General features: G+C 38.8%; 5 protein-coding genes across 6 annotated transcripts in view; 1 reads left to right on the forward strand and 4 right to left on the reverse strand.

Moving 5' to 3' along the window:
- Positions 1–2,055: 2,055 nt before the first annotated feature.
- Positions 2,056–6,563, reverse strand: LOC140949130 (protein Wnt-2b-like). Its single transcript, XM_073398365.1, has 4 exons — positions 6,493–6,563; positions 6,117–6,343; positions 5,149–5,423; positions 2,056–2,520 (listed from the first exon to the last, which is right to left on the reverse strand). Exons 1-4 carry the CDS (start codon positions 6,561–6,563, stop codon positions 2,056–2,058), a joined length of 1,038 nt encoding a protein of 345 aa, XP_073254466.1.
- A 6,527-nt stretch (positions 6,564–13,090) lies between these two features.
- LOC140948558 (protein Wnt-2b-like) lies at positions 13,091–19,254 on the reverse strand. The gene is made up of 4 exons (XM_073397811.1): positions 19,013–19,254; positions 18,663–18,889; positions 17,830–18,098; positions 13,091–14,554 (listed from the first exon to the last, which is right to left on the reverse strand). The coding sequence occupies exons 1-4, from the start codon at positions 19,081–19,083 to the stop codon at positions 14,090–14,092; spliced, it is 1,032 nt and encodes a 343-aa protein (XP_073253912.1). The 5' UTR covers positions 19,084–19,254; the 3' UTR covers positions 13,091–14,089.
- Positions 19,255–21,871: 2,617 nt separating this feature from the next.
- LOC140949132 (protein Wnt-2b-like) lies at positions 21,872–28,926 on the reverse strand. Its single transcript, XM_073398366.1, has 4 exons — positions 28,852–28,926; positions 28,490–28,716; positions 27,516–27,781; positions 21,872–22,337 (listed from the first exon to the last, which is right to left on the reverse strand). The coding sequence occupies exons 1-4, from the start codon at positions 28,920–28,922 to the stop codon at positions 21,873–21,875; spliced, it is 1,029 nt and encodes a 342-aa protein (XP_073254467.1). The 5' UTR covers positions 28,923–28,926; the 3' UTR covers position 21,872.
- Positions 28,927–34,975: 6,049 nt separating this feature from the next.
- LOC140948254 (protein Wnt-2b-A-like) lies at positions 34,976–42,346 on the reverse strand. 2 transcript variants are annotated; one of them, XM_073397480.1, is made up of 4 exons: positions 42,160–42,346; positions 41,784–42,013; positions 41,107–41,372; positions 34,976–37,386 (listed from the first exon to the last, which is right to left on the reverse strand). In XM_073397480.1, the coding sequence occupies exons 1-4, from the start codon at positions 42,231–42,233 to the stop codon at positions 36,709–36,711; spliced, it is 1,248 nt and encodes a 415-aa protein (XP_073253581.1). In that variant the 5' UTR covers positions 42,234–42,346; the 3' UTR covers positions 34,976–36,708. The 2 variants fall into 2 exon arrangements, with proteins under 2 accessions (XP_073253581.1, XP_073253582.1); XM_073397481.1 differs by having other exon boundaries at positions 41,784–42,054; positions 42,160–42,308.
- A 15,391-nt stretch (positions 42,347–57,737) lies between these two features.
- LOC140947285 (protein ST7 homolog) overlaps positions 57,738–70,927 on the forward strand; it is a 16,229-nt gene continuing 3,039 nt past the window's right edge. Inside the window, exons 1-14 of the mRNA XM_073396343.1 lie at positions 57,738–57,902; positions 61,020–61,102; positions 61,810–61,936; positions 63,229–63,283; positions 63,759–63,828; positions 64,400–64,451; positions 65,739–65,817; positions 67,041–67,095; positions 67,421–67,517; positions 68,028–68,125; positions 69,076–69,168; positions 69,757–69,778; positions 69,871–69,943; positions 70,547–70,649. Of these exons, the coding sequence (XP_073252444.1) occupies positions 57,743–57,902; positions 61,020–61,102; positions 61,810–61,936; positions 63,229–63,283; positions 63,759–63,828; positions 64,400–64,451; positions 65,739–65,817; positions 67,041–67,095; positions 67,421–67,517; positions 68,028–68,125; positions 69,076–69,168; positions 69,757–69,778; positions 69,871–69,943; positions 70,547–70,649 (1,167 nt within the window). The 5' untranslated portion in view covers positions 57,738–57,742. The remainder of the gene's footprint in view (positions 57,903–61,019; positions 61,103–61,809; positions 61,937–63,228; positions 63,284–63,758; positions 63,829–64,399; positions 64,452–65,738; positions 65,818–67,040; positions 67,096–67,420; positions 67,518–68,027; positions 68,126–69,075; positions 69,169–69,756; positions 69,779–69,870; positions 69,944–70,546; positions 70,650–70,927) is intronic.

The raw sequence follows: 70,927 nt of genomic DNA on the forward strand, positions 1-70,927 counted from the left end.
TGATTTACATGGGTAGCCAGCTCTTTACTGAGCTGTTGTTATCTGTGGGCAGAATAACAATCTCTCCACGTGCTAACTTATAAATTCTGCTTTACCTGGGAAGTCAGCTCTTTACTGAGCTGTTGTAATCTTCTTACCTGTGGGCAGAATATTAAAACCCCACCACGCGCAAACTTATATTTTGTTTGTGCTCGACGAAGGAGAACTGTGACCTGCGAGTACTTTTTACCCGCGGGATCACGCTGTCCTGCGGCTACTGTTCTGGATGCCATATGATTTCATGGTTTGGCCGCCTTCTTCTACCGACTGACTGACTAGCTGGCTGGCTGCCTCAATCTCATGCCTTATCTCCATCGGGAACTGGTATCTATTTTGTGCCACGCTCGTTTACTACCGATGAAACATTGACAAGTTTTTGCTTACAGGAGAGGATTACTTATCGTTTTTTCCTTACAACTGAGCTTCGTTGTCCGTATTTTTTTATAGGAACAGTTCCATTTCAAGATAATCAGATATCTAGGTCCTTAACAACGTATTCGGCACACTGTACAATTTTGCTTTCATGGATGCGATCCTGTTGTTTACTCAAGGGTTTAGCCAAATATAGTATATGAAATATAAAGGACGCTTTGGTATTTATGAGGCAAAATGAAAAGACAATGCATTCCAAAGTGGGAGAGCAAACAATACGGGAAAATAACACTGATTTCAGTTACTGAGATCATATTGAAGAAGGCCAACTTTTGACTATTGACCTCTGCGATCTATTTCTATTTTACGTCTGGAGTTTAGAGTTAGTATTATAGAGTTTTGATTGTAGTTTTTGGATCAAAACCAGACGTAAAATATCAAGAGAATATGACAACCAGGACATAATATCATACTTATCACTCCTTGTACACCCTTACCTCCTCCTCTTACTCCCCCTCCCCCTCTCCCTCCTCCTCGCCTTACCACCCCTCCCTGCCGAACACACTTCCTTAATTTGCAATTATTACTAGTTTACCTGGATAGTCACCTTTTAACTGAGCTTTTGTTTTCTGTGGGCAGAATATACACATCCCCACGCGCAAACTCAGCAAGCTTAAGCATTTTTTAAAGATGTATTTAATCAGGAGTCGATTAGTTGTCTGCTCCAGATATTATTCGGTATTTCATCCTGGCTTCATGATTGAGGGGAGAAAGAAATTTAGACCTCTCGTAGACTACGAGCAGTCTCTCTTTTTCTCCAGGCTCCGGTTGTTCAAACGTTGGATAGCGTTATCCACCGGATAAATCACTATCCAGCGGATAGCGTAATTGATTTCCGTAATACTTATCTGCTGGATAGTGATTTATCCGGTGGATAGCGCTATCCAACGTTTGAACAACCGGGGCCAGATTTATAGAGGGGAGTGCACGCGCACGCGAGCGTCGAGCGGCAAAGCCGCGAGACACGAGAAACGAGGACGGCTTTTTCCGCGCCTCTCTCGCTTAGCGCCTTCAGTCTCACGTGTGGTCATTTTCGTCTCTCGCACGTTTCGCTCGACGGACTAAGAAAAAAGAGAGACTGCTCTCAATCTAGACCTCTCGTGGCTAACTGAACTTTTTTTCTTTTGCAGTGAATTCAACTTACGAAGAGGACTAGTTGCCTCAACTTTTTTTATCTTTAATAGTGCAGCGTACAGTAATCTCCGTTTATTTATTTATTTATTTATTTTTGAAAAGAAGTGCCACATCACGCAAATAACATTTCTGGAATTACGTTAAAAAAAATATTTTCTCTTTTCAATGGGCCGGAAAATTCCTAACCGCAAATAATATAAGCGACACCTCGCTCGTACTAACTTTCAACTGTAGGTGCGAACTAAGTTCTTATACTACCTATATTACATCTCTGCTACGGTTATTAGCCTATTTTTTTTTCGACGCCTTAGCTCGTCGTGTTAGCTCAAAGCGCGTAACTCAAACAAATTGATAGGTCGCCCTTTGAATTAAGGCCTAGGGACTACTATTAAGGCCTAAGGACTATGCAGGCCTGTTTAGATTACAACCTTTTGTAAAGCTGCGCTCAAATCACCGGCAAACGTATCTATCAACTATTCTACTGCAGGTGTTGCAGTTTACTTGGCAACACCAATGAAACTTGCATGAACATTCATACTTTTGCTGGACTTGAAGGGTGTTATAGCCACGTCCACAACACAAAATCTTGCAATTCCCAGGTCCCGAGACGGTCTTGTGGCAACGTCTTCCCGTGGTGCCCAGCGATCCGGTGCTGTTGTTGGGCAAGCAATAATCTGGGGACTCTTCCAAGAACCAAAGATCATCTTCCAAGGTCTTTTCTCGATTTTTTCTATCGGTCGCAACGAGCTGGTTTTTGTCCTGATGGACTGTTACTCTGGTAGCGTTGTAATATTTGTCGTGAAGATACCCGCCTACAGCACCAAACGGTCCCAAGGTTCTAAGGCACGTTCTATATGAGCACGAAGCTGAAATTCCATGACATTTGCAGACCAGCCTCATATGGCTCTTTATAGCCTGCAGGAAACAAAAAGCAACGACTAAGGCAAAAACAGACTGACTGAACAAAGTTTCTCTTCAGTAATTTAATACTGAGGTGGAAGTGCCAGGACAGTCATAAACGTACTCTTGCCGGTTTAGCTAAAATTAGCTGTATATTACATTCACGGCCTCAAAGAGATTTGTGTCTGAAAAATTCAAATCGTTTCCAGTCAGAGAAATGTGAATCACGATAAACTTGTGTCTGGCAAATCCTCGAAGCGCTTGTACACAGTTATGTTCAGGGACCGCGGAGGGGGAGGGGCTGGTAGGGCCGCGGCCCCACCACTTTTTTGCGCCCCCGCCCCCACTTTTTGCGCTAAAAAGAAAAATAATTAAAATTAAAAAAAAGACTTGAAACAAGTTTTTTCCGTCTATATTCCGCTATATTCTCTGTATTTTCTTTAATTTCAAACGCCAGGCATTTTGTGGGGCTCCTGTGCTTTTCGCGGTAATTGTGCCCTGGGGCCGACTTGCCCCTTGATCAAACGCCATGCCTTGGTAATTGCCTTGGCCACCCCTTCGCTTCGTTCGGCAGCGTGTTTTGTACTTCCAGCTCCGCCAGAGTTTTTTATCAGTTTTATCAGACGAAATGAAGATTATTACTAGGTTTTTCAAGCCAAACAAAGGTGAGTAGTTGTTTTGAGTTGATAAAAGTTTTATGTTTTGTCTTTCTCCTTTCGAATCAATGAAATATTCGATGGCAAGAAGAATTACATTACTTGAACAGTGAACAGCCATAGGGCTATTGCATTTAAAATCCGTACCCCCCGGTTGAGGACTTACCTTTTCATCTTACCCCTTTAGATTGGCTAAAATTGCATTCACCCCTGAAGACTTCCGTAAAACATGGGTTTACCCCTGAAGAATTGGGTCATACCCCTGAAGAATTTGGGTTTACCCCTGAAGAATTTTGTGAAAATTAAGGCTTCACCCCCAAAGAATTCCATATTTGTTTACTCTATATCTACCCCTAAAGAAATCCTCAATTTTTATAACTTACCCCTGGAGAATTCCATGGTTCCTCATCCGGGGGGGGGGGGGTGCGGATATTAAATGCAATAGCCCATAGTTAGAAATTTTTCGATTTTCAATATGAAAAAATTATTTTCAATTGTCAGCCCTCCCACATTTCACCTTGCTCCGCGGTCCCTGATGTTATGCACCACTTATAACTTACTGTACGTCCGCACTTATCGACTTTTGGTCCACAATTTAGGTCAAACAAGAAATTTTCTCTTTCGTGGTCTTTGAGTTTTTGATGCTTTTTTGAGAGAGTAAAACAAGAATTTCAGTTTTGCTTTAATACTTTCAAATTAGCTGCTCCACAGAATGTCAGTGAACACACACGTAACGCATAAGAGTATCGAACTACCGTAAAATTCCGAAAATAAGCCCCGGGGCTTTTATTTTTACAAAGGCCTTTTTTGAGGGGCTTATATTCGGAGGGGCTTCTGTACGGAGGGAAATTTGCGTTTCAAAATCCATTGGGCTAGCTTATAGTTGAAAGGAAATTTACAGTTTTTGCTTTGTTTTACTTTGTATTTGAGGGCAATTTCCAAGTAAAAGCCCCCCAGGTGGCTTATATTCGGACGGGCGATGTAACGGAGGGTTTTTTGCGTTACGAGTTTGGGGGGCTTATATTTGGAGGGGCTTATACAAGGAAGGGCTTATTTTCGGAATTTTACGGTATGACTTTACAACGACTGTCACAAAATCAACCCAAGCGGTCCCTTTGGGGATTTTCCGTTTTCCGTCATCCTAAACAATGGAAACGTCATTATTAACCCACAATCCCTCGCGGCCCCTGTTCAAGCTTTCTTTGGTATACTAACTGCATATGTCAACTGTAAGTACTTTCCTTTATACACGCGCAAGCTACTAGGATGCGGGGGCAATGATATCCTGATCTCATGGTCTGATATCACGATATCAGGAATGATATCATGATATCGACTTTTGAACGCGATGGCCTGCCATATTATGCCATATAGTTCTGCCCAACGACCATTAAGGATACATTATCAAAGGCTATTTTCAGCGGCGGGCCTTTCCCTTCGCGAACTCGGTTGTTAGGTAAATTTAAAAACAATAGAATATCACGAGCTCTGTTGAAACGCAAATGATAAAACAATCGAATATCACATGTAAAACAATAGATATATTCCTGAAAAACCCTAACAACGGACGACTCTCAACCTAAGTTGTAAAACAATTTTCTAAGTTGCTGGTTGTTATGTTTTTCAGGAATGTGCCTGTTGCCAGGTGCTTTTTGGAATGTAGTTATAATGCAACAACTTTCCGCATTTGGTATTTCATTTGCGTTTGAGTCCGAGTTTTGGGTATCTCGCTTCCCCGAGGTACACACATGAAAAACGTTCTGTGATGCCGAGCTGAAGAGAGGCGTCACAGAACCCCCTTATTTCATGTGTGTCTTTGGAACGAGAAAGTTCTTGACACAAAAACAACTAAGAAAACATTTTATTCAACTAAATAAATGAAGTCAGCGGTTTCTAAAGATAAAAATGGATGCCTTTGAGACAAGTCGACTTAACCCAGTTCTTGCCACAAAATAAATCGGATACCATTCAGACGATGTATCCTTACCTGTCGTCCCACAAAGTTGTTGTGAAGGTTAATTTTTGCTCTTACGTCTTGTTCCTTTTCTCGAGAATCTATAAACTCACTGGCGTATTTCAGACCATATTCAATGTTGTCATTACATCCACCCCACTCGAATCCTCGACTATCATATGTTCCTTCAGCTAGCTGAGTATTATTGCAAGCACAATTTCTCAGAACACCACGAGCACAAGCTTTTGTTATTTTGTGAACAACCCCGGAAGAGGTTATGGCATAAATAAAGGCGGTCTCTCGGGAAGCTGAAACAAAGCCACATCATTCAAATGTCAGAACTGAATCAGCAAAAATAACAGAAAGAAAAACAACAATCGCCGGACGTGAAACACAACAATATACGAATAAAGGCTGTAACACTGAACAAGTTTTTTTGCAAACTTTTCTTGTGATTTAGTTGAGGCACAATCTGCGAGAAAAATTACGACATATTAAAATTCGAAGAAAAATTCACCAGTCGAACAGGGCCCGCGGTTCCCCTAAAGATCATGAAGTTTAATTCTGGTTTAAGCCAAATTTTATTAGCAAAATTTTTTCGTCTAGGAACATACAGTTGGAGCTTATAAAGTATTTTTGAGCCTTTACTCTAAGATAAGGTTATGATAACCGACACAGAATGTATGATACTAAAAACAATCTTTTGGAAGGTAAATTGCGCTAACTGGCCTTTCAAGCACCTGGGCCTTAAGGAGCGAGCTAAACGTTAAAAGAGGTCCTTAGAAATGACTAAGACATTCTTATAACCATCGTTTGTTATATAACATGTCATATACCTTCCTTTAATTTTCTCTTTCAAAGTACATACATTTTTTCATGCTGTAACAGTTTTTCTGGCAAATTCCTTTTATCTGGCTTTTCCGTATGCGTGGTTGGATGGTGGTAAGTAATACCTAGTGATATCTCGCTTAACGACACCCCACTATAACTGATTCTTTTACCTTTTCGCGGAACTTTTCCGAAAACGCTGACATCCCGAGCAAATGTAGAACAATTCCATAACTCGTCCTTTAACTGTTTCTGACATTCTTGCACACCAAGTCTCGCACCTTTCCCGATACTGATCGCAATATCCAGATATTTTTCGCAAAATCGTTTTTGGTCTTTAACTAAACCAGCTTTGTTGCACATAACTTGAGCATCAAGATCGTACAGTTGAGACATAAACCTAATACATGCATAACAGAAACAAATTATATGTAGTCATCAAGACTTTCCACTTTTGTCTTACTTTTAACACTTCTTGCATTATTTTGAGAACAAATTTCCGGTGGAACTCTTGAAAATTCTTATATTCAGTTAGAAGTTTAAACTTACCACCAGTTAGAACATGAAAGTACTGGAAATGATAACAGAAGAACAGCAAAAAACCAGGTCGAGTTTCCCATATTCCCGGTCCGGTGTCTTACGCGCAGTTTAAAAAGAGTCGTCTCAGTTTAAAGTTTTTCCGCTCAAAACTATTTGATCGCAACACAATGTTTTTTTTTTTTTTTTTTTGAAGAACATTCTCGCACCTGTGGCCATATATATTACGTAAGTAATAATCATCATACTTGAAAATGACAGTAATGAAACATCATCGTAAGAAGTTTAATTCATATCCGGTAGCCGATCAAAAAAACGCTTTTTATGCAGTTTATAACAACAAACCTCACTTCAGAGATGGTAGCTTTAAGAAAAATACTATAGAAGAGTTCACTCTTTCAAGGAAACTGCCGGCCTGCTTAATTTAACTATTTGAGGGATATCCCGGCAGAAACACTCGAATGTTTTGCGTTGACAGGACGTCTGAGACGTTTTGTCAGTATAATCAATACATTCAAATGTACAGAATGTATTTCGCCTCAGGCCCTTTTGTTGTTTGTGAGTTTTAAAACCGACGATAAATATCGTTCTTTTATAAACCTTAATTATTAGGAAGTCATTAAGTGCTAAAGACTATGCTCTCAAAAATATTTTCGTTTGATGTCTCTAATAAAAATACATTAGAAGGCCGGTAACTCAATCTCTGAAGGGAAACGAAAAACAGTTCGAGTTAGCGGGGATTCGAGTTATCGGGATCGATTGAAATTTCAATACGCCACTTTAATAAACGCTAGTTACTGATTTTTCAGCACTTCAGTGTGTATAGGGCTAGTACAGTGCAATTTACTTACTCCATCAAAAACGGTAACATGGTTATTAGCCTTAGTGTTTTTACCGATTAAACAACGAGAAGAGCTAATGGGATGGCATCCGAGTGGGGTTACAACAACCAGAATTCGAATCATAGGGATAAATTTCGGTGAAATTTTGATCAAGGGAAAGGAAATTTAGTTCCAGACAGCGGAAGTTCTAGTTATCGAGTTTCTACTGTAGTACTAACAGTAACAGGAAGCTTAAGCAACGACGACGGCAACGGCAACAAAAACGGCAAAAAAAGCAAGAGGTTTAGATTAGTAAAACAACAACTTTGCAAGTGCATCACGCTTTTTGTACATTTTTTTGCACGACTACAAGGTGAAAGTGCCTTAATTCAAGTTTTCTCGAGGACAGGAAGACAAGACGACAACTTTCCTTTTCTTCTCCTGAGCTTTGACACAGTCCTTTAGAATTCAACTCTTAACATTTGCGAACATTTGACGAAGTAAATGAGATGGAACAAGCGCGATAAAGTTTGAAGCAGCGCGACTTCACTTTTTTAAGTGACGTTTTCGTTGCCGTCGCCGCCATTCTTGCTTACGCTCCCTAATGCGAAACTGCCTAATTTCACGTTTCGTCGAGGACGGAAACACAAGACAATAACTTTCTTTTTCTTTTTTTGAACTTTGATACAGTTCTTTAGAATTCAACTCCCAAACATTTGTCAACATTTGGCGAATTAAACGAGATGGAATAAGCGCGCGATAAAGTATGAAACAGCGCGCATTCACCTTTTTAGCGACATTTTCGTAGACTTCGCCGTGGTTGTTGCTTAAGATGGCCAATATTTAATGAATGGAACCCAATTAGCTAAGAGGCGGTTTTCAGTGAGGTCTCTCTGTTCTGTGTGTTTTTTTGTTTCGTTTTGTTTTTTTTTGTTTTTTTTTTTCCATCAATATTTATCCAGGGGCATCCAATTAAGCAGACTGAGCTAGTTTAAATGGCGGCCCTGACACAACACAAAACCAAAGACACTAAAACTAGAAAATTAATTAAGTTACAAAGGCAACATGTACCGCAGGCGTTACTGTTTAAAAAGGCGCTTTAGCTTGATTTTAAATTCGCTGAGCGTCTCTACTTGTTTAATGATTCTCGGTATTGTGTTGTAGGTCCGAGCACCGTTTGCACCGTTTGTGTAAACATATACTCTTGAGGTATATGTTATGTCATAAATGCCGGGCGTTGTAAGAATACATAAAATTGACAGCGGACTCTGAACCCAACAGAAAGCGAAAAAGAGGGGGAAAGCGTTATCGGCTAAGAACATCATGGCGGAGTTGTTCGAATGATACCTGTAATTGGCGCAAATCCACGGATAGTTACTATGACAACGTATTTGCTCCGTTTACAGTTAACCCGGGATTAGGGTTCACTGAGCTTCGAAATACCCGGCCCTGATTGGTTAACACAAGACCAAGTGGCTTTTAAGCGACGCATGCGCAGTTAATGATACGGTAAGAAGGGAAGCAATTTATTTTGTTATGGCGCAATACGCTTTCCTTAGAAAGGAATTTTTTCATTTTCACACAGAGAATGATATTAAACCTACAAAAAGGCAGTTTACGAAATAAAATTTATTTAAACTCCATTTTTAAAGGGTGATTTTTTGTGTTAAAAGATTTCGACCAATCATAAGAGTTAAAAACAACAGCCAAGAAAAGTTTACAATTTTACGTGTTCCTCAGATAGGATTTCTGTGTTACTTAGACTCAGAAGAGATTTTGTTATAAGGAAGTAGTTGGTTAGAAAACAAAAGATTAATATACATGCTCTCTGCGAAGATTTCGTAAAGTCTGATGTTTAAACCCATCACAAAATAATGTAGTATAGCACCTTTTTGCATTCCGAAGTGTTCTTTGCGTTTTGTTCTTTCCTTCTTATCTGGACCATAACTTAAAAATTTTTATACTTGTGCTTTTTATGTCCGCCTGTGCTTATGTTTGTGTCTAGGCCCTTTTGAGGGCGAAATGAGGACTCTTATGCTTGCGCTTATGCCTGGGTAGCCAGTGAGAGACAGTTATTAACGGGGAATGGATGAGCTGACTGGAGTAGCTTGACGTAGGTTAGGGTACTGTGGGGGCGTAACTACCTGTACGCAAAGACGCATTTGCGTATTTGAAAAAAAAGAAGTTGAAAAATAATAAAAACAAAGACAAAGCAAAGGAAATAAAAAGCGTTTACCTCATGATACGCATAAAATGATTTGAGAGGCGGGTTAGGATGGATTTGAAAAACGCTGCGTACCTCTGCAAAGTTTCTAGCTAAGCCCCTCAATAGATCTGCGATTTTCTTCAAAACCTTCGTCAGTTATCGTTTAGTTTCTTTAAATTAGGTGCTTTTAGACTGATTTTCAGAACCGTGCCAGTCAAAGAGTGTGTCGTTAAAATGGAATATTGCCTTGAGGTATACAAGTGCCTAGGATCATTCTTGAGCGGTCCGAGCTCGCCTGCTCAAATTCTAGTTCACTTTGAAGCCTCGCTGCTGTTTTTTTAACGTCGGAATGCAACCAAACAGTTGAGATATTGAAAGTTTTGTCTAATCTGAATCAACTGTTTTCTTCAACAATTTTTTCGTTTCCAATTTTTCTTGAATAGCTGAGGATGTGTGCGGACGTCAATGGGTAACCACATAAAGCCATGGAGGTTATGCCATTTTTACCCAAAATGATGCGGAAATAAGCTCTGTTATTATGCAGATAGTTCAGATTGTTTGGATACACCGACATGGAAACCCTGACGTCATATGCATAAGCCCCATTTGAAGACACATAGAACAGAACAGAGCAGTTTATTTAAACTCGGGATTTACTGAACGTTTTACAGTTCTAGCGTTCGTCGAACAGCTCATTTTCGGTATGACAGGAGAAAAATACAATATGAAAACTAAGTTTGACAGGGTTACTAGACCTACAATTTCACTACTTTTAGTTATATCAAGAAATGCATTACTTTTTTTATTATTTTGCTTCTAATATTTTTGCGCTTAGGAATTTTCCGGTTTGATTTAGCAAGCTTGTACATCGCTTGGGAAAGATTGTGCGTGTGCCTTGCCTAAATGCTGTTGTGGATAGTAGCTTTTTGTGGTTTTTCTTTTCGGTGGATTTTTTTAATCCGTTAACTGACCTTATCTTTTTAAGATTAGTGGGATTGTGAAAGGTTTGAACCTAGGAGTCATTTCAAAAGTAGGTTGAGTTTTATCGTCCAGGTGAAAGTAGTCCTAAATAGGACTGTTGTTGTTGACAGTGACTGACGTTTCGACAACCTGTGCGGTAGTCATCTTCAGAGTCAAGGTTAGTTGTATCACGTCAGTTGATGGTATTATACTCCGGTTATTGATCTCATTGGTCAATTACGTCGCGATGTTATCGGTCGTCTGTCAGTTAAGCCGTGATGTTATTGGCTATGAAGACTCGTAATCAGTAATTGGTGCGTTTCGATCTGTCTATTCTCACCGTTTAACAGTCGTCTATTGATAGTCAAATTGTCAGTTCTCCAGTCGTTCTCTCGTAGTTAGTTTTGCTTGATCTTGACAATAAGTCGTTTGTACGGCGCCGGTAACTGTTGGCTACGATTCAGTGGCGTTTGTTCTAAGTTAGTAAACCAGCTTTCTAAAGTAAGACGTTGATGTTAGTCTGTAGAATACGTTGTACATGTCGCAAAGTCCCAGTCAATTTAATGTTTCGTCTGTTAATGGTGCTCAGCAATGTGATTGTTGACGTCACCATTGCTGTATTGCTGATGAATTTGAGTTTCTAATAAATTGCTGTGGAAAATCCTTGAATCCTTCTGGTTCCTGCCGCCGACCGCCCCGTCCTGTAAGAAAAACTTTTCTAAGATGCTAAGCAACAACATTAAAAATTCATATCATCATAAATATTAAAGTGTAAAAATTCAGTATATTAAACAAGCTAAAATCGGTTATTCACTAAAATTTGTTTGATAAATGTTCGTTGCTGACCTTACTTTGTCTGTTAAACTGAACAGATAACCTCGTGGTATTTATTTTCCTCTGCTTAAGGCAACATTAACCCTTTAAGCCCTAAGAGTGATCAGCATGAAATTTCAAATTTTAGAAAGCAGAGTGGTCATGAGAATTGAGAATTGAGTACATGATCAGGGCAGATAAGTCTAATTAATATTTTAACAAATTCTCCCCACTACTTCTATCAAAAAAGTATAGGGACAATAAATGAGAATTTTAATTTTTATATTAGGGATTATAAGGTTAAAAGAGAACTAAGAGTATTGAAAAATACCTTAACAGAGGCTGTTGATAACAAAGGAAAAAGCCAGAGTTAATGGTAGAAGTTGTTTAGTCCTAGTGCAGACGTCAGAACGTAGTGACGTTTGTCTCGCCTTTTTTTTTTCTTCCTTTTTTCATTCTTCCCAAATTATAGCCTACTTTGACAACTGACCAGGACCACGAAAAAAGCAATCATTTGCCAAAGTCGCGGCTGAATTCGCCATTCCAGAAAATAAAAACGGAATTTTACAATAACTGAGCGATTTCTCCCGCGCTGATTGGCCCGATAAGAGCACAGATCATAGAAATGACGTGATGGTGGCGCAATTTGTTTTTCTCTTTCTTGCGCGCGCGATTTTCCGAGAAACTTCAACGGAAATGGATGTCAAAAACCGTCAATGTTATTATAAAAAAAATCGACAACAATTTTTCAATGGTCTGTACTCTGCGGCTTGTTATTTCACTTGAGTTTTGAACATTTTGAAGTCATTTCTATGGTCGATAAGAGTACAAACCATGGAAAAGTATTGTCGATTTGTTAAGTTACATGCAAGCGAGGCTTAATAGACCTTGGACAAAGCAACAAAGAGATAGCAGATATTAAAGAAAATAAACCTATTGGTCATAAATAACGTACACGTGCATACTGTAATAACCGAAGTGGAAGTTGTAAATGAAAGTTCAGCTCTATTTCCAGTCCGTTCGTGACCATTGTTTGTCGTTGACAATGACAACGAAGACGGCAACAAAAAGGTCACTAGTTTGGTGAATTTGCGTTCTTTCAAAACTTCGTCGTTATTTGAGACCTCATCCATGTCCAGAATGAGAGCCGAGGAAGAAGTCGACGAGTGTTCAAGTCCTCTACAAAACGTTAGGTTAGAGAATTTCACACAGGTGGCGGATCGTGGGGGCTTCAGACCCCCCTTACACGTACCCATCAGACCAGGAAAGTTTTCATGATTGGCTATTTTGAGGTTGCACGTGACTGAGAGGCGGTGTTGTGTCTGCGGGATTGTTTGATTGTTTTGGTGGACCAACTTCGACCCAGTTTTCTGTGCAACCTCGCAGTAGTCAATGTAAGAAGCGATAGTGTCCCCTAAACAGTCTCGAAATGGCCAATTGCTAGCATTTTAGGTTCTACTTAATTAAAATTTACTAGGAAATAACGTCTAACGACCATGTCGGATAAAAATGATTTCTTGTAGAATAGTTTTAACGGTGCGCGGGCTTGGAACCCTCCAGCGATAACGCAGAGGCTACCCCGGGGTTCGAATCCCATTGAAGGCCTTAAAAGACATTTAATTAACATTTTCTATAGACCTGAAAAGATTTTTGGCTTAGTTTGCAATTACCTTATTGCGATTAGAATTCTGCCGATAATATCTTCATTTAGATTTATTTTTAAAAGATTACCAGTCATGTGTGTGTTCACTTTTTTCCAGATTATTTAATGGTTAAGGCTGAAAGACACTATTTACGCTTTCATATACGTCTGACGTTTAAGTAGCTTGCGTGGCAGGCGCCGGTTAGTTTCTTTGGTTAGGTTAGCTTTTATAAAGTGCGCCAGGGGAACACGCGAAAGGAGGCACTTCTCCCTTTTTCCTCTTCTCGTACGCGCGCGCGTCCTCAATATTTCTCATTCGCCCTAAAAAACTGGCGCCTGCTACGCAGGCTAATGTTTGAAGGGCGCACACTATTTTCTACCCGAGCTGTCAAGAGCGGTTGGAAGCGATCAATATTTGTTATGAGAGTGCAAGTTTAGTCTCAGGGGAACCCACACAATTTTTTTTGTGCACTGATTGTAATATGCCATTTGTACGATGGCGTCACTTTACTACTTCGACCAGTACCCTCTCCATTTTTCCTTTCATATTTAAATCTGGTAATCCCATGGAGGTTTAAACAACGAAAGTCCCAACCTTAAAGGATTCTGGTAGTAGTAGTAAAATGACATCATCATGCAAATGGCCTATTAACATGTGCACTGTATTTTACCGTTTGCTTCATTTGTATCAATATATCGCTTAATATGTGCATGGATCAATCATAAACGTTGTATTACCTTACCTACGGTAAATAGGCCAGTGGCACTAAGAGGTCACGTGACCAATGCTTCCTTTAAACAATGAGTTGGAATCTTGCTGATTCCGAAAACTGTTAGAGCGCACAAAAATTATCTTACACCCGAAAGTAATAATGAAAGAAAGTATACAATAGCAATTATGTGAATTTGCTCTAGTGCAATTGACAAAACAAGGCGGCATGCCTTGTGTCATTTGTCCTAAACAGGGTAATAAATTGGGTGTTGTCCTAAACAAAGTATGTATTGTAAGAATTTTTTGTCCTAAACAGGGTCAGGGTTTGAAACCCTCAGCGGCTCACCTATACCCAAATATTGGTCAAGTAACACCTCCGAATCTAAAGGTTAGAATCTAAAAGTCTCTAGTTTCACAGCCATTCATCTCAGTCAAAGCTGCAGGCTTTATGATGTTCACCGGCAAACGTGTGTATCAACTACTCCCTCACAAATCTCGCAGTTTACCCGGCAGCACCAATAAAACTTGCAGGTACAATCGTACTTCTCAGGGACTTGAAAGCTGTTATAGCCACGCCCACAACACAAATTCCTGCAATTTCCGGGGCCTGGGGCGGTCTTGTAACAACGTCTTCCCATGGTACCCAGAGATCCCGTGCTGTTGTTGGGCACGCAATAATCCGGGGACTCTTCCAAGAACCAAAGATCACCTTCTAAGAGCTCTTCTGTAGTTTTCCCATCGACCGTAACAAGCTGGTTTTTGCTCTGATGGACTGTTACTTTGGCAGCGTTGTAATATTTTTCACGAAGATACACGCCTACCTCACCAAACGGTGGCACCCTTTTGTAGCACGTCTTATACAGGCAAGAAGCTGAATGTCCATGACATTTGCAGACCGGCCTCATATGGATCTTAACAGCCTACATAAAACAAAAAGAAAAGCAGTCGAACTTCCCGTACGTAGTCGACCTCCCAAATGCCAAGATTTAGTGGTCACTAAATGGGAGGTGGTCAGTGTCCGCACACGAGGGGTATTGCCGAGTGGCCTGTTCACAGACCCTCTATTTCCTCTTTAGAGAAATACAACCACGAGGGATTTATTGACCACAGGTGCAAGGGATGGGGGTGTGTTCTGTCGTAATTTTTAATAATTTTGTCGTAATTTGTAATACCTGTAGCAATTTGTGAAAAAAAAGCTGTCGTAATTTGTAACAAGAAAACCTCTCATAATTTGCTTGTAGCACTGTACCTTCCAAAGTTTTTTTTTCAAAATTTAACAGGTTCAGTTCCTAAAAAAGGGCTGAAATCATTGTGTCCTTTCATATCAACCTTGTACTGTCCCCTTGACGATCAAAAACCACTCGGGAAACAAGCCGCTTAAGTGTAAAGAATGCTTATTATTACAAACCAAGACAAAGTTATTACAAATTGTGTCAGCTTTCCTTATTTATTACAACAAAGTTTTTACAATTTGCAATAGGTATTACAAAACGCGACAAAATTATTACAAATTACGACAGCTATTATAAATTACGACACTAATTATTACAAATTATGACAGAGCAGGGTGGAAGAGAAAATAGACATTCCTTTCCGTTTTTTTTTTTCTCGCGCGCTGTCGAATAATTTGTCGAAAAAAGGGAAAGCCTTCTGTGTACAGGCTACTTCGGAGAAAAGGTTCCGATATACCTCACTTATTGAAGAGAATTCGTTGCGTGCAATTTCTTACTTAAAATGCTGTGTGCAGTTCCTTGTTTATATCAACAAAAATTCTTTTTATGATCTGAGTAGCATAGTACATACAGCGAACATAAAGATCAGACTACTCGCCAAACGGCCTGGTCGCTTCAGTACAATCAAACATGTGTTCATATTTTTTCGACGATTCAACTGTTATCTGTATTTATTGTGGGATGCCCAAAAAAACCGAATTGTCTTTCAAGAATTACTGCTTCGCCTTGCCATGACTTTCGCCTTCCATATATCCTCCCGAAAATCATTCTAGAACAGCCTTAGGGTGTTTACAAATTAAAAACGGAACACGTTTCTTGCTTCAAAAATAACTGTACTACGAACCACAGTGCCAGTCGCTCGTAAGCTAGAGAAGTGACCCATGGTAACATCGCCAATATTCGAAATTCCAATACGGCTATTTTTAGCGACAAGCCTGAGCTAATTTTGCAACAAAGTAAAATCACTGACTTTAGACGTTGTCGATATTTGGACCTCTGGGGATTTTATAGTTCGTTAATTCTCTTATGAAAACAATGAAATATAAGTGCCATGATAATGGGAAAAAGCGGCTTTCCCACGCAATGAAGTGAATTAATGTAGTATAATAGCTATAGGCCTATAGTCTATTCAAAGTACATGTTCTTATCACGCTCAACAAAGACCCCGTTCCCAATCAATAGGGAACTGAGATCTTTTCCTCGGAGTGTTATATTAAAGTTTTGTTTCAAAACCCTCCTCCATACTGGGAAACCAGCTAAGAGGTAATTGTAATGTTGGGACTTCACTGGACCGTGATTTGACTTAAACGTTTTCAATAGAGGCGTCAACACGACAGTACTTTTGTATAATATACAGATATTCATTTACTATCCTTCAATACCTATAGCTATGATTGTAAACTGAAGGTGTACTTAAATCAAATAAGCGTCTTAAGAACACAGTATATAGCTATGATTGTAAATTGAGAGTGTACTTAAGACAAATAAGCTTCTTGGGTAAGCATATATAGCTATGATTGTAAACTGAGTGTGTACTTAAGGTAAATAAGCTTCTTGGGAAAGCATGTATAGCTATGATTGTAAACTGAGTGTGTACTCAGTTAATGCAAATAAAATTCTTCGGAAAGCACTTGAGTTAATTAAAAGTGGTTTGGGACCCCACGTATTACCCTGCGAGCAGAGGTTTCTCTCTTGCATGGCTTTTAGCGCGTTTACGAAGTCGTTCGCGTCTCTTGTCAGCCACATAAGCGACTGACAAGCGACGCAAACAATACCCACGTATAAATGAACAAGTCTTATTGTGTGTTTTAGTAACTGGTGAAGTGAAGAGAATTGGCCACTCTGGTTTGAAGTTTTTCAGTCATGCATGTGTCTGTGAAAAAATAAATTTCGAGGGCTTGAAAAGATGCAGAAGAATTGAAAAGTAACACAAAACGATACTCGTTTAGATAGTAGATAAGCACTTAACTATTGAAGAAGTTATAATTGAAAAGACTTCAAACCAACGTCTCGATCTGCTCAATGTACGAAATACGTCACAAGAATACTGATTCAGGAGGAAATATGGCTCTTTCCTCTTAGACAGGGGCAAGTTATTCGCACCTCAAAAAGAGGTGAAAAATTAAATAAAATATTAAGGCGACTCGTTTAGAAAAATGGCGCACAAAAAAACTGTTTAAAATGTGAATTTATCGCAGTAAAGCTACCCTAGGGCTGTTACTATGGGCAGAAAACTACGTAAAAAGGTAAAAATGGCGTAAAAATGATTTGCCACGTTTTTAGTGTTGTTAAAATGTCTTACTGATCACTATCGATTCAAACGAACACAAAGTTTTGGGGACAAGGTTGTTTTTGACAAAAAAGCAAACAAACAATTAGACCAACATAATGATGAAAACGCAATATTAAAAGCTTTATTTACCCTCGACAGTATTCATAGCACAAAGGCCAGTATAGTGTGAGCCGGGAAAATCAGGAGCAAAAACAAATATTTTGGGCTCAGAATGACGTGGTTTCTGAAGAATGAATCTGATACTCTGATAGACTCCCTTCCACGGTTTTTTCCCCCAACTTTTGCTGGATACAGAGCACTAAGCGAATAACCATCGACACTGCTGGAAAAAGAACCTAAAAATAGGGTACCTTACCAGGTTTAAAGGCGATACGTTCAAAACAAGCGAAGATATTGCTTCATAAAGGCGCGAAATTTTACAGACGTCTGTATGGTGGGGGCTCAAAGGCGCGAAATTTTACAGACATTTTGTATAATTTCGCGCCTTTGCGGAGCTGTATATTTGTAAGTTTTTAATAAATCACTTTCAAACTTGGCAACTTTGCTGATTTTAAGTCGTTCTTTCCAGCCGTTTTGACGGATTTTCGCTAACTGGTCCCAGCTCATTCTCTCTCGGTCCCAGTCAAAAGTTGAAGAAACCGTGGATTGTTGTATTAAACGATGTACTCACATGTCTTCCCACAAAGTTGTTGTGAAGGTTAAGTTTTGCTCTTACGTCTTGTTCCTTTTCTCGAGAATCTATAAACTCACTGGCGTATTTCAGACCGTGTTCAATGCTGTCATTGCAACCACCCCACTGGAAGCCTCGACCATTTCTTCCTTGATGCTGTGTATTATTGCAAACACATTCTCTCAGTAAACCACGAGAACAAGCTTTTGTAACCTCGTGAACAACTCCAGAGGAAGTTATAGCATAGACAAAGGCGGTCTCTCGGGAAGCTAAAAAAAGCCACAACATTTCAATGTTAAAACTGAATCAGGAAAAACTAATGAATGGGAAAGTTTGCACGAACACTCAGCGGAAGTGAAAAACGAAAATTTGGGGACAGAGGCTGATACATTAGACGACTCTCACGGTTTTCTCGCAAATTGTCTCATGATTTTTTTCGAGACGCATAGAGTTATAAGTAAGAACTCATGGCCTCCTTTAATAGTAAGTATACATGCAGACTACTGTAAAACCTCCGAAGAAAAAAGCGCTTGTCGACGTTTCCGTCACACCAAGCCTTGCACGGAGCAAAATAAAGAATGTTGCAAGATAAAGTCAGGAATTTCAAGGGCTGTTACAATAGGCAGAGTCTTAGCAACTTGTTGTACAATGATGCGATCTGAAAATTAGCGAGAGAAATAACCTTGTCGAACAGAGCATTAACAATTGTGCTGGTAGCTTATAACTTAAAAGTTTTTAACCATTATGTGGTATATATTCTTCTTTTAATTTTCTCCTAAAAATTCCGTACGTTGTTTTCATGCTGAACCATGGTAATTAAGACATTCCTTTACCTTTTCGCAGAACTTTACCGAAAAGGCTGACATCACGAGTGTTTGTAGAACAATTCCATAATTCCTCCGTGAGTTGTTTCTTACATTCGGTTATACTAAGATTCGCACCCTTTCCAATGCTGATCGCAATATCAGGATATTCTTCACAAAATTGTCGTTGTTCTTTAACTAAATCAGCGCTGTTGCACCTAACCTTGGAATCAAGGTCGTACACTTGAGACATAAACCTAGTGAAACAAACACGAGCAATGATCGATGAATATATGAATTTATATCAAATTAACTACTGCGCAGAAGGTTTCACTTTTGACTGAGCTCGAATTCTAAATTAATTAGACGTTTAAACTTACCACCAATCAGAGGACGAAAGTATCGGAAAAGTTAACAGAAAAGCAGCGAAAAAGCAGGTCGAATTCGCCATGTTCTCGACAAGTACGACTGTGTTGATCGTGATTCGTGTACGCAGCAATCAAAAAGAGATGCGAGTGTCTGATTTATAATTTGTTCCACTCAAACCTGTCTCATCACGGTACAATGAGCAGTTTTCGATTCAGTAAAGAACATTCTTGCTCTTTCGGCCATACTATCTAAGTAACAATTCATGAATGACAACGACAATGAAACATTCTATAATAAGATATAGTTATTTACTGAATTCGTATCCGGTCTCCAATAGCCTATCAAGACTGAAAACTCTCATCGTCGACTCTTTGTAAGCAAACTCCACCTCAGAGCCGGTGGTTTTAAAAGTATTAAAGCAAGATATAAAAATTGATAAGAGGTGCTATTTTAACAAAATCGTTTAACCCTTTAGGTCCCTAGAGTGGTTAACATCCATTTTCTCCTAACCATTTCAATACATGATCAAAAGAGAAGGTTAGGAGAATGTAAAAATTGATCATCAAAGGAAAATGTTTTGATCGTCTATCAAATTCTCCCAGCTAATTCCTCAAGGTAATGTATGGAGAACAGTCTTGAGAAATTGTATGCTCACTGATTGGTGGCTTAAGGTTAAGTGAATTAGTAAGGAATATCGGTAAACACACAAATATCGTCTCTTGAATTGCATTGGCAAATTGACTTTCCGGCTGCAAATGTCTTTTAGCCTCAGGCATAAAGTCTTCTCATCTTTTGTTAGTTAACCATCCGACACTTAACATTTCCTTTTATACAACTAACGCCTTAAAATATTTTCTTCATAAAAACAATGACAATAATAGAAATAGAAACATTTCATGACTAGAGCCAAACTCGCCAAGGTGGTTTTCAGTTGAGGCCTCTCTATTCTGTTTTTATACGCATGTCTAAAAGTACGTAAAAATAGAAAACAAACTTTGCCACAAAAGCAATGTCAAAACGAAAGGGAAAAATCACTGAAAACATCTGATTGGTTAACACTTGACCACGTGACTTTATCACGACGCATGCGCAGAAGGTTTGCAAATTAAAAAAAGGATTGATTTACGAGTGTGCTTATATTTATGACTAGACCTTTTTGCCTTTTGTTGTGAAATGAAGAATCCTTATGCTTGCGTCGCTGTTGAGAAGCAGTTAATGTTTTCAATGAATAGGGTGGACTGGATGACAAAAGGAGCAACTGTCTTAAGTTAATGACGGTTAACGGAATGAATATTAAGCAAACACTTTTAAAAGACATCTCGACTCTCAGTGTTAGGTTTTCATTGGCAAGATGATAACAGCTTACATATTACTCGTGTCCGACCGATCACTAATACTGTTGGTATGACAGAGCTTCATTTGAAAGTGTCCATTTTCCGTATTACTGGTGTCATTATAGGTCATTAAAGGCATGTGTAAGAGAAAATATTTCGAGGTTTCTATTGCCGGGAACAAAGAAAACTGTCTGTCATAAATTCGGGGTGTTTATATTAAGCGGGTGCCCGAAAAGTGCTAATCCAGTTTCCTAACAAATTGCTAATATGCATTCAATCAGATAACATGATCGGGGTGTTTATATTAAGCGGGTGCCCGAAAAGTGCTAATCCAGTTTTCCTAACAAATTGCTAATATGCATTCAATCAGATAACATGATCGGGGTGTTTATATTAAGCGGGTGCCCGAAAAGTGCTAATCCAGTTTTCCTAACAAATTGCTAATATGCATTCAATCAGATAACATGATAACCAGTTCAGAGCTAACTGGTTTTCCATAGTATTCTGAACCTGAAGGGTAATTAGACGTCTTCCTCTCGATTTGCGCGCAAAGGAAGGCTGGAAGGAGAAGGTTTTGCCTCTCATTTTTCTATTTCCCATAGTCCCTAGAGCCTCGTCACCAGCAGTCACTAAAGTGCCACTCGCGTTTCCCGCTCGCCTTTGTGTGAAAAACGACGTGCCTGAGGAGGAGGCTGATTATGAGTATATACCGTCGGATGCGTTCAGGCGTCTACGAAAAAGCAGAGAGGCTTAAGCGCAGAACAGGTGATATCCACACAAAGCCCTAAATAGTACTGAAATAGGCTCTGATGATATGCTAATATTTCACATTGTTTGGTTACTGACCAACATGGCTACACTGAGGTTATGTGCATTCGCCAGAACGCAAAGATGAAGTCGTGGTTTACATTCATTTCCCTCTTTTTTGAAGAACATCAAAATAAAACTAGAGGTAACAGCCTACGTAGCATGCGCTTGGAAGTAATGTTTGCAAGAAAGAACGCTCGCGTTCCTCCTCGTGTGCCCGTTCTTTCGAGCATATAATTAACTTTCAAGCGTCTGCTATGCAGGGTATAGAAGTATCAAGAAATAGCTTAACAAGTCAGAGGCTGAACTCTTACAGCAAAGGCTTATCCTGCAAGGCAGCCAAAAAATTATTCTAACAGCTTGAACCAGAAGACATCCTGTTTCTTCCTAAGTCTTTGTACGGCATTTTCCCACGCTTTCACGACCACTGTGAAGTACATTACCGACGTTTAGCTCGGAGTTCGCTGGTAACCCGGCCGAACATAGGCCTAAGGACTATGCAGGCCTGTTTAGATTATAAACTTTTGTATAGATACCGGCAATAGGCCATTTGCTTGATCGCGTCATTTTACTACTAAGACCAGAATCCTTTTCGTTTTTTCCTTTCATATTCTAATTTGGTATTCCCAGTGCGTTTTCGAAAACAAAAGCCCTAATTTCCACAAGAAAGCAAAATCCTGAAGGATTCTGGTCGTAGTAGTAAAATGACGTCATCGTGCAAATGGCCCATTTACCGACAAAAGTAACTATCAACCATTCTCCGGCAAGTATTGCATTTTACTCGGCAACACCAATAAAACTTGCACGAACATTCATACTCTTCTCGGACTTGGAGGGTGTTATAGCCGCGCCCACAGCACAAAATCCTGCAATTCCCGGGGCCTGGGGCGGTCTTGTGGCAACGTCTTCCCGTGGTACCCAGAGATCCTGTGTTGTTGTTGGGCACGCAATAATCCGGGGACTCTTCCAAGAACCAAAGATCATCTTCTAAGAGCTTTCCGGGATATTTTCCATCGGCCGCAATGAGTTGGTTTCTACCCTGATGGACTGTCACTTTGGTAGCGTTGAGATATTTGTTGTAAAGATGCCCGCCTACTGTACCAAACGGTCCCAAGGTTCTAAGGCACGTTCTATATGAGCACGAAGCTGAAATTCCATGACATTTGCAGACGAGTCTCATATAGCTCTTCACAGCCTACGGGAAAAAAAAGCAACGACTAAAGCATAAGGAGACTGCAGCTGATTAAAAACAAAGTTTCTCTCAAGTAATTCAATATTGAGGTGGAAGTTACCTGGAGATTCATAAATCAGTTTTATTAACTTTTTTTCTTCTTTTATCATTATGGTACTCTTTCTGGTCAGCTAAAATTCGGTATTAATCATAACTAGATGTGTGGTTAAAAAAACCTTTCCACAAAATCATTTTATCATCGCTTAGCTCAAAGCATTGGCCGTCACTGCGATTAGATAATGAGTTAAGTTCATGCGTAAGGAAGCGAAGCCTGAGGCCCTTTCAGGAACGTCAGGGGGCTGCTAAAGAAAGAAATCTTTCAAGCAGGCGAGGGGTGGAAGAGGCGACTCGCCGGGGTTCAAAATGCTGGTAATTAACATAGTTGGTTCCATGAAATGGTTTTTAAAAGCCAGCTACAAACGTTAGAAAAACATTCGGTACCATCGAAAATAGAAGATGGCAAAATTTGGTCCCAAAATTCGGTCAAAAATGTTTGCAAAACGAAATGGAGTAAAATTTTGAGCTCAAAATTGGTCACAAAATGGGGAGATTTGAGCGGCCTATTACTTTGGCATTTGAGATTACCATATGTAGTAAATAAAATATGTAAATATATCTGCACGAATATAATTTAAAATCAGCTAGTAACGACGTTTTGCTCTCACGACCTTCATCAGCTATACATGAAGTATACAACTGAGACTTTTTTAACATCAATAACTTTACTCTGGTTACCCAGGAAATTGAAAGCAAAACTAACTTCGAAGTTAGAGCAAAAAAGAAAAAATGAATGATACGGACAGTCATTAATTGCAACGTTGAAATTCACAATAATTGTCTTAGTATCTCCGCCCTTTTAGTAGGATAAAACTCTGTACAATACGATGATTATGATTTTTTGAATTGAGTAATGATGGGGGTTTTATTTGTGCGAAACTGTTGCCCTCGAAAGGGTAGTTCATTTTCTACGACACTATGTGGGCATAAAATTAGAGGGAACAGTAAAAATCGGGGTAAGTACATGTTGCAAAATGTTTGAATGACCAAAACAATGAGACACACAAATAAAAAACAGAACAGACAAAAACAGGTGATACATTGCAATATTTTAATTGATAAATCAAGTTTTACCACACAGTGAACTATGTCCCGGAACGTGTGATATAAACTTTATTATACCAAAGGAATTATTTAAGTTTATTGCAGTTATGAATTTTTAATATAATTTTTCACAAATTTATCTTCCACAGGAATAGATCAATAACAATTTCATAATGATTGAACTGTGTTCCTCTTTAGTTTGTTCGTAATTCAACCAATACTTTTTCGTAAGTTGTATAAATTTAGCCGTTTTTTTATGATAAGTTTTGATTTTGCTGGATGTCTTAAGAAACAATCCAGCTTCAGAGGTAATGGCTAGTATAACAAGATTTAATTAACTCCACCGGGGCTACTGTGCCAGAGGTCACAAGAATCGTCGAATATTAATTTATAGCCAATTGCCTGAAACGCTTTTCAGTAAATCTTCTTAACACACTACTAGAATTGTTTATGATAAAAGTTATACAACGCTTTGAATTCTGTTAACTTTTCCTTACTCAGATGGTGTTCTCAACATGGTTAACAATAAAGATGTCTCTTTTAGTTACTATAATATTATTTGCTCATAGACATATGCAGTTTTATTTTTGTTTTATTTTTTATGAAAATCTAAATTATTAATGGCTATAAAAGTTTGTTAGAAAAACCTATTCTGGTAATGTAGCCATCTGAATAAGTAATATCATTCTGGCTTTAAAAAATTGGACCGTCAAGAGGGCTTGTGTGGTGGTTCCACTATAATCACTATAAGTTCACTTTATAAAGTTTTCCGATATTTACAAAATGAAATAATTAGGTGTTTGTTTTTATACATAGGTAGAAACTGTCCTGTATGTTGTGTATATTAAATTCAGTGTTTGTTAATTTTAACGAAAACAACAAGTAACATAACCTTAAAGTCTCCTTTGCCGATTGTAAACTTATATCTTGTGGTCTCTTCTTTAATTCTCAAAAGCGTTTAGTTTGATACCACAAGGGGTCATTCTTAGGCCCACTTCTATTTTTTAAGTTATATCAATGACACTGCTAATTCTTCCACCAAAATGTCCTTTCCCCGCTTTGATTATGAGGCCATCATCTTTTGCACCTCGAATGACATAGATGATATTGAATCAGTTACGAATTGTGAGATGACTAGAGACCTCAATAATTATTGTGCTCCCAATTCTCCTGCAAAAAAAGCGCGTAAAGCCAAAAAGAGCCTGGAGCTCCTGGCTTTCTTTGCTATTCCATGCCTTTTTTGCCTCTGAAATGCCTGGAAAAGACAGAAAAGCAAGGAAATTCTTAGCTCTCTTGAAAACCCTGCATAGGTCTTCAAAAAAAGCCTGGAGAGCCAAGATTTAATCCTGGCTTCTCGGCGGCAAAGCGTGAAATTTTATTACAGAGTGAACAGCTAGAATAGCCAAGAAAGCAAGAATGAATGAACCTTTCCTGAGATTCAGGTGGAAGGCTGATGGAACTCACTCCTTCCGGAATTTCAAGAATAGCCAAGAAATCCAGGAATGACTGTTCCTTATATGAATATTATCAGGCTGATGAAACTATCTCTAGCTAGTATTGCTAGTATAAGTACAGTCAGGAAAGTCAGGAATGACTCTCAGTTCCCCATATGAAAATTACCTGGCTTTCATGGAAAGGCCGAAGAAATCAAGTCTAGAGTTACCAAGAATAGCCAAGAAAACCAGGAATGACTGTTCCTTATGTGAAAATTATCAGGCTTTCATGGAAAGGCTTATTTAAGAAACTATCTCTAGTTAATATTGTCAGGAATAGCCAAGCCAAAAGCCAGGAATGACTGTTTCTTAGATGAAAATTACCCGGTTTTTATGGAAAAGCTAGAGATGCAAACTCTTGAGAACCAGAAAAAGCGAAGATGCTGGACTTTACCAGAACTGTCCTGGCTTCCATTGGAAGGCTGGAGATACTAACTCCTGGATCGCGGCCAAAAAGCCATAGATACTAATAAAGTCGCCTAATGTAGTAAAAGGGCCTGGTTTTCATGAAAGGGAAAGGGCTGGAGGTACTAACTGTCTCTTAGTCTGATTAAGGACCTGGATTTTGTAGAAAGGCCGCTATGTTGACAAGCGTGTTATTCCTGCATACAAATAACCCTAGAAAGACTTGAGAAGTATGCACATTGGATGCAAAGGGAAATTAATATGGATATAGGACCGAAAAAAGCTCATGAATCAAAAACAAAAACCTACAGGAACTAAATGTGATGAAGATATTGAAATTATAGAAAAAAATAGAAAAAGAATAAGCATTATTAACAGAGAGAAAATAGCTCTTCAAACTGGAAAGGGTATTTATACACCAAATAGAGAAATGCACTCAAAATTAACGCAGAAAGTGGTACATATATGAAAATATATTTTTAAACTATGTGGTAAGCTTAGATTAATAGCTGTCTAAAATAAAAACAAAGTATATGTAAAACGGGTAGGTTTTGACACACTTGATCTACTTACGAAGAGCTTCAATAGTCAGAAGAAATGTCTATGGTCCACAATTGGTATTTGACAACTTAGAAAGACTTAATGAAAAACCAACACATTGGGTATCACCAAAGTACAGAAAAACTGAGATATAGGTCGTAAGGTTGTTTATTATGACAACCAGGGATATCTATTAAGTCAACTTGAACAAATTGGAGGGGGCATTTCTGCTCCGGTAACATATATTGGCGTTAAAATATATTTTCCAGTTTTCAGACATTGTACACATAACTCACATTTATCAAAGTTGGTATTAGATATAGCTATGATAAAAAGCTATGTAAGTTCAATGAAACAAGAATATATCTCATATTGGCAAAACACCCTTCAACATTCTCAAAAACTTGAATTTTATAGATCTTTTAAGACCGATCATACCTTCTCTAGTTACTTAGACTTAACAAGAGGAACAGCTGGGAGATGGGCTTTAGTAAAACTACGAATAAGCAATCACAAACTAATGATAGAAATAGGCAGATACAATCAAACTACGAAGGATAATAGGCATTGCCCTTTTCGTGGACACAATGTAATAGAAGACGAAGCTCACTTTCTTTTTCAATGTCCTAAATATTCTATGATTAGGAATACATTTTACTATAAAGTCAAGACTGATTCCAAATATTACCGAGTTACCTATAAACGGTTTGATCAATGAACTGATGAACTCTTCTAATTACTTTATCAATATACAATTCATAAAAAATATTTCAGCTTGTTTTGATGTTCGTGACAAATAATTGTCAAAGTAACGTAATTGCCCTGTGTTGTAATTTTGATTCCTAAACATAGCTTTTACAATACTGTATGTGTTTGTATGGTCATGCAAATAAAACTCGTTGTTTTCAATATTGGTGGGGTTATAAGTAACAACAGGAGCTCATGAGGTTCCTGGTAACAATTAACTCAGAAAGGTAGTAAACTTACAATATAAATATTAACTGAAAGAACAAAGTATACTTCTTCTGTTAACAGGTAGAAAAACGTTGGATGTATAATTATCTTTGATGCAGTCTTAAAAACAGAAGAGAATATACACAGACTCCATACATCGTGATGTAGGTATGGACAGGTTATGAATGACATATACTGCCAAGTGAGCTAGCATACTGACCAGTAGAACCGCTTATAAAAGTTATGGCATAAAATACAGTACTGATTCAGAACTCAGACATTTACGAGCGAACATTTGACTTTTGGTGATGGCATGTATTGTTGTAATTGTCTTAATGATTATTTATACAATATATAAACAAACAAACCATAAAACACTAAGAATTAGCTCGAGAAAAGAGCAAAGTACCGTATGTGTCATGAAGTGATCACAACCGATATTGTACCACTAACTAACAAACAAACAATCTTTGCAACGAGAAAGTTCTTGACACGAAAACAACTAAATTTACAATGAAACATTTTACTCAACTTTTATGAAGTGGTTTCTAAATCACATATTGGATGCCACTGAGACGAGTGAACTTAACTTAGCTTAACTTTTTGCCACCAAATAAATCGGATACCATTCAGACGATGTATAACTCACCTGCCTTCCCACAAGGTTGTTGTGAAGGTTGATTTTTGCTCTGATGTCATGCTCCCGCTTTTCTCGAGAATCTATAAACTTACTGGCGTATTTCAAACCATATTCAATGTTGTCATTACAGCCACCCCACTCGAATCCTGTTCCTTCAGCAAGCTGAGTATTATTGCAAGCACAGTTTCTCAGTACACCACGCGCACAAGCTTTTGTAATCTCGTGAACGACCCCGGAAGAGGTTATGGCATAAATAAAGGCGGTCTCTTGAGAAGCTGAAACAAAGCCACATCATTCCAATGTCAGAACTGAATCAGCAAAAATAAAGGAAAGAAAATCAACACTCAGCGGACATGAAAAACATCAATATACGGATAAAGGCTTTAACACTGGACAAACTTGTTTGAAACTTGTTTAGAAATTTAGTTGAGACACAATTTGCAAGAGAAATTGCGACATAATTCGAAGAAAAATTCACTAGTCGTACAGGGCCCGCGTAATCAAAAGAAGGTGAAGTTTAAATTTAATCCTGGGTTAAGCCAAATTTTAAGCAAAGTTTTTTCGTCTGTGAACATGCAGTCGGAGCCAATAATATATTTTTGAGCCTTTACTACAAGATAAGGTTATAATATTGCATAGCTTAACGCAACTCAGTTTCAAGCCGATAATTTTAGGCATTACGCTGTTGTTTTGAGGGTAGTGACGCTTAAAAGCATAATGCTCAAATTTTCGAGCACAATATATCTAACCCTACCTTTCAAGTGACCTGGGACCATGGCCTCGACAAGCGGACTGAACGCTCAGAGACCTTAGAACCTTATATGACAGGTTATATACAACACCTTCTTTTAATTTCTCCTTCAAAGTACATGCTGTTTTTTCATTCTGTAACAGTTTATCTGGCAAATTTTCTTTTATTCAGTTTTCCCGTACGCGTGGTTGGATAGTGTTATGCAATAACTCACTATAACTGATTCTTTTACCTTTTCGCGGAACTTTTCCGAAAACGCTGACATCACGAGCGACTGTGGAACAATTCCATAATTCGTCCTTTAACTGTTTCTGGCACTCCTGAACACCAAGTTTCGCTCCTTTCCCAATACTGATCGCAATATCAGGATATTCTTCGCAAAATCGTTTTTGGTCCTTAACTAAAGCAGCTCGGTTACACATAACTTGAGCATCAAGATCGTACACTTGAGACATAAACCTAATACATGTATTACAGAAACAAATTAAATTGTCATCAAAATGTTCCACTTATGCGTTCTTGTGTTAATTTGGAGAACAAATTTCCGGTAGAACTCGTGATAATTCTTATATTCAGTTAATCGTTTAAACTTACCACCAGTAAGAGCATGAAAGTATTGGAAATGATAACAGAAGAACAGCGAAAAAGCAGGTCGAGTTTCCCATGTTCTTGCTGTGCCTTACGCGTAGACACACCTGATATAAAATTTTTTCCGCTCAAAACTATTTGATCGCAACACAATGGATTTTTCTGTTGAAGAACATTCTTGCGCCGTTGGCCATATTACGCAAATAATATCATTGTACTTGAAAATGACAACAATGAAACATCATCGTAAGAAATAAATTCTTATCCGATCTCTTAACTAACCCGTTGAAGGAAACGCTTGTTGTCCAGTTTATTTAAACAAACCTCACTTCAGAGACGATAGCTTAGAAACAGTATATATAGAAAGAAGAGTTCAGTCTTTCAAGAAAACTACCTGTTTAATTAAACCATGGGAGGGATATTCCTAAACACTCAAAAGTTTTGCATTATCAGAACGTTTGGTTTACAAATGTATTTTCGCCTCAGGCCCTTTTGTTGTTTCTAAGCTTTCCAACCGACACTTTATATTGTCCTTTTATAAAACAATTATTAGAAAGCCATTAAGTGCTAAAAACTAACGCCCACAAAAATATTTTCGCTTAATGCCTGTTATAAAAATAGAACTATTTTAAATATATTTTATGAGAGAACTCAATTAGCCAAGAGGCGGTTTTCAGTGAGGCCTCTCTGTTTTGTGTAAACATATACACTACAAAACTACTGTTATACGGCAGCTCAAAAATACCCGTTGTAGGAGAACATAAAATCGACAGCAGACTCTGATCCTAACAGAAAAGCCAAAAAGAAGGGAAAAAAATTCATCGGCCAAAAACATCTGGGCAAAGTTGCTCGAATGACGATTAGCCCAAATCCAGGGTTAGTTACTATGACAACTTTTTTGCTTCGTTTACAGTTAACCCGTGATGAGGGTTCACCTTGCTTCGAAAAACTCGGTCCTGATTGGTTGACACAAGACAACGTGGATTTTGAGCGACGCATGCGCAGACACGTAAAAAAACGTTTTGATACTTGTGCTATTATTTGCGCCTGTGCTTATGTTTGTTTCTAGGTCGTTTCGAGGTTAAAATTTGGACAGGACAGGGGGGTACTCAACAAAGTTTCATATAGGGAGGCTCAGCCCCGAGGTCCAGCCCCTTACCCTTTTATATACGATATTTGACAGAGAAAGCACCGCTTTCATGTACCTTCCATTGACAAACGGGTACTCCTTTCGTTTCCTGGGCGATTTTGGCGTACTGGTGTACCCTCCTTCAGGCGTCGCTTGGCAGAGCCATTGCACTCCGGCTCTGTTAAGTATCGTGATGTCGTTCGGCCATTGCACTGACTATTGCACTACCGAGTCCGTGGCTGGGGGCGCCTGAAAAACAAAAAAAAACTTAGTTTAGAACTTTGCATCCCTTTTAACTGTTGTAAATACACTGTCTTTTAAAAATGAATAGATCACAAGACCAGGCCGCAGTTGTTCAAAAGTTGGATAGCGCTATCCTCCGGATAAATCGCTACCCAATGCATAAAGCATTAGGACAACTAATTGCCTTATCCAAAGGAAACTGATTTCTCCGGTGGATAGCGCTATCCGCGTTTGAACAATTGGGGCCAGAACGTTTACTCGACTTTTTCACAGTCATGAAAGGAACCTGTTCGTCCTTTTTACGGAGTGGAATGATAGATTTCTCTATCCTTTACAAGTGAAATTCTCTACCCTTTCATACACATAAAGCCTGAAAAAGGTACCCCGGCCTTTCGCTTGCGCTTATGCCAGCTAGTGAGAAGCAGTTATTAACAGGGACTGGATAGGCTGACTGGAGTAGCTTGACGTAGGTTAGGGTACTGTGGGGGCGTAACTACCTGTACGCAGAGACGCATTTGCGTATTTGAAACAATAAATGTTGAAGATTAATAAAAGCAAGACAAAGCAAAGGAAATGATGAGTGGTTATCTCATCGGATACGAATAAAAAAGAAAATTTAATCCAGTCACCCGAGTGGAAACGATCTGGGAGGCGGGTTAGGGTGGATTTGCAAAACTCTGCGTGCCTCTGCAAAACTTCTTGCTAAGCCCCTCAATAGATCTGCGATTTTCACCAAAACTTTCGTCAGTTATCCTTTAGTTTCTTTAGTTCATGTGCTTTTAGACTGATTCTCAGAAACGAGGCTGTCAAAGAATGGAATACTGCCTGGAGGCCCAAGCTCGCCTGCTCAAATTCTAGTTCACTTTGAAGCCCAGCTGCTGTTTTTTTTGAACGTCGAAATGCAACCAAACAGTTGAGATATTGAAAGTTTTGTCTTATCTGATTCAACTGTTTTCTTCAACAATTTTTCGTCTCCAATTTTTCTTAAATAGCTGCGGATTTGTGCCGAGGTCATGGGAGATGCCTACGGGCACAGCAGTGTGTAACCACATAAAGCCATGGGGGTTATGCCATTTTTACCCAAAATGAAGCGAAAATAACCTCTGTTATTATGCAGATAGTTTAGATTGTTTGGATACACTAACATGGAAACCGTGACGTCATGTACAAACCTGACGTTATATGCTTTCGCCTCATTTGAAGACACACAGAGCAGAACAGAACACTTTATTTAAACTCGGGATTTACTGAACGTTTTACAGTTCTAGCGTTCGTCGAACAGCTCATTTTCCTTGTGCCGGGGAAAAAATACAAATGTAAACTAAGAAACACTTTTCTAAGATGCTAAGCAACAACATTAAAAAGAAATATCATATAAATATTAAAATGTAAAAATTCAGTATATATAAACAAGCTAAATTTGTTTATTCACTAATATTCCCAATTCGTTTTAAAAAAAGGGTTCGTTGCTGACCTTATTTTGTCTGTCAAACTGAACAGATGACCTCGTGGTATTTATTTTCCTCTGCTTAGGGCAACATTAACCCTTTAAGCCCAAAGAGTGATCAGCATGAAATTCCTCCTTATAATAACAATGCTTTAGAAAGCAGGGTGGTCATGAGAATTGAGTACATGATCAGGGAAGATAAGTCTAATTGATACTTCAATTAAAATCCCCACTACTTATATTGAAAAAGTATAGGGACAACAAATGAGAATTTCAATTTTGATATTAGGGTTTATAGGGTTAAAACAGAACTAAGGGTACTGAAAAATACCTTAACAGACGCTGTAGATAACAAAGGAAAAATCCAGAGTCGATTACAACAAAAACAATCAATCAATCAGTCAATTTATTACGTCAATACGTGGGATGGGGCTGCCCCGATCATCCGAGCCAGAGGCTCAAGTATAAAACGCATGACATTTACTGAAAAATGATAATAAAATCTTTGCCATCGAAATTACCGAAATTAAATTAGAAAAAAGAAAACCTCTTATGACAGAAGAGCGTTACAAGGTAAGATTCTTTTCTGGTTATGAACAGATTTGATTTTTAAAATGGTAGGAGTCCACGGTTCAGTCCCACACCAGACGTCAGAACGTGGTGACGTTTGTGTCGCATTTTTTATTCATTTATTTAAATTTTTTTTGCTGTTCAAGGCTTACCAAATTACTGAACAAAACCACGAAAAAAAGCTATCTATTTGCCAAAGTTGAGGGCTGACTGAATACGACGGAAGTGGCATGCAAGTGAGGCCTAATAGCCCTTAGACGATTAGGCTTTGGTAGATTGTGCTAGCATAATTTTAAGCATAATTCAGCAAAACAAGCATTATTTTAAGCTTTTATTTCAGTTTAGCACTGCTAGCATAATCCGAGCTTTTATGCTTTGAAAACAAAAAAAACCATCGTAGCTCTAGAATAATTCAGTCTGTATTTTATTTCTGTATTGGTTTTGGAAAATATTGAGGTCTGTGCTAAGGCCCATGGTCAAATATGGTCCGGCAGGCGGCAGAGGTCACCCTGTGCATAAGGCTGAGACTCAGGCCAGCACGCTTATGGCTCGGCGGCTCGGCCCCTCAGATGGCGTCGTCCTCGAGTACATCCACTTCCACCACTTCCAGTGCCGTACCGAGAGCTTTAATCTCTAGAGAACGTGTTCCTAAAAGTAATACCGGAAAGTACAAGGAAAGAGGTAACTCAGATCCAAAGAACATGACATGACATGAGTCCTCGTGATCGAATCGAAGAATTCCCAAGGGAAAATTTGTGTCTTCGAGGCGGAAAACTGTTTTGCAATGGGTGTAAGGAGATATTGAGCTCTAAAAGAGCATTCTCAAAAACCACTTGGCTTCCAAAAAACATGCCGCAGGCAAAGAGAAGTTAAAAGTGACAAAAAAGCGAGATCATGTGTGCACATGCGTATTTGCCACGCTAAAGATCTAGACTGTAAGACTGGACTGGAAGGTGGACTATATGAATGTTCATTAAAGTCAAAATTGATAGAGTTAAGCTACTGATGATCTTTATTTTCCTTAAAATCAGTGTAAAATCTAAGTAGCATAATTTCGGTGACAGAGGGCATAATTTTCAGAAAGTAGCATAATTTTGGCATAATTTCTAAAAAATATGAGTACTGCTAAAAGCATAATATGCTTTTTTTTTTCGAGCACAATCTACCAAAGCCTACCTGCGATAGAGATACGAACAAATTTAAAGGTACTTCAGTGAAGCAAATTATAAAGAAAATAAACCTGGGTCGAGTTGTTCAAAGCTGGGTTAAGATAACCCAGGCTTAGTGCGAGATTTGAATTCACATTTGAAAGCTTAAAAAGCATTTCAGTTTTAATTCTTTTTGTCTACAGGTTGATGATTGGAAGCTCTAAAAATAACAGAGAAAGTTATCCGAGAAAATGCTTTTGAGCAGAAGAAAAAGAAACCAGGGTTATATTTAACCCCAAGTTAAACGCTAATCGGCCTTTGAATAACTGGGCCCTGTTGGTCATAAATAAAGTGCAGCTGGAGACTATAATAACTGGAGTGGAAATTATAAATGATAGTTCAACTCTGTTTTCAGTTTGTTTGAGACCATCATTTGTGAACAATGTTTCTTCAGCAATTTTTCTTCACCATATCTTCCGCCAAAGTCCGACATTTAGCTCTGTTCAAGAGCTATCAACCTCGCTTAAATGCAACTTTCACTTAGTTTTGGGGATGTAAAAAGGTGTATTAAAAGACGTCACACATGTTCACGTTATCTATCATTTTTTGGGGGGAGTTTTGACGACGACGACAAGGGAGGCGGCAACGAAAAGGTCACTAGTATAGTGAATTTGCGTTCCTTCAAACTTTGTCGGGATTCGAAACCTCATCCATGTCCAGAATGAGAGCAGAGGAGGAAGTCGTCGAGTGTTTAGTCCTCCACAAAGCATTGGGTTAGAGAATTTCACATAAGTGGCCGATCCGTTAGAGGCGCATACTATTTCCTGCCCGAGCTGTCAAGAGTGGTCGGAAGCGATCAACATTTGTCATGCGCGTGCAAGTTTAGTCACATGTTAACTGATGGTAGCTTTATAGCATTTGTACTGCATTAACTGTTTGCTTCATCTTTATGGATATATCGCTAAATATGTGAAAGGATCAATCATAAGCAGTGTATTACCCTAAATTGTCGTCCTTTTGCCTCAAAAGTGGTATTTTGAACAATTTTGAAGAAATTTTGAGTTCGCCCTTTACTGCGCCTCTTTATAGTAGAAAAAATCGGCTCATCCTTGGTGTAAGAACCTGTTAAACTCACGGGTAATATGAGACAAAGAAGTAAACTCAATAGAACCTCGAAAAACAGAAGATGCGAAACAAAGAAAAAGTTCGCAGGTTCTTACACCAAGGCCAACCCTCAAAATCCTTCAAAATAGTTCAAAATACCGCTTCTGAGGCAAAAGGGAGCGCCAACTTACCATAGGTTAGGTAATGCAACGTTTACTTAGCATTGTTTGGTGCACATACGTAACGGTATATCACCACAGACGAAGTAAAGGGTTAATCCAGTACATTTACTGTAAAATTACAATGTTCGGTTACACAAATGGATTGTGTGGGCGCCCTGTGGCGTAGTGTGAAATACTGCGAAAGGATTGAATGCGTATGGTACTCCAAGTTGGCTAAACGCGCTTTCGCGGTTTCGCCGCTTAGCGGTACGCCAGACAAAACCGCCATTCCACGCAGGCTAAATGCGACGCAAAAAGGACCATGATGTGTCTTAGCAATGTATATTTTATTTCAACAAAGTCCGATATCAACATTTATATACCTGAAAACACGTGCGCGTCAACAAACCTTGTGCCAACAAATATTTTCTGTTTATAATTTTTGTCCTTGTCCTCTTACCTACTTTAAATATTTACATAAATAACAATTCACCTGGATAAATATTAAAGTGAAATGAAATAAACATTTCAGTCGTGTATTATGAGATGTTTTTGTCAGTTAATATATTAAATGCCAATGTTTTCGATCCAGGATACTCGAACTTTGAGCTCAGAGTAACATATCAGGGATTGAAATAACGGCCGGTCAACGGACAATGTCCGGTCAAAAGTTAGTTTTGTCCGGTCCTTTACGCTTCTAATGGACCGAAAATTTAGTTTTATAAAGATATGTCGTAATAAATATTTGTAATTGTCTGGCCAAAAACCGGGTTCTGTCCGAGCAAAAATAGGTTTGACCGGAGAACTTGACCGGCGCCAGCCGCAAAAACATTTCAAGGCCTGATATATGGATTATTATATCGAACATCTTCTTAAAACTGAAGGTACAAACGATCATCCAATTTGAATTTCGTTAGCTTTTCTGAACTAAAAGCGCGGGCGCTCTTTGAGGCTTTGCGCAGAGCAAAAATATATGTTAAGAACGATTTAGTAACATGTAAATATTGTCCTGTTAGCTTGATCAGCGAAGCAATTTAGTGTGCCACTGTCTAAAGCTTTCTGCCGGCTGAATTTCACATCAGCATTTTTGAATATATATTCTGACTATTTTTCTGTAAAACTGAGTTCTGTCCACTTTTAAAAAAGCTCGAATTTAGATTGTTTGGTTATTTCATGCTTTAGTAACAGCATTCAAGATTATTCCTCTCGCTAAACATTTTTGACCATTATTGTCTTTTTTTGCCGATAGAGGCAAACAGAAAAAGCCTTAAAGAAGGCGCAAACCAAAAGTCACAATTGGTTTGCGGGACAGGTCAAATAGCTAATGAAATATTGGTATTTTCTCGGTTAGTTTTTCCGCTAGAACCTATCACTACCATACAAAATATTTGGAAAATAGACTGATCTGGCCGGATAGTCCTGGGTAATAATAGAATTCTCTTTACGACTGGACTGGTCTAGTCGGTCAGCTCTGACAACTGGAAAAATCCCTTGGTAGAGCATACCTTAAAGCTGGTTTTCACTAAAGACAGAGTCGGAATCGGAGTCGAAATCAGAAGCGTAGGACTTAAAGATAAGGTGAAAACAGCGTTCTGATTCCGCTAACGACTCCGTCGCTTACGATCAACTGTGAAAACTAGGCTGTCGGAGTCACAAGAAGAAGCGGAAGATTTAAGCCAATCAAGAAGGAAACCAGCCTCGTGATTGGTTTATACTTCCCCTTCTGCTTGACCGTCTCCGACAAGCTGGTTTTCTCTAGATCGTAAACGACGGAGTCGTAAGCGGAGTTGGAAGAAAATGGAAACGTTCTGATTCTTCCGACTCCGATTTTTGATTGGAATCATCCCATATACAGTGGAGTCCTCCTTTCACCTGTCGGGCGGCACTGTCCAGTTAAAACACTCAATGATTTTGGCAGCTGGAAACCTCGTTCAGTGATAAGGCAAATTTTCATAGCCTTTAGGTGTTCGCTTCGTGGGAATTTCACTGCACAAATTCACGTCATGCATTTGCAATGTTTTCTCCTGGTAACAGTAATGTTTCTGTTCCTTATTCCGTACATTAGAGTTTCTTGTTTTCTCTGTCGCCTCTGCTGAGACTGTTAGTAGACAGGCTAGACGCACCTCGCTTCCTGTTTTTTCGTTCCTTTCTTCTCTTGTTCCGTTTATCACCGAGAAGTTTCTTAGCGGGTCTGTTTTGACTATTGCTTTGCGCGTTCGTCACAGATGCTGTTAAATGTGGTCCGTTTCCATTGTACATATTATCGTCAGGAGATTTACATACATGCTTATCAACAGTCCGTCTGCACGTATGGCACTTAACATAACAACACCAATTGAATTTGCACGAACATTTATACACCTCTTCAACCTGAATGGTGTCAAAACCGCGCCCGCAGCACAGAATCCCGCAACTGCCGTGTCCCGGAGTGCTCTTGTTACAAACCCGTCCCGTAGTACCCAAAGAGCCTGTGTTGGTATTAGGGACACAGTAATCCGGGGACTCTTCTAAGAATACGAGATTATCACGTGGAGGATGAGCTGGAGATCCATCTGCCTTTATTTTTACAAGTTCGTTGCCGCTCTGATCTACGGTAACTTGTATACCACTGTGGTATCTCTCACGGAGAAAAGCACCCACAACACCGAACTGGGACATGACTTTCCAGCATGTTTTCACTTGGCACGAGCCGGAGACGCCATGGCATTTGCAATCCAATTCTGTGTGTTTCTTTACTGCCTGCAAAAGAAACAACAAATAGGCTGTTAATAGTCTAGTCTCGAATTAAAAATTACCGCTGAATACAAACATTAACGACACATTCATACAGGATTAGCCTCGAGGTGAAGTAAAATATTCAGAAATTCTGGCAAGTAAGTGTTTGAAATTTGAATATACACAATAGACAGAGTAGTAAACAGGTCTTTTTCTCGTTGGAATTTGTGAATATATTACTTCAGATGGAGGCTAAGGCTGTAAAAAAATGCGTCTTCACCTCTTTAAATCAGCGGTCACAGCGAACTCGAAAATGGACTATTTGTATTATCCTCCTCTAAAACTATTTACATCGTACGGAGATTCAAATAACTTGAGGAAACCCTTTTGAGGTGAGTGATTCACGCTTTAGTGAGACAACCTTTGTTGCTGAGAGATACGACTTATGCCTAACCAAGTATGCGCATGCGCTCGTGAGATGTGCGCAGCTGTCCCAAACAGTAGAGATATCGCCAATCTTGGACAACATAGGTAGGAAGAGTTATTCCTTTTAACATGAAATCAAATAAGGGGCACTCGAAGATCATTAGAACTATTATACATTATTATACATTCAAAACATTTCACCGTTTCTGATTGGCTCAAAGCCCATAGCTAGTTCTTCATAATCAACTGGCGTTGACCAAATTTGGAAGATACCATCGAATTGGTATATTGACTTGGAAACGAGTTTGGTCGATGGTATATTAATTTGGAAACCAGGTTGCATGGCAACCGATCAACCTCGTTTCCAGGCGCGGCAGCCAAGCTGTTTATTCACGAGTGAACTAAACTTAACTAACAAAGGACCAATGTATGGCGACTTATTGACGAATCATCTCATAATCACCATCAACTTGACTACCGCAAAGGTTGTAGAAACGTCAGTCAGTATCAATAACAGTTCTATTCCAGACAATGCTTAAGCTTACGATCATATTCTACCTATTTGGGTTCAAATCATTTACTAAATGAAACAATTGTTCGATTCAGTTTTTGTGATAGGCGGAAGTTCAAGTTTCTCGGTAGAAGAGAAGAGTAGGTCTTGCGGTAAGTGTTATCAGCACAAAGACTGAAGGCTGAGGAAAACACCTTCATTATTCCGGGTGTCACGAAAACCGATCTAATAATGTTGTACCATAGGACGTCTTTGGATTCAAAGATCGTATTCAGCATTTGCCATGACAACTTTGAACGGGCAAGAGATGGGAGGAGCTGGAATCGGCTTAGTTTCGTTAGAATTTTTTTCTCCGAGCCGCAATAAAGTATGAAAAGCGTTTTTTTTTCAGTGATTTTCAAGTGCCCTCAACCATTTACAACTAGTTTTAGAGAGACTTGACTCATGCAGCCACAAAGGGCAAAATGGGTTACTAACAAATGTTCGTGTTGTAGGCTTTTCATGGGCACATTGCACGCGATACATGTGCATCGTAACGTGAGATTTAAATTAACTACTTCACATATTTTGTTTGTTTTTCTTTCTGAAGGTAAACATATAGTAGTTAGAACAACAGAGGATAGAGCTGAGTTTATCTTGTTTGAGTTAATGGCATTAAATTGCTATTTGTAGAATTTTGTACTATGAGTTTGATGTAATAACAAGTCTTGAGGAAACTAAGCAAAACCACAAAATCCTACTTCTCTTTGCTGAGAACGTGCCAAATAACTTTACATTGTTTAACTTTATTACCTTTATTGGTTAGAGGAAAAGAAAACTATGTCAACAAGCTAAGCCTTTTTTTCTCGGATTAGTTAAAGAAAGTCGACAAAAAGAAGATATAAAAGAGTTAAGTAAAACGACCGTTTCGAATGATTTAAAATCTAACATGCAAAAGATTCATAAACAGAGCATTAAATGAAGTCCTTTATATTTTTATCGTTGTTGTAAAGACCCGGGTGATCTCAACAGCAAAGAGTTGAATCTCATGCAGTATCAGTAGCGACGGGAAATTCAATTAATTAGAACTGACGCAGTAGTTTCTAAATCACTTTATATTTTATTACAGAAGACAGTCAATATTTGTAAGGAGTATCTTATTCATGTTATGGACTTGCGAGACCGTCGGGCAAATAATACATAACAGCTAATACAAGCATGACTTGACAGGATTTACGAAAATTTTTTCCAAATGCTCCCATACCGGTTTGTTCTCCAAAAGAAGAAACTTTCTAGTAGAGGCTCGCGGATGCTAGCCATGAACTTCTTGCAACTCAACATAATTACCCACACTGAAACCAGCGACAGAAGAAACGTGAAGGCATTTGCCTTAAAGCTCAAACTTTTCTTTCAATATCTGATAAGTTTTGTTGGGAAATTGCCTGCGGTCAATTCAACGTTTCGAAAATTTCCTCTTCTCAATTAACAGGAAACTCGAACAAAACCACTCTTGAGAATTAAACCGCATCAACACTCCAGTCTAATACCTATTCACGCTACTCCACTGCACGATATTTGCTACAGATGTTTCTTCGTAAAAGTAGGCGTAAAAAATGCCTACGCGATTTAAAAACTCCAATTTTTTCATGAACTGAGTAGTACAGTTATAATGAAGTGCTACTTGACGTAAGTTTGATAAGCCAATCTAGGTACAATTAAGTAATGTTGCAGCGCGAGCGCGTTATTGCAATGGCCTTGGATATGTTTTTAAGAACGAAATCTTTGCATCCTATATCTCAGCCTCTTAAAATGGTCATTCTCTTGACTTTTTCCACGATATCAGTCCGGGTTCGAGTTTGGTAATTAAGAAAAACACAAAATGCCGACAAACTTGCAACATTTTCGTAATTCGTGGACTGTTGCCGGAGAAACAGGCGTGTTTTTAACGGTTTTATTCGGTTGTTTTTTGGAAGTAAAATGACTTTTTTTAGCAAAAGAAGAAGTTGTTTTCCTTCCAAGAAACAAAAATGCGAAGCAAAGGCGGGAAAATAAGTTTGTACTACAGCTATGGTTGAAATTGCAAGTTCCAGCACAATCTTCAAAGACTATGAAGTTATACTTAGACTGGCAAAATTTATTAGTTTGAGGGACTTTTCTTCACCTCTAAGTACGAGTTTAAATTGGTCGAAAATTTCTTCACATTTTCTGTTTTTTCAAGCATATCGAACATTCTACGAGCTCTGAAATACCACAGTCAGGAAATAGATTTAACAGAAAAGGCGCCATATCGGTTAAAAAAATACTACCGAGTCAACAAAAATCCACGCTCTTCCTGTTTTCTTGATGTTTATCTAAACAAACTTCATTGAAGTTGAGTCGTGTGATTCGGGATTAGAAAATTCGACAAAATAAGGGTATGACAGAAGAAATACTACAAACTGAGTTTTTTTAACTTTTACACTTCTTCACATCCTTTTATCTCTCTTTTTCAATTTCTTTTACTTTTAAGGACATACTTATGAAAATTAACACTTATATTTCAGTTTTTACAGCCATATTAGGGAAGTACGAGATTAGCTTTCAAGACAAATGTTTATCCTGGTGTATTGTTTGTAAAAAACACTCCAGGGAAATAGATGAATTTAAAACATCCATAATAATTACTGAAACTGAGCCAAAATTAATCCACGATGAGCAATAACAAACCCGTCAACGCACGAACTTAGTTATAAATGAATTTGTCGATACAAATTTAATTTATCGATAAAAATGATGCGACTTCGCAAAACCCGGAAAATTCACGTAATGAATAAATGTTGAATACTTACTCTTCGCCCCACAAAGTTGTTATGAAGGTTCATTTTTGCTCTGGCGTCCCGCTCCTGTTCTCGCGAATCGACAAATAGTTTGGCAAATCTAAGACCATAACCTATGTTGTCGCTGCAACCTCCCCACTCAAAACCTTTGTGACTTCTTCCTTTACGTTTGGTATCGCAAGTACAGCCTATCAGTTCTCCGCGGCTGCACGCCTTTGTGACCTCGTGTACAACCCCCGCAGAAGATATGGCGTATACGAAGGCGCTTTCTCTACTTGCTGTGAAGACAAGAAAAAAAGTACAGCTTCACAAAAACCACTCAAGCAAAAAGAATCGTTTTCGTTTTCAACTACTCTTTGTCTAGAAAGATCTTGTGAATAAATCAAACGCCTGAGAGAGTACTACATGAGGACACTTGAGAGTAAGGAAATTTTTTTCAAGGATCCTTGAACGGACCTCATGTGAAGGTATTGAGTTTCGTGGATGCGATTATTTTGTCAGTTTTTATTTTAAATCATAGCACAAAATAAAGGGATAAGATAACAGTTTTCACCAAATTGACAACCTGTACGCTGCTAAAATTACACCTCTCCACCAAGAACTACGATTTGGAGTTACTATCTTAACTACTCTGACTCTTAAGAAGTAGTTTAAACCGAGCACTTCCCTTCAACGATATTATCTTTTACCTTTTCGCATAACTTTTCCAAAAACGCTGACGTCTCGAGCTACTGTTGAACAATTCCATCTCTGATCTTTAAACTGTTGCTGACACTCTTCCACGCCAAGTTTGGCCCCCTTTCCGATGCTAACCATCACATCGGGGTTTTCTCGACAAAGTTGGCGTTGGTAGGTGACCAGGCCGGCGATGTTGTTACACATTATTTTCGCCCCCAATGCGTATACTTGAGACATGAACCTAACGAAATAAACGAGCAATTAAAATGCCAAATTTCTGACCTGAAACCAAAGTGAGCAGAAATCGAGCAATTCTCGCCGCTAATCTGGAGTATAAACTTGTGATTGGTGTAATCCTCTTAGATCGGAAGACTGAATTTAACTTACCACCAGTGAGAAGATGAAAGGACTGGAAATGTAAACAGGACGAATATAAAAAACCAAACAGTAGAAACTCGCATATTGGGTAAGTTTTGCAGGGGAACTTGTTCTCAATCCGCACTTGATGACCCTGTGTGGTTGATAGCCAACACGGACTATTGATAAATGTCGTAAGTGATAAATTGCCCAAATATATCATTCGCTCAGTCCCTTGGAATGCATTGGGTATTAAAATTACTTCACAATAGAATAGACAACCGTTTCTACGTAACTGAAGAGACATTTGATTGGCTTACTCATTCAAAACTAAAGTTGAATTGGGGGGCGGTCCTCTATGCCCTCGACAAACCTTAAGTGCCATTTAATATTCATGTGCGAACCTAATTCGGCTGTGCACGAACCATAAATCTTCACCTTATATCGTTGAAATTTCCCTCAGACAATGTTTTATAGAATATTGCAGCACTTTTATGTCCTTATTAGGGAAAGAGCTCGATAAAATGATCTTAAGTATGTTAAAAGAAATGTGTGTAATTGATATTGAATGAGGTCTTTTTCATTATCGCGAAGCTAACTTTGGACAATAGAGGTTTTTGATCAGTTTGTTTGTATATATAAACCACTTAGGTTGTTTAATGTCAACACAGCTATGTTTGCCTCACGATTATTTCGTTTACACACAACTTGGCTTCTAGACTTTTTGGTGTTTTGAAGAGATCTCGAAAGCACGCGAGTGAAACTATTTTTCTTGCGCCCTGTTGAAACGTGTTTATAAGTGATTTATTTTCTTTTTCGCTTAGTCGCGCTGAATTGTTAAGTTTTATTTTGTTTGCCGCCATCTATTCTCTTATCCCTTGTGAATTGTTAGCGGAGCGCTTTGAGTAATTAGTTTTCTTCTTAGAATTGTTAAATGGTGTCCCAATTCACCTAATGATCGTGTCAAAGCCATTAAAGAGATATTTAAATTTCTAACTAACTTGAGAATCACTAGAGAGATCAAACTTCACCCACTCAATTGAGACTTATACACTTGATTTTAGCCATTGAACGTAAGCCTTGATTTTTGCTCATTTTTGGCTATTGAACGCCAAAGACGGAACAAAGACGAGTGAACATCAAAGACATGCGTTTGTCCAGCGTCCACCGATGTTTTATTGTTTGTTTTGTCTTTTCCGTTGATAATAAGGCCATGAGATTAGATTTAACGCTTGCTCTGGCGGAAACTATTTACTGTAATTACCTGGCGGGAAAAATGTCATTAGAAACTTTGATAGTACTAAAAATACACAAAGCAAAGTGTTGTTTCGCCGTACTTTAGACTGAAATGGCGTCATTTAAACAAGTTTCCGTTTTTTTCTGGCGCGCAGTTTACACCTGAGTTGTAACACGCAGGGCAAACAGTAGTAACTGCACGTATTCAGTGAAACCAAAGGAAATGAAAGAATAAAAGACGAGGGTCGCACAACGAAACTCGAAATAATTAAAGGCGGTGTTGGAATAAAGAAGTGGGCTGTGGATGAAAGACGCCTCGCCTATTAACACGAAATGAGTTTTATTATTCCTAGATCTTGAGAACAGAACGAAAAGCCTTTCGAAATTTGTTTACAAGTGAGCCTAAAACTGAAGAGATATTTTACGTATTCTTACGCTTTTTCCGGCTTTTACTCAAGGGAGTCAGGGCAATCAGACAACAACATGGTTCTTCAGACTAACTGGCAAGAACTTTAAACTACTCGATGTATCACTTCATCATTTTGTCGGGATTATTGTCTAGTCCAGAATAACTATTACAGAGCTTCTTTGACGTAGTTTACAATAATCAGCTTCTAAACAACTAAATCAGAATTCATCGGATAGTCAGGTTATATTCCACTTTGTTTTATGTAATCTTTTTACCTTCCGCATCCAAGATGATCCTATTTAAGTGCGAATTTTAACGCCAAGGGAGTAGACAACTTTTATTAGAAACACTTAAGTTAAACCCAGGAGTTTTGATTTTTTACAAGCTGCCACAGAAATGTGGAAACCAAGAAACCAGGGACTGTTTCAGTCGGTCTTCTCAGTACAATTTTCGCCTCGGCTTGATTTATAGTTTAGAATAGTCCCTGGGATTAGCTCAGTGACGACGTTCATACCGTCTACGACTCTATATCTCTTGACACTAAAAAGGTTTCTTAATGACCACTTTTTCTTGTAATCGCATAAGAGCTTATCTCTTCAGTCGCCCACGCGTATAAACAGTATAGTTCCCAGAACGAACGTTGCAGAGAACGTGTCGCCACTCACTCTTTCATTTCATCAACTGCTTTATTACAAATGCGATCTTCACGGGTTGACAGCTGATTACTAATATTTTGTCGGAATAATTCGATCCTCTGAAGGAAATTTTCAATGATTAACCGTTGTGAAAGTAAAGTATCTGAAAGTTCATTCTCTGATTAAGCGCCTAGGAGTCCGACGAGGATGTGGTCATTAAGGGCAAAAATTGACCAAGTCTCAGGTCGGAAACTTGTAATGGATTTAAGAGACAGATCTGAATCTTGCCCGGGGTCTTGCCAGGAGAAATAGTTCAGTTGTTCATGAAAATTAAGGTGGGAATTGATTCGAGAGGGAGTCAAAAATGGTTTAGATCGGTAAAGGAGAATGACAGGGAAATGCAATGCAAAGGACGGCGTCTAAACGTACGGGAGACGAAACAGCGAAAAATGAAGTTTCGTTAGTGAACACACAGACTGACTATTCAAAGGTAGAAATCATTCATATCGCTTTGAAACCAGTTTTCGACTAAAAACGGAAAACATTTTGGGGGAGCGGATTTTGCGCGAGACATCCCACCGCAGACGTGTGCAGACAAGGAAGGAATGGAGTAGACTGCGTGGGATGGCTTCAAACACGCCTTCAAGTGGGCGGCTTTGAACAAAACTGACGTAGCTGTGTTTTTTCGTTGATGCTCAAACTCTACATTACTGATCTCCCAGTATTAATCTTGACGCATTTGTTAGGTTGGGCGAAATATCACGGATATCTTACATCATTATACCATGTTAGGCGGGTGGAGTTCCATCTGCCCAAATATGTTGCTACTTCGCGATTAAGTCCGCAGTCAACCATCCTCTCATCAGTTTTTAACTGAATATATTTAAACCTCTTTAATTTTGTAACGTTTATTTGCTACTTTATTTCATTGCACACCAAGTTCAAATAAACCTTATTAAACCAAGTTTAACAAAACGAACTCTGTGTCAAAAAAAAAATCAATCACTGACTTTTAAAGGGAGAATCTTTTATGACGGATGCAATTTTCAAACCGTGTTCAACTAAGTTTAAAAACATGTTTAAAAGCCCGGTGTGATTGATACAGTAGGCCTCTTTTTCTAATGTGTGTGTTACGTTTCAGTAGCAAAGAGCTTGGGGCACCCGGATATGGAGATGACTCCCGACTACAAACTCCGAGAAACTGAAGCACTTACAGAAACACTTACTTCAGTCTTCTCTTTCCCCCTATTTCTTAAACACTTTACTAACACAAGCTTGTCAGATTCTCTTCCTCGACCACCTCTCCAAAGAGAGAAACTAGATGGGGGGCTACAGGCGTCCTGCAGTTGCATGAACCAAGAATTTTTTATCAAATTCTCCTTCATTCTGATAAAATGACAAAAATTCGAAACACAAAGAGCATGTGCAATTCATTTCACTTCCAATTCACGCAAAGATAAAAATTCCACCTTATTAAAAATAGAGCGCGCCAATATTCCGGTGTTTCGTACTGATTGACTTCTAAGCAACACCGCAAAATTTTAAGAGATGACTGATGAGTCGGTAACTGCAAGTGCTTTATATATATATATATGCTTTGTAGATAACAAGTGGCTTTTAATTCAACTACGACATGGGAATATCCTAATTTATCACGTCGAGACATCATCAGCCATTACGTAAGTAATTATCTTTCCCAAGTATTGTGCCTTCATGAAGTTACCCCTGTACTCTTAGACTACCTACTAAGCAGAGTGAAAAAAAAAATTGAGAAATGAAGCCATTGGTAATTCTGGAAAGAGAAAAACTGAAATTATAAAAATAGAAAATTGAGGCAAAGACATAGCTCAGTGATTTTCTGAAGTGACTGTATTCACCGCAAATTTTTAATTCTTGTTAACCTCATATCCTGCGGACCAGATCGAGTCACCTGAAAAAAATGTCACGGCACCACTTGCGTACTGAAGCGCTCGGGCTTCGAATAAGTTTGGCTCTTACTTAACGTACTGTTTGCAATTTAGTGTAACGATATACAAAAAAACTCAAGGGCCTCCTCATTTTCACTCGATTTTGCTTCAGTGCCCACACTTACAATGAATCGAAGTATTCCATAGCAACTGTTGTATGACGAGTTACGACTGCCAATTTTACAGCATTTACGTTAATATTATTACACTCGTTTAATTGCCCTCTACTGTTTAACTCAGCAATGGAGAAAGATTAGAGAAGTATTTGGAATAAGCTCAGATCAATTTTTGGAAAAAAACAAACAGTGTTTATTTGGGACCCAAATATTATGTGAATGCCAATAGCAGCGGTACAATATACACAGGTTTCGTGATAAGAAGAGGAAATACGTGACTATGAGACAATTTAATAGCTGATTTAGTGATAATTGAAGGGCGTTTTTTTTTTCAGTCCTGACAAGGAAACAACACCACGGGGTCATGGACATCGTATTCGTGCGAGGTCACTAATAAAAAGCAGTTCAACACGCAACCGTTCTATATTTTGAAGCGTGGGAAAACACGAAAACAGACTGCGAGCAGGCTCTTAGTTTTAAGTCGGGCAAAGCGCGTGTGAAGTCACGCGCGAAAGTATGCTCGCAGGTTTACAAGCACGTGGGGCGGCGGGAGAACAAGCGAGCGATATTAAGCGCGGGTAACCATGCGACTGTTCTAGCCACAGAAATTTACACTTTCCCAAACGCAACAAATGCTACATTTTCAAGTGAAAAAAAAAAGTAATAAATCTTATCCAGCTGGGAAAACAATGTAACATTGTTGCCGAGCTATAAAACACGGGAAATTGTGTGGCCGGACAGAATAAAAAAACGCGGCTTTTGCGGGTTAGTTCGAGGAAATAGCCCTGTCTGTTTTTCATTTACTTAGTAATGGGATCGATGCGATTTCTGTGATTTAGCATCTCTCCATGCAATCAGTAAAAACTACTTTTAGATAACAAATTTTCTTTTACTGATTGGTATGTATAAGCTAAAAAATTCAGTCGAAAGAGAGGTATGTATAGTGAAAATATTGGTCGAGTTCTTTCTGTGAAAAAGTTTTGCTAGCGAAGACAGCGAACACAGCGTGGTCCGAATCGTTACATTCAGTCATTAAGGGAACCACTCAGAATTTTCATTTTCACAAGTGGAAATTTTTAAGCAGCCTTTTGTTTGTTTGCTGGTTTATTACAGCCCGGTGGTCTAGCGGTTTTTGGCACAAAACTAGTCGCATACCAGCACCGCATTCCATCTCGTTCAGCCACCCACCCACTGAGCGTCGCATTCAGCATTTTGTCTTTTCATGTCTAATGAAATCACGAAACTTGTTTTATAGTGCAGCTATTTTGTGTCATCCGTTGCACCATTTCTTCCAATGTTTCTTATGCTGCATTTTGTTGCATAAGCATTTCATTACCTTGGTTTTATACTCTAATTTGTAATTTGATATTTGATCGCAAAATGCACTCAATTAGTTTTCAGTCAATTGCCGTAGATACACTGTAGATACGTACAAAATTTTTTTTTCGCGTGTTATATGGGCGCAGAACTTTTAGTCAGGTAACCCTGATAGCGTCATGTTGATAAGATTAACTGCCGGGACTTCTATTTTGAGTGCGTTCGAACCGATTCTGCAAACCCGCAGATCAAGAAATCCCCGGTTTCGTCAGTGTTGAGATCGTATCTCCACTTTGATAGGCATTTTGAAGCCAGAGGAATGTTACAAAAACATTTGATATCAAAATAAGCTACAAGTGTTACAGCTATTGAAGAGCGATTGTGCCTGGCCTAGCAGGAATAGCAGATTATAAGAGTCAGCTTGGAAGAAAGTATAGTTTGGCGCCAAATTTGAACGAATCACGCGGACACCAAAGAAGGGCATGCTCCCCTGATGTTTCGAGCGCAGACTCTTTGCTAGAACGATTCGCAAGTAACATACTAAAATACAAGATAACATAAGGACTCTTGTCAGACACACCACAGGGGCACCCAACAACGGTGCCGTCCTAAATACATTGAAAACACTTTTTAGCATGTTTTAGGCTATCCAGAGTACGTTTAAGGTGATGTTACAAGGAACGATTCGCAGCGACGATTTTTAGCGCAACACAGCGTTGAAATGTTAGAACAATGTTGAAACTATTCGAAACAATGTCGTAACAAAATAGGTGCATTTATAAGAGGAAAAATAAGACGCGTCTTACATAGGACGCGTCTTAAATAAGACGCGAACTTTCCGTATAAACGGCAGATTTCGTCTAAACTAAGACGCGTCTTATTTTAGAACAGCCCTTAACACCTGTTCTTAGATAAGACGCGTCGAGAAAAACTTCGTATAAATGACCTTTGCGTCTTACATAAGAAGCGAACGCATAGTACGCATGCGTTAATTTTTGGCGCGCCACGTTGGATACACGTTAGATCGCCGTTGCTACGGACAACATTCACATGAAAACAAGTCAAGAACAAAAATAAGGTGCAAACCATTTATACGAGCTGTTCTCGTCTTAGATAAGACATGCTCGTATAAATGGTACAGTTCGCGTCTTATTTAGGACGCGTCTTATACAAGACGCGTCTTATTTTTCCTCATTTAAATGGCCCTAATGTTGCAACGCTGTGTTGAGCTAAAAATCGTCGTTGCGAAAATTTGTACCTGTCTGGTCATCCAAGGAAAACTTGAGTCTTTTCGAAATCACACAGAGGGCTTCAGTATTATTTTTCCAAAATTTTAGAGGCAATTTAAGTTATTACGATAGTGATAATTTTCTGATTCCTCCCTCCATCATGTTTTCGAACCCGAAAATTTTAGGTTTCCTTTTTTGTACGAACTTTCGCCTAACCTGGGCGGTGAAATGTGAAAAATTAAACTTCTAATCAGAAAATCGTAGTGAATTTATTAGATAAGCTTGGAAAATTGTACAAATGGAACGGTCATGAAGAAAGTTTTAGCTCTCCTCAAATAATAGAAATTCGAGGCAATAGTTGCCGTTAGGCCATTGTATGATAAAAAGAAAATTATGGCTGGTGCTCATTGACTTAAGCAAAGCCCTTCGACAGCCTATGCCATTCAACCCTACTTTGTTGTTTGAAAACTACAGAATTTAGTCACCTCCCACCATACTCTTCTATGGTTCGAAAGTTACCTTACAAACAGATAACAGTTCACTCGTGTTGCAACTTCATTGTCTGAACCACTCACTATCACACATGGCGTACCTCAGGGCTCAATTCTCGGCCCAACGTTTTTCAGCCTGTACATGAACGATCTACCCGAAGTCATCAAGTTTAGTAACATAGAATCTTACATTGATGGCACTAACGTATATTTCTTGTTTGCGTCAAAAGACACTGATTCACGTCTACGCCAAGTTACTGAGGACCTCCAACATGTTCAGAAGAGTGGTGTTGCGCCAACCATCTTTTGATTAATCCTGACAAAACCAAGTTTGTCCTGTTTGGGGTGAGGCAAGTTATCCCCAAGTTGCCCAGTAACATCACCGTACCTTTCCTTGGTCAAGATCTAGTACCTGTAACTTCCGCCAAGGACTTGGGCGTCACACTTGACGCAAACCTGACCTTTAATGACCATATCGCTTCACTGACTTCACTAGCCTCCTCTCTTTTGTCAAAATTAGTTCAAATAAATAGGGTACAACACTTGTTCTCTAGAGATGCACTGTACATAATCCTAAATTCCCTAGTATTTAGCAAACTGTTCTATTTCTCCGCCGTATGGTCTGGAACTTCTAAAGAAAACATCTATAAACTACAACTTATGCAAAACTTTGCCGGCCGTATACTTAACACAGAAAGGTTTGACCACATTACACCAGTCTTACATGAACTTGGTTGGTTCACCATCTGGCGAATAGCTACTGCGCTTACGTGATGTAACCATGATCTTTAGATGTCTCAAGGGTCTTGTGTCCAGTTACTTAAGTACTATGGTTGTAAAACGCTCAGAAACCCACTCGTATTGCCCTAGACAGAGAAATCATTTTAACCTCCCTCAGTGCCGATTCTCCGCCGCACAGCGTGCCTTCCGCTTCAAGGCTTCTAAATATTGAAACAGTCTTTCCAATGATTAGAAACTCTGCCTCTGTTGAGGTTTTTAAAAGGAGTGCCAGGGTTGAGATAATCAGAATGCGGAAATAGGACATTTACCCGTAGTTTGTTGATCTCTTTTAATTAATTGTTTATTAGATTTTTAATTTCCTTAATTGTAGTTCTAGCATTCAAATTTAATTGTAACTTGAGTTTGTCTTTATACATGTTATTTTTAGTTAGTGGGTACATTACGTAGCTTAATGGGTCCTGTAAATTAATTCTGAAAAAACTAAATCGGAGATTAATAAAATGTATTGGATTGTATTGCATGATCAAAGGCTCGTTAAAATAACTAGCGCGCCCTCAGTTTGCTGCTGAATGTTGAGGCGAGTGCAATCGCTCCTTTCAGCTCGAACTCCACAAAACACATCACGGGTGTAGAAGGCCTAAATGTAATAAACGGTCCTAAATGTAATAAAGTCCTAAATGTAATAACATTTTGTCCTAAATGTAATAAAGTCCTAAATGTAATAACAATTTGCCCTAAATGTAATAAACTCTTAAGCTGCCAATTACAGTAATTACTCGAATAAGCCCCGCCCTCAAATAAGCGCCGCATTTAGGGGGGTGGGGAGTTAATTAGCGCCGCGGCGCTTATTCGAGTAAATACGGTACTAAGCGGTATTGCTATGGTATTAAGCTCCGCTCTCAAATAAGCGCCGCATTTTTAGAGAAAAAGTTAATAAGCGCCGCGGCGCTAATTCGCGTAAATTCTGTACATTTCCTGCAAACCTGAGACGACGTCGAGGGTTTGCATAACTATCTCGAATTCTCCCAACCCCTCGAGTGTTTATATCAGGCTATTCAAACACAGGAAAAAAGTTTTCTTTTACTTAAATATTGCTTTTATCAGAAAAATACTGTTACTTTGCCGTTTACAAGCAATTTATTTGTAAACGTTAAGTTTCACAGTGCATAAGGACATAAGGAAATGTACCGAATTTACGCGAATTAGCGCCGCGGCGCTTATTAACTTTTTTCTCCAAAAACGCGGCGCTTATTTGAGAGCGGAGCTTAATACCATAGCAATACCGCTTAGTAATGTATTTACTCGAATGAGCGCCGCGGCGCTAATTAACTCCCCACCCCCCCCCAAATGCGGCGCTTATTTGAGGGCGGGGCTTATTCGAGTAATTACTGTAATTGGCAGCTTAAGAGTTTATTACATTTAGGGCAAATTGTTATTACATTTAGGACTTTATTACATTTAGGACAAAATGTTATTACATTTAGGACTTTATTACATTTAGGACCGTTTATTACATTTAGGCCTTCTACAACGGGAAGCTATTAGGGAGCTTTTAAGTAATTATGACTGCGACAGGGACGAAAAGGCCACATAAAAAGTGAGTTCGTGCTATTTCAAACTTCATGGCTGGTCTATGGCTCTTATTCTGCTTATGCTATCTCGTTCATTTTGTCAAATTTGGCGAACATATTTCTGGAGTTGAATTCTAAAGGAGTGCGACTGTATCTAACAGGAAAAGAGTGAAAGGAAAATCGTTGTCTTGTGTTAACGTCCTGCATAACAAGTAAAAAAAGGAAATATCACGTCACAGTCGTGCTTGATCGACGGCAAAGAAATATACACTGAAAAAAGCGTGATGCTCGTGCAAAGCTACGGCCTTGCCTGCGAACCGCACGGCAGTTCTGGCATGACATGCACCGGACGGCTGCATTTTTGCAATCGGTGTGTCAATAAGTTCAATCAGAAACACCTAGCATAAAAGTAAGGGACACACAGTCAGACACCAATCCATGAGCCATGACCTGGCCACAAAAAACCTGCTGTTAGCTCTGGCCCCTCTAGTAAAAAATTTTAATTAGGTTATTCGACCATCAAACCGCTATCAAGTCACAAAATCAAGTGACAAATAAATACTACTTATTAACCGAGAGTGAGGTCATTACAGGGAAATCTCAGGCCGAGGTCTTATCCAGGAGAGTGTTAGGTGGATAACGGCCTCCAAGATCTGCATAATTCTTCATATCCAGGAGGTTATGGGCTCCTGTCATATCCTACGAAAGCCGAATTCAATATACGCTCGAAGCCAGAATGTTTTTTACCTCTTCGCTCGTCGTACGCGCGCGTTTAACTGGTGCATGATGGGAAGTCAGGGCAAGAGGGGCCTTCAAGGCCTTCACACAAGTCCTCGTGCCAATATCCCAACGGCCGAGAGGAACAGGAGGCCCTGGGAACGAGATTGGACGAAACTAGGCTGTATATAAGGCTGTATAAGGCAAAGAAGGGAACCCTACTTTATTGAAGCCTCTAAATACTGTATTTAGCACACAGTAATGACTGAGGACAATATTTTACGTCTTCAACAGGTAATCGGGTCTACCGTTACAAATGGTTTTTATATACGCAGTCATTCCCCATTTGTGAGGCGAAGACATACCATGCAAGCAGAAGTTTCGCCACGAAGTCGTCCCAGTGGCTGACATTCGTTTGGTTGGCTTGTTTTTACTTTCCCCAGAGTAACAAGCCAACTACACGAATTTGTTGTCCCGAAAGAAAGCAAACTACGCCTGGATGTCAGCGACGCGAACAATGCCATGCCGGAAAAAAATTTCTCTGCTAGGAGAGTATTGCGTAGCCACGGAGGTATGTCGAAACTGCTACCTCCTGCTTTGCAGTCCAAGCCTTAGTCCTCATATGATGGACAGTGCTAACCAGTGGAAGGCGCTAATGGTGGTCCAGATACTTATCCACTAGATAGTATTTCATGATCCGGTCGATAGGGTTATCCAGCTTTTGAACAACCAGGGCCTTGGCTCTAACCGGACGGAACTAACACCGCCACGTGTACACTGTTGCAATGAAAACTATAAAATTGAACAGCGGACAAAACCCGCTTAACGGACACCGCTTAATGCGGACACCTCATTATTACGGAAAGTTAGCTTTGTCTTTGGGAAAGAAAGTCCGTACACGTTGGTTTTATCTAAATTCAACCCGGACATCCCGTTAATACGAACACTTTCTGCTATAGACCCCTCAGTAGCTCTCAGTGTCCGTATTAACGGGGATTGACTGTATTATCATAAGTTAGAGCTGATAAGATGATAGGCCAACGTTCAAAGATCGTGAACGATTCGGTTCTGGTAAAGGGTTAGCGGTCCAAACGTGCGCGTTTTTTTTTTTAAATCTCTTTAGCCTGTTTCACATATTCCGCTGACCTACCTGCGAGATAGCCGCCGGTACTCAACCTGGGATGGCTGTTCGATAATGAGAACCGGGAAGACGCTGGCAACAGATGCCATCCCATTCCAGTCTTTACCGCAGGCATGCCTGTGAAGTTGAGTCGAGTTCAACTTCACAGGGATGCTAGACTCCTATACAGTACAGTCGGAGTCTACAGGAATGCAGGTGGTCAGGAATGCCGCGTCATGCGCTCCTATGACAGTAAAGACCTACGAGGCTCTTGTTCAGAAGTGTCGCGGGCGCGCAGCGTCGTCGGCTATATGACCGGTAGGTCGGCGTGGGATCTGCATAGGCGCCAGGTATTATTTCAGTTTACGATGAAGGTCATGATAATGTCGCGGATGATAGGAAAGCAGTTCGTGATGTATTAACCGTAGGCTCGGCGTCAGCGTAACGGAGCTCGGCTAACTGACTTTCTCAACTCTCTCAGTTAATAAAACCAAATGTTTGAATCACTTTCCTACAAACACAGTAACAAAATTTCTTTAAAACTAACGATGGATAGAAAAAGGTTTACTCCAACTAGAGTTGTTTACTCTCCTAGATTTCTCTTGCGTGCATTCTTCTGTGAACTGGAACGTTCACCATTTGCACGGAAAACCGGAAATTTTCTCTGATAAGTTCCCTCATGATCAGACAGACCTGTTCGTGTTTGTTCCATTTCTGCACCATTCATCGAACACTCGCCCAACGTCACAAACTAGCTATATATATATATATATATAGCATTTGATTTTAGCGGTTTTTTTAGATGTAAACCCTGGTATTACTCCGTTAAGGACTCAATTGTCGGCCGTTTAATTTCGAAAAGATTTTTCGTACTTGCAGATGGTAAAAGTTTCTGAAAATCGAGAAAAGACGCATTTCTACTTATCGTAGTTCGCTAACTGGATCCACAGAGAGTAGGTGTTCCCGATAACTATCAAAAGGTTCGTTAATCATGAAATGCCGATCGGAGTAATAACCTTTCAGGAATATTGAACCATCGTCGAATCAGTTTAAGTGGAAAAACGTGACTAGCTCGAAAACTTGGTTCCCTCAGACTCTCATTATAGCCTTTATCAGTTGTTTGATCAATTGTTTGACCATGATTATATAATATGTACTAAATGGTGGATACTTAATGAGCTTTAAGATAATCGAATAATGCCAACACTGAGCTTATTATCCACCTGGTTGAAGATATGAGCAAGCCGCCACAATGCAACTTCAACTCAAGTACCGGGTAGGTCAAGTAGAACTGAGAATCGTAAGTCAAGTATTTCCCAAAAAAGAATTTGTTCATCATTAAAGAGCAAATTATATGGCGTCTTCGTTGGACCATTAAGTGGAATAAACGTCAACACTTAAGTGTCCACGTATGCGCTACATCGTTATGTCTACAAATCTGGTTAAAACTCAGTATGTTGAAGCTTTCTAGTGGTCCGCAAATCCCGGTTAAAGAGATTGGCGAAAAAATTCTGTGTCCGGTTAAAGAGATTGGCAACAAAATTTCTGTGTGTATAGTCAATCAAAGGCGCCATCAAAATCCGGACTACCGTGAGTGGATTGATCACTGGCAATTTTACGGTCTGAATACTCTCAGTATCATATAATGCTCGATTTCAGTAATATTACGCGTTTCCGATGTTCGTTAAAGCCTAAAAACACGCGATAAAGATTATCTGCAATTAGCAACGTAGTTTAGTCAGGGACACGGTGCGCGCAATAAAGTACTCATTATATACTTTAAAATAAGTTTTGTTCATAATTTGTAGAGTAGTTTTCTTAGCAGTCTTAGCAGCATAACAAACAAGTTAGAGAGTTTCTCGTTCCCGTGTCGTTTGTCGGAACACTTAGTTGTCATGGGGAGGGTGTTTCTTTGAGATAATTTGAAAAAATCAGGGTGGTGCATTGTGCTGCCCTGTATACTCGACCCTCTTCGCTACAATTAGCTCACCCAATAGAAGGCTACCATTTAGAGCTTTACAATACATCATTTCCAGGGCCCATCGACAGAAAATCGTATCACTTTGTAAAGGAAGCCCCCACACCCACTGACAGAAACCTATATTTTCCCACAAAAAGTCAGCTTTTCCCTTAGGGCCAAGTTGTTCGAAGGCCAGTTACCACTAATCCGGGGATAAAATTTTAATACGGGTCTCTTTTTCTTTCGTTTCAAAGTATTTTCTCAGATAATTTTCCCTATTCTTTTTAGAGCACCCAATCACCAAATTGCAGACAAAAAAATGAAACTGAATTTGCTTTTGAAGCTTTTATATCCGAATTCAAATTTCGCACTAACTCTGGGTTATATTACAGAGCTTTACAGTTTGAGGACGAAAACGACTACGAGTACGAGATTTAACTTAAGTTTTTTTCGCGTATTCTAAAAAAATAGATACCCCAGAAGGCTTCATTGTACTTTTTTTCAAATCATTAGAAAAGATAGTACTCAGGGACCGCGGAGCAAGGTGAAAAGTGGGAGGGCTGACAAATTGAAAATACTTTTTCAATAAACGACCAACATACACGGTCAGTTAAGATTCAATGCAAGAAAAGACGCGATTACAATTTTAGTATGGAAAATACTACACTGAAGTGATCTCAAAAATTTCTAACTATGGCCGTTTAGTGTTCACCGTTCAAGTAATGTAATTCTTCTTGCCATCGAATATTTCATTGATTCGAAAGGAGAAAGACAAAATATAAAACTTTTATCAACTCAAAACAACTACTCAGCTTCGTTTGGCCTGAAAAAGCTAGTAATTTTCTTTATTTCGTCTGATAAATCCGACCCAAAAAAAACTCTGCCGGAGCTGGAAGTACAAAACACGCTGCCGAACGAAGCGAAGGGGTGGCCAAGGCATGGCGTTTGATCAAGGGGCAAGTCGGCCCCAGGGCACAATTACCGCGAGAAGCACAGGAGCCCCACAAAATGCCTGGCGTTTGAAATTAAAGAAAATACAGAGAATATAGCGGAATATAGACGGAAAAAAACTTGTACTATTATTATTTTTCTTTTTAGCGCTAGAAGTGGGGGCGGGGGCGTAAAAAAGTGGTGGGGCCGCGGCCCTACCAGCCCCTCCCCCTCCGCGGTCCCTGGTACTGTTATCTATATTGAGGGAGGTTAAGCCCCCTCTCGAAAAAATTGTAAAACTTCTAACATTTGATAACTCGCTATCGCCTTATCGCGAAACAGTCGTAGTAGAATGAAGACGGGTTAGACGGCTACCAAGTTTTCCCGCCAAAATGAAGCTGGTTCACCCGCGCGCACTACTTACAGTTGGCTCCCGATAACTCGAACCTCGCGCTAACTAGAACCAAATTTCCTTTGGATTTCATTTACTGTAATTTTACCCTCGGTAACTCGAACCTCCCGCTAACTCGAAGTAGTTTTTGTTTCCCCTCAGATCGTTTCTATATAATTTTTATACCCTCGATAACTCCAACCATGTTTTGAGCCCTTAAAAGTGGGGCAAAAACAGTCTACTGGAGTCCCAAACATTGAATTTTGAATTTCCCATTGACGCGTTGTAGGCAGTATAGTTTACTATTAGAGGCTGATGTTGTTTCTTACAAATCTAACGTGGAACAGCTTAGTTTACTTCTCAAAACAGTGAAAATCATGCTCTATTTAAGCAAGATTTTGTTATATTACGTTCTGATTTATAATCTAGAGGTATCTTTTAATTTTCACTTGACATTTCTACAATTAAATGTGATTAAAACGTTCACTATGCAGTAAAAACTGTTTTTTTCTTAGTCCGGGCTATTTTTTTCGAGCTCCCGATAGCTAGAACCTTTTTCGATTTCTCTTGAAGGTTCGAGTTATCAGGGGCCGACTGTAGTGTTGAAAGGAAATCTCGTCCTCGAAGTCGTACCCCACTTTGGACGACCCAGCCCAGGGGGTACACTAAGTACTATCCGCCAATCTATCCGCCAGGGAAGCTGTACAAATGTACGGAAACCGTGCAGGGACTGGAACTCAGTTAGTCTGCGCAAGCGCTACTTATATTTTTAACAGAACCAAAATGGCGGACGAGCAGAATGGTGTTCAGCGATCGATCAGTAAAATCAAGCAGTGGATCGGATGGTCGTGGACTTATTTGTGGGGATTTTGGTTCCTTCTTGTCATATTCCTGCTTTACGTGCTTCGTACTCCCCTTCGTCTTAAAGAAAATCTGAACTTAGGTAAGTCATTGTTTATCGTGAATTTTAGAAAACATTAATAGTTCGCATCTTTTCTTTTTCTTTTTCCTTTATCTTAGTCCAAAAAATGACTATTTTTGTCGTTTGTAAATTCCAGTATTCCACAAAAAATAGGACCTCCCTGTAGAGATTCAAGAGTTTTCGCGTCTTAGCTTCGTTAAATTTTATTCAGAAAACGAATCGAAATGACAGAAGGGTGACCGGATGACATGACATTGTGAGATCAGCTGTTCGAGTTGATCAGCATTCAGTTCCACCGCTCGTCTGTTCCGCGTATCAGAATAAGAATTCTGTCATTTATTATTTTTTTATCTCATTCCTAACTGGACGAAAAAATGGTTTATATTTAATTTTTTTACATTCCCAACCCGCTCGGTGATGTCCATTTGTTGGGTGATGATCTATTGATCTTCGTAATTTATGTCTAGCGTTGGTTCCGTTTGTGTCCGAGTGAACATGTGAGAGTCGCTTTAGCAGGTTAATTCAAAGAAGTTGTGGGGGTTTTTTTTGTTTGTTTTTCATGTAAGTTGAAGCTCAAAGCACTAGCTAAGGAAAAGCTTGTTTATTTTAGCAACAATCCACTGTATTAAATTTGATATTCGTTTTCGGCTGAATTGGATTCCATGTCACAAGTTTATACTAACAGTAATGACACTTAATATTTATTTATTTATTTATTTATTTATTTGTAGCCAGTGAATACAGCCGCCTCTTGCGGAAAAGACATCTGCATTTTGACCTCAAAAATTCCACACTAATGAAGTAAATCAATGTTTACATTATTAATCTGGTACATGTAGTCATGGGTTCCCAGATGCAAATTTATTTGGAGTTTCTGTTTCTCTTTGTCAAGTATCGTAACATTTTGAGATCAACTAAGTATTTTGCCCTGGCAAAACCACATGTATTATGCTTTTTTTAAAGTAAAAATATTACAAATTATTCCTTGGAAATGAGTGTTTCTTGGTAAATCCAGTACTTTGTACATTTTGATCTTTTTTACCTTTTGTCTTTTGTATACCATTGGTAAACAATAGCTTATAAAACTATAATAGCGCTGCGCGCAGTTACTATTATATTTTATAGACCCGAAACTCAGGCAAACAAACTGAAATTAACATAGACGAATTCCTCTCTGACTTTTGTTATTAAAATGTCATGCTTGCCTGTCTCTTGTCATTAAAATGAGAAAAATGACAAACTCGGACAAATGTTACAAATTAGACACTTTGACGTCATTCGCATGCTACGCCAGTGCGCATAGACCAATCATAGAGCCTCTGACCAGTTTTGGACAAATGTGCATCATCAGCATAAAATTTTTTGGTTCAAAATGCAGATATCTCTCTCTCAAAAAGTGTCTCAATGGTAGGAAATGATGAGAGGCAGCTGTATTTACAGGATAATTTTTTTGTGATGTTTCCAAAATGTTACACAATAGCACTTTATAGAATGATATACTTGCAAAAGGTGATGCTATAACCAAACTCAGCGCTGAAAGAAACAAACATTTTATAGAACACTACATGTAGAATAACCAGAAATTACTATATGCAAAAAAGGATAGTGTAACAGGTGCATGGAGTAAGGCTTTTGATTTATAGTCAAATTTTACCTTTGTTTATAACAAGCAAATACAAGGTTAGTTTCAAGAAAAATCTTGCAGTTCATCAGAAGTCATGCGGGACTTTTAACGGCATCACAGGATCTCCATGATATGGAAAAAATGCTACAAGAAGTTTATTTAAATGTGGTAATTGGGCATAGAAATAATGCGAAATAAAGATCACACTCATAGGGCTGAAAATAACAGCCGGTCAACAGACAGTGACCGGCCAAGGTGACCATTTGTCCTGACAAACTTTCAGTTGGTTGGTCAACTTGACTGGTTGGGAATAGCAACCCTTAAAAAGTGGTTTTAAAAAAAGCAAAACAAAAAAAGAAAGAAAATTCTATGCTTGTCACATTTCATTATCATAAAATTGTGTGAAGCAGTAAATGTTAAAAGGCTTGAAATTAATAGGTGAACAATTAATTTTTTCTTTGAAATGTTCCCCAATGTTGCAATGTTCCTAGTTTAAAAACATGGCTAAAACATGCTTACCTCCATTGATCCATCAATGTTAAGTTCATCTTCAATGGTGCATGTCTAGGGTTGTTCAGCTCCGCAAATATTGTCTAAATAGCAGATGTCGCCCTTCGAGTTGTCTTCTCGCTGTTCTTGCCATGTTTTTAGCTATTATTTCGCCCAGTTCTTACTCTTGAAACGAGTGAAATGTCTACCATTTTTGTTTTCACAACCAAAACAACTCAACCTTGTCCCCAGGTCTTCTTAGTTAACGGTGCATTAAGCTGCAAGAAAGCAGCACTTTTGATGTCATCGGTTCATTAAACGCAAAATTATTCCAAATTTGGTCATCAGTAGCTGGTTATGGTGAATTATGCATGTGCTTTTAGCCAATCAGAATTGGGGAAATATTTTGAATGAATAATAAAGACTGTTAGAAGCCAAGCTTGAGAGTAAAGTGTGATCGCCTTTTTCAAGCTATCACTTGGAGACTGCAAAAAGTTGAATCACTCAAATGACAATTACAAGGGCAAATTGCAAGCTACATTGTAGCATCTTGTAAAATAATTATATAACCTCTAGATGTATTCCACTAAAGGATTGTCTGAACTTACTGAGAAATTAAATGGATGGCAATGATGTTGAAAAAAGCATGATGACAATGTAAACATTGAAAAAATGAGTAGGTCAAAGAAGAAAAATAAAAGTTCAATTTTCCTTTGGAAGAACCCTTTAAAAAAGTGTTAAAATTTCCATGTAAACTTGAGCAAACATCTGCTACAGTAAATACAGCTGAACTGTTCTCATTCTTTATTGGTTTCATGAATTATGATAGAAAACACATGATGTACTAGTATTTTTTGGTTTTTAATGTTTTTTTTTTCAATTAAGTTACAATTAAGCATTGTTTGCACAGGAGCCATACGATATAACTAGTTTTTTGTGTTGTTATGTGCAAATTATTTTAGACAATTTTAGACTCAAGGGCACATTGTGCTCTTTTCTTAACCAAGTTTTTCTTTTTTTTCCAGCTATCCTTTTCCTGAACACACTGACTCCTAAGTTTTATGTTGCTCTCACTGGAACATCATCATTCATATCAGGAATCATTCTTGTGAGTGTTCATTTTAATGATAAATCCATTTATGTGTCTACCCTTGTATTATTTATTCAGCTTTAGTTTCTGCAATGTTAGTCTAGTAGTTTTCTCGAAAATCCTCTATTAAACACCCCGGGGGGCCTATTTGTTTCCAACACATTTGAGGAGGGCTTAATAGAGACAGGGGAATGCTTATTTGAAGGGGGGGGGGGCTTATTTAATTAAGCAAAGATGGTGGTATCAGTTCTCGATAAAGAACTAGAATACAAAGTGGATAAGCTCAAGTTCAAGACATTGAAGGTCAGGCAGCCGAGGGTCAAACAAATCTGAAATTCCAACACGTGAATAAATCATCCCGGATCACTCCAACTCAAGTTTCACGGTCATGATTGATTAATACAGTCTATCATTTATTAGTGAAGAATAATAAGGGGGAGGGGAGGGGTCTTATTAACATTTTTCCCTGAAAAGGGGTGGTTATTAGAGAGGTGGAGGGGGGAGCTTATTTGAGAAAGGAGAGAGGGGACTTAATATATAATTATTCACGTTAAGGGGTTTCAACTTGAAATAATTTTCTTGGGATGATTTTTTTGGTTAAGACATTCTTACATATTAGTGCAAGAATTCTAAGAATAGCCATATTTTGTAAAGTTTGTTGAATATCCCTGGAAAATTTGTAGTTACTTCTCCCAATTGACTGTTTGCTTGTTGCACTGATGTAGATATTTGAATGGTGGTACTTTCGGAAGTATGGTACGTCATTTATTGAACATGTTTCGTTATCCCATCTCGGTCCTCTATTGGGTAGCTCCGACAATACAGCTACAAATCCTCAACAGAATGTTGCAGGTGTGTATTGATTGTTTTATCTAGATTTTTTTTTTTTCTGTTTGCTTTGTGTTTTCATATTATGCAGGGCTGTCACTAAGGACTGCAGTGATTTTGTTACAAATAGTTATGGTGAGTCCTGGGACTCATCTTGTGAAAAATCGTGGGTGCCAGTCCAGAATCATTATGTCCCAGTCAGAAAAGACGGGGTCCAAAATCAAAAATGCTTGGGCCTTTATGTACATGTAACCAGACAGTTAATCTGTAGATAGACTCCAAAACTCTGTATCACAGTATACTGAAATCAAAATATAGTCCTCATCTATTTTAAAGCACAACAAAGGTTAATATGCAACAGCCGTAATAACTGCCTCAGAAATTACACATACAGGCCGGATATTTCAATCTAAAAATACACATGTTCAGATCAATCAATCGATCTTTGCATCCTGTGGGATGCATGCCATGAATTATTTTGCATCTTTGGGGATTTTTAAGCACCAGGGACACAGGACGCAGAGGTAACAAAATCACTGGGACTGAGGGCCAGGGACGTCCCTCAGCTATGTTCTCAAAAAATAAAGAGAAAATAAAGCCAAACTTCCAAGCTGTTCAATTCCTTGTCTATTACAGGGCAGGAAAAACCCAGGTCTAATTTTCTGGTGCAACTAAATTTTGATCTTGGGCAATTAAAAATGTTTCCTTGCTCGTGTTGCATGTACATGTTCTCCTCCAATCACCATATAGTAATAGTTTATTGATATCCCTCTCGCAGCCTAAAGGCTGTGTTACAAGGAAGGTCAGTGACAGTAGCAGAAGAAAATACAATACAAAAACAATGAAATAGATAATTATGTTAATATGATTAAAAGCACTACATAACAGAGAAAAAATAACAGAGCACAGGATTGAAGATAGCCCTTGAAGATATTGGTCAAATCAAGTAGTTACTCTGTTTCCAGCACAGCATCTAAGTTCTTCTAGTACTAGTAATCTTATACACTTTTTAATAATCGATATTTTATTATAGACAGTACCTTAGAACTATAGATGATGCTGCCTTTTGTTTTCTTTGGGTAAGTAAAATATAAGTGGGGACAAGTGAAAACGGAAATTTACTTGCCTTGCCCACTGGGCAAGTGGATTTCAAATTTTTTTCCTGCCCCGTAGTAATAAGGGATGCAGGACACAGAGGTAACAAAATCACTGCATACCTCTCTTCAGTGCACCCACCCACCCCGCCCCCCACAACTTTGTCACATACTCCTCACTCCACTGACTTATAGCTTTAACAAAATTCATTTCCTTGACAGAATGTAAAGTTTGGAGAAATCCTGGCAATCTTTTCCGAGGCGCAGAATACAACAGGTAATGTCTTCCTGATAGATATCTTGAAAATGACCCTCTAATTGTTCACTTTGTTCTATTTGCTGCAACAAATTTCTGCTTCATTGGTGTAATAATTCCTATGAAGACTTCCCAGGTTGGTATAGGTATGAATATTTTGGGTTTCAACAAAACACACTGACCCCCTACTCCCCCCCCCCCCCCCTCCCCATTACTGACCCTCTCTAAAATCACAGGTAAATCACAGGTAATGAACAAATGACTTGATCTAACAAAGAATATTATTTATAACAAGCTGACCTTTAAATTCACAAGAATCTATCAAAACTAATATTTTTCGTTAATTCAAGTCATTAGCTCCTTTCCTGTAAATTATAGAGGGGATTGGTAAGGGGGCTCAGAAGGGGGTCAAGGTAAGCTAACGGGGGGCAGTGTTTTTTCGAAACCTGAATATTTTTCCATATTAGAAGTATCCATCAAATTCTGTTTTTGACAGGTATTACTGGGTGACAGGAAAAGAACCATTAACTTATTACGACATGAATCTTTCAGCACAAGATCATCAGGTAATTATGACTTCTGTTCTCCAAGAAGCACCAGAAAACAGAATATTGATATTTTCATCAGGGGGTTTCAATAACATTTTCCATAAGCAGGTGCCACTGGTTAGATGGCTGTGACCAGGAAAGGAGCCAAAAGGTTCCTTTTCCTTGAAATCATATGCTGTATAGGCAGCGGTAGACTGCTGGTAACAGCAAAAATGGCACGCAAACAGCAAGCTATTGCAACAACACTTTTCAAAGAACTGCAAGCAAGCAACTGCATATATAATTCAGAGGCATCGGGCCACCCCAAGTATAGCTGGGGAAACTGCTGACCAGCATTGCTTCAAGGTTAACTTTGCCTAAATTACATTTAGCGACATGTAACTAGCTGCTATTGAGACCTCTGTGGTCATCATGAAAAATTTCTGATTGTAGTAAGCATCGTCTAAAATTTTCATTGAGTAACATTGATCACATATATGTACAAGAGTTCTATAGAAAGATGTGAGGTGAAACAAATAAAGCTTTTCAAGTTGACTTGCTTTTTCTCAAGGTTTTATTTTTAAACTATTTTTGTTTTTCTTGACTTCAGACTTTCTTTACATGTGATGCTGATGCCGAGAGTGCCGATCCTTCAGATGAATGTGAGTGTTAAGTTCCTCAGTCTACTATGAATAAGTGTACAAGTTAATCAAGGCCACATCCGCATGTATCCTTACGTTTTTGAAAACAGAGATTTTTTTCTCCATTTTCAAAAACCACTCATCTACACATAGCATATTCGAATTGTTTCCACCTGTCCACACAAAGAACATTAAAACAATTGAAATACACTAACATCCCTTATGGAGCATGCATGATTCTTGTAGTATATAACATATGAAATCAATGTATTTGAAAAACTTAATTTTTCAACTGTCATCTCAGTTTAGGAAGAGAGCTTGGTAAATCCATCTGCGGAGACCCGGGGGCAGTCATCAATTGGGTCAGGAGAAAAGGTGCAACGAAAGTTTTCAAGTACAGGCGGAAGAGCCCCCTGGGTACCAACTGACTCACCAGACCATTTCCAAATGGTCAACTGAATGCTGGCTCCTGATTAGGCTCAAAAAATGCTTTAATGAAAATGCTTTTATTGTGCTCAATCAGCGAACAGTATCTCCTGAGTTCTTTTCATGTGTTTGTACATGATAGCTATTGTCTCCCAATACTCATCCGGCTCATTCACCAAGATTGTGCGTACGTACAAGGGAAACTTTCATTGTCTACTTTCCTAACTAGAAAAGAAGGAAATACCAATGACACAGGAAAACATTTCGGATGCTAACAGTAGGAACATTCCAATTTGCACCGAGCAAATTCAGTTTGTGTGACCGATCATGAGGTATCGTAAATAACATTTATGAAGGTGTGATCAATGGAAGTTTAAATATGTGTGGTATGCCGCTCAAGCTTGTATTTTTCGGAAAAGCGTCTTTAAAATACCCATACACATGTTTCCATGTTTTAGTTGTCAGGTAGACAATATTTTGAAATGGACGGTGTTTATATCAAACTGAAAGTTTCCTGACTGTGTGCATTTCTTTGGTGAACAAATTGGACAAGTATGGTGAGACAATAGCCATTGTGTACAAACACATGAAAAGAACTCAGGACATGCTGTTTGCTGATTGGACACAATAATACAAATTGAAGCATTTTTTGTGCCCAGTCAGGAGCCAGCATTCAGTGGACCGTTTGGAAATGGTCTGGTAAGAGTCGGTACCAAGGGGGTCTTCCGCCCGTGCTTGAAAACTTTCATTCTGCCTTTTCTTCTGACGCGACTGACTGCCCATGGGTCTCTGAGGATGGGTAAATCAAGCCAACACTGAATCTGGAGCTCAAAGAAGGTATTGTAAGGTAGTTTTAACTGAACCTTTGTTGATTGATTTTAGTAATGCTTAGAGCGTGGAGAGAAAGAGATCAAGAAAAGAGAATAAAAACAGCCCATCAAGCCATAGAAATTAATCCAAGGTATGTGAATCATACTTGGTACTAATGGACTTGCAAATCATCTTTTTTTAGTTTTCATAATTTGATATGTAGTAGGTATGTGTATTTAGATTGTCGTACAACTATAAAATACTAGTGTCATGTTATGTTGGCAACACTTATTGTTGACGTGACTTTAATTTCGCGATTTTTTTTGGTATTGCAAAATTCACGAAATTTACATGTCACGAAAATTTACTGCAATAAGGGATATATTGTCGAACAAACAGTAAGAGGTCCTCACCTTTTTTCAAGGACTTAAGTTTTTTAATTCGTTTGACAACGATGTCGTCAACTCTCAATCCCTTTCCTCCTTTAAGAAAGTACTGAAGATTAAATTATTAAGTTAATATGAAAACCAGCCTTAAATCTTTCCATCTTTGACTGTACGCCATCTTTTCTTTTCTTCAATTGATGTAAACAGCTCTAGCCTGTAGTTCGAGGAGGCCTAACCTCTCATAAGCTCCTAGTTTCTGTTATGTCTCCTTGCCACTTCTTTTTTCTACTTATCCTATATTATTTGTAATTTATTTTTTATTGTTGTGTGGCAAATAAAATAAAAATGAATAAAAAATGCCTCTTATCTAATAAACGCCCTCTGTCTAATAGATGCCGCCTATGACAATTACTCCAGATAACTAGGAATTAGCAAAAAGGAGCAAAATCATTCAATTTATTCAGTTTCTTGCTTCATCAGCAAGGTTTTGCATATTGTATCTTGTTCAATATTGAGTTCAAAGTAAGAAGGACTTAAATGATGGAAGCACTATAACACAGAGCAAGGATTCTGACATCAGTACTAAGAGTTGGAGAAGTATGGGGATCTCTAGACAGCGTACAGCAAATAAATTGGTGGACTGAATTTTCCCCTATTTTTTAACTCTCTTAATTTTTTCACGTACAGAAGTATGTTAATTTTGTCAAGCTTGTTACAGTTATGAGAATAAATTTCTGCCTGTTTTAAACACCTCCTATCTGTTAAACAGTTCCTCTTGGAGCCCTACAATTAAATAAATTACCTGGGCATCTGTTAGATTATTTACAGTACGGGTGTGTATGCAGGATAGTTGGTTAATAAGAATAATAATAAATAATCTTTACAGAGGAAGCTCCTGTCACATTGAGTGGTTTTCAGGGAGGTCCACACTAAGATTAAATAATAAGTATTTAACTGAAGTTAATTAATTTTTTTTTCTTTTAATCAGCTGTCCAACAGCACTAATTTTACTTGCTGAAGAGGAAGCTCAAACTATTTTAGAGGTGGGAAATTCATCTTTTTAGACATGAGGAAATACAGTAATTATAACTTCTGAAACCTTGTGGGTGACTAAAAACTGATAAATGTAAATAGCATAAATCCTCTATTAACGTCCGCCCCCCCCTCCCCACCTTCTAATAAGCCTCCCCACCCCCTTATCATGGGAATAAAACCCCACTCAAACATGCTTGAAATAAATAATCACCCGGGGGCTTAACAGAGGATTTACAGTAGCTTACTCAATGTGCAGATGACATTACAAATTTGAGCCATTTTAAGGCTTTTAACTTTATTTCAGATCACAACTGAACTTAATGTCTCTCTTAGGCTGAAAAGTTATTTAAACAAGCACTGAAGGCAAGTGAAGCATTGTTGCGGAACAGTACTTCAGCTAACTCAGACACTAAGGAAGAAGCTGTACATAGTGAGTGGAAAAAAAATTGTCGCTCATGCATTCTTAGCTCTGTAAGTAGTTTAGACTTGCCACAAGTCGACCTCAGTGAGCTTTTTAGGCCAAGAAGCAGCCAAGCAAGTGGCAAAGTCAGTGGACTTTTTTGAAAGTCTATAAGTACTTGGGGATTTTTAGAACCCTTGGGCAATGTTAAAGCAGTTGTCTGCAGTTAGAGCTTCTTTCTTGAATGTGTTGTTAAAAATTCCTGCATGCTTATGTGAAGCGACAAACTACAAGACAAGGTTTTTAGGTCTTTAATGGTGGAGTATTTGTCGGGCGAAAAGAATAAATCAATGCCTGATCAATGTCCTCTTGCAGTAGAAGATTTTTTCTCCCTTTCTAACAAGTCTGCTACTTGTTTCTAGAACAGTAGTAAATAAATATTGTTCTAGTCTAAACGAGCAATTATTTACCATGTTGCTTTCCCAGGCTTCATAAGAAGTTTTCCGTGATACAAATTTCTTTACTTATTTCAATCCTCAGGACGAGACACAAATGTCTGTGTTTACATAAGACGAAGGCTTGCTATGTGTGCTCGGAAACTTGGAAGAGTCAAGGAAGCCATTAAAATGATGAGAGATGTAGGTGTTTCCTTTGTTTCTTTTTAACATTCAGTTATACTACTCATTTGGTGCGGATCAAGGATAAATTCTGACGGATTTCCTAAATGAGGGCCGAAGGTGCAGGCACTATCTAGCAGGGTCCGAGGGGCAGGCTCCCCCAGGAAATGTTTTGGATTTTAACTCCTTAAAGGCCCTTTCCTGGGTTTCCGAGTCATTCAGGCAGGATATTGGCCAGGTTTCAACTTGGAAAGTGTTTTTTATTATTAAAAGTATATTGTGAAAGGTTTGAACCCAGGAGTCATTTCAAAAGTAGGTTGAGTTTGATCGTCCAGGTGAACATAGTCCTGAATAGGACTGTTGTTGTTGACAGTGACTGATCTTTCGACAACCTGTGCGCTAGTCATCTTTAGAGTCAAAGTGAGTCGTATCTCGTCAGTTGATGGTATTATACTCTGGTTATTGATCTGATTGGTCAGTTACGTCGTGATGTTATTGGTCGTCTGTCAGTTAAGCCGTGATGTTATTGGCCATGAAGACTCGTAATCAGTAATTGGTGCGTTTCGATCTGTCTATTTTCACATTAAACAGATTATGAAAATCTGACCGATTTCCGTAAAATGCTGGAAACCGGTGTGGATTCGCGCCTGCTCATAGTGATGCTATTTAAAGGTATCCAACCTAAAAGTGCCCAAAATCAAATACTTTTTTAAAAAGTGTGATGTCTCTCCTATTCAAAAGTTGTAGCCTGAGAAAACAGCCAAAATTTTAAGACACCATCACTGGTTTCCCCGCAAAATCAGTATGGAATTTCTGCACTCGTTTCTCAGACGTCATTTCACAGGGAAACCAGTGGTTGCATCGCAAACTGTCAGCTGATATCTCAGACTTCAAAAGTTGTTGCATAATTTATATAATGCAGCCACACGTAGCTGTTTTTCTGAATTTTTTTTCTTTTTCTTTTCTGTCAGCTAATGAAGGAATTTCCTCTTATGAGTGTTTTAAATATCCATGAAAATTTGTTGGAGGCTCTGCTCGAAATACAAGCTTACTCCGAAGTGCAGGTATTGATCCTCTCCATATTACCTTCAGGGTCTTTGTCAATATTGATTCATGCTGTCCTTAATCTTCTTTGCAAAGTTTTCATTCAGACATGTCCTCGTTGTTGTATGAATGTTTGCGCTGAAAGAGCTTGCTTTGGGAGGCTTAGGGAAACTTGTGAGAGCACGAGAACATGGGTATAAACCAATGTATCTGAATAATCACTTATTTTAAAGAGTAAGCCAGTTGGATGCGTAGAGATATGGAGATTGCAAGGAGCTGCAAAAAATAGCATCCCAATAAACTGCAGCCTTTTACTTACATTGCCCACACTCAGGGATACCTCATCACTTTTCTACTATACTGTACATCTTGAAAAGTCTCAAAGAAGAACTTGCCCTGTCCCCTTCTCCCCCTCCCCCACCCTTTTAAAGTTGATTTGATCATTTGCTGTAAAAAGGAAACGTGGCCAACCTTACTGGCTCATGTTTAACCTTTGCCTAAAGTATTTCAAACCATTTGACACCAGTTACAGCAAACAAACCTGATTTAACAGAGATACAGTATTCTGTTCTCACTCACTTTTTCCTCTGTCTTTCTTTTATCCACAGCAAGTTCTAGCTAAATATGATGGTAAGAGTTATAAAATTTTCATATTAATTTGTTCTTTCTTGGGTGGAAATTTATAAAGGACAAAACAAATTGATTTTTTTTTTACTTTGCAGATATAAGTCTTCCTAAGTCAGCTACAATATGTTATTCAGCTGCACTCCTTAAAGCCAGAGCAGTTTGTGACAAGTAATGAAAATAACTTTTGTACTTGGGCCGCTAGTTGAAGAGTTTTTTTTTTTTTCTCAGCTGTTAAAATTATAAGACCTGACTAAATTTGACAGTGTTCACCCACTGATCATCGCAGAAAATACTGATCGTTGAATGGCTAGAATGACTTCATACAGAAGATGTAAGCCACCCTGAAAGATGATGACAAAACAATCACTTTTCTCCCTCGTAAACATTCTGTACAGTTTGTATACCGATAACACACAACATGTGCAGTGAATGTGTGGTTCTTTCCCTTCAAGTGAAGCCAACAAGTCCTGATCTACGCCTCAGTCAGTTTTTCCTCATTTATACTCAGACTCTTCATTCCACAGACTACGACTAGTCTTTCATTTTCCTCGGAGATGGTTGAGCGAGCGAGGCGTGAAAATCTCTGCTTGGAGGAGAAACGAAAAATAAATACATTTTTTCTCTTCCCTCCACATGTCACCTTCCTCATGGGTGGCGGTCTTCACGCTAGCTTGCAAATTTTGCTTGCTGTACTATATGGTACTGTATGTTTTCGTCCACCAAAGTGACACGTTTGTTTTTTCTAAGTATTTTTGTTTTGTCTTTATACAGATTCTCTCCTGAAATAGCAGCAAAGAGGGGATTAAGTCCAGCTGAAATGGCAGCAGTGGAGGCCATACATAGAGCAGTGGAATTTAACCCTCATGTTCCTAAAGTAAGTAACTGATTCTTCTCTTATCTACACTGACTGTCTCTTATACAGTGGAACCCAGTTATTACGGTCACCAAGGTGCAAAAAAAAATTGGCCGTAATAACGAGGTGGCCGTAAGGCGGAGTTCCACTTTATCTGAAAACTAATGATTTTATTACTATCTATTTTCACTAATGCTTTAGATCAAGCTGTCAGGATGCCCCGCTATTATGCATGTGAATAAAATTAACCATAAGAAAATAGTGTTTACCAAGACTCACTCTTGTCCCTTTTTGTCGTA

Source organism: Porites lutea, chromosome 9, assembly GCF_958299795.1.
Source record: "Porites lutea chromosome 9, jaPorLute2.1, whole genome shotgun sequence".
NCBI classification, from domain to species: domain Eukaryota; kingdom Metazoa; phylum Cnidaria; class Anthozoa; order Scleractinia; family Poritidae; genus Porites; species Porites lutea.

Excerpts from the sequence above, each read along its gene's own strand:
- LOC140948558 (XM_073397811.1), bottom strand. The coding sequence starts at position 19,083 with ATGGCGAATTCGACCTGCTTTTTCGCTGCTTTTCTGTTAACTTTTCCG. Across the intron at positions 18,890-19,012 it reads CTTTCGTCCTCTGATTGGTG|GTTTATGTCTCAAGTGTACG; the intron begins GTAAGTTTAAAC and ends TTGTTTCACTAG. Across the intron at positions 18,099-18,662 it reads CGGTAAAGTTCTGCGAAAAG|CTTCCCGAGAGACCGCCTTT; the intron begins GTAAAGGAATGT and ends GGCTTTTTTTAG.
- LOC140949130 (XM_073398365.1), bottom strand. The coding sequence starts at position 6,563 with ATGGGAAACTCGACCTGGTTTTTTGCTGTTCTTCTGTTATCATTTCCA. Across the intron at positions 5,424-6,116 it reads CGGAAAAGTTCCGCGAAAAG|CTTCCCGAGAGACCGCCTTT; the intron begins GTAAAAGAATCA and ends GCTTTGTTTCAG. Across the intron at positions 2,521-5,148 it reads ACAACTTTGTGGGACGACAG|GCTATAAAGAGCCATATGAG; the intron begins GTAAGGATACAT and ends TGTTTCCTGCAG.
- LOC140948254 (XM_073397480.1), bottom strand. The coding sequence starts at position 42,233 with ATGCGAGTTTCTACTGTTTGGTTTTTTATATTCGTCCTGTTTACATTT. Across the intron at positions 42,014-42,159 it reads CTTTCATCTTCTCACTGGTG|GTTCATGTCTCAAGTATACG; the intron begins GTAAGTTAAATT and ends TTATTTCGTTAG. Across the intron at positions 41,373-41,783 it reads TGGAAAAGTTATGCGAAAAG|CAAGTAGAGAAAGCGCCTTC; the intron begins GTAAAAGATAAT and ends TTGTCTTCACAG.
- LOC140949132 (XM_073398366.1), bottom strand. The coding sequence starts at position 28,922 with ATGGGAAACTCGACCTGCTTTTTCGCTGTTCTTCTGTTATCATTTCCA. Across the intron at positions 28,717-28,851 it reads CTTTCATGCTCTTACTGGTG|GTTTATGTCTCAAGTGTACG; the intron begins GTAAGTTTAAAC and ends TACATGTATTAG. Across the intron at positions 22,338-27,515 it reads ACAACCTTGTGGGAAGGCAG|GCTGTGAAGAGCTATATGAG; the intron begins GTGAGTTATACA and ends TTTTTCCCGTAG.